Below are 72,089 nucleotides of genomic sequence, written 5' to 3'. Positions count from 1 at the left end.
AGCCAGGATTTCCAGGAGCACACCAACAGCCGAGACAGATGCAAGATACAGTGCTACAATTGCGGGGGCCATGGGCATTTTTCATATGATTGTCCTACAATGACATCCGACCAGCGAGGGGGACAAAATCCAGGGGAATCATGGCCACACGCACCACCAAGAGGTCTCTCTGTGCAGTCTCTGGGGCTACAGGTAGCGCAACCATAGGAAACAGTGGAGGCAGGTCAGAGAATACAACACATAGACACATATACACATGTAGACACTGTTGAGGATAGTGACAAACCAGTTGTCACATATCAACAATATATACACTTAACACAAGCCTCTAAAACACCCCCTACATTGCTACTAAACATAAAGGTATTAATGTGACATTCCTTGTAGATTCGGGAGCACAAGTCTCTGTAATCCAATCCAAATTACTCCCTGAGGCACCCAAAACAAGTAAATTCTTAAAGACAATAGGAGCTTCAGGGGTTCCAGGCTTTGAGCCATTGTCTCAGCCACTGACTGTATGGTTTGGAGATTACAGAGGTGAGCATCAATTCCTTCTCCTGTTAATTTGTTAGCACGTGACCTTATGTGTGCTCTAGGCATTGATGTACATTGTGATTCCACAGGAATCAAGGTGATATGTGCCACAGCTGGGGCCTGTTTCACAAAGCAGGTTCAAAAAACTCTGAGTTTAACCCTGAACTCTGAGTTGATCTACTCTGAGATAGGAAACTCTGAGTTTTCGGTTCCAGAACAGCAGATTTGCGTTAGGTTGATCAACTCAGAGTAGTTTGACCTGGAGTTAAGCGTGTGCACCACAAGTAAAAAAAGACAGCTCTTCACGCAGCGCAACACAGAATATCTGCTGTGATATGAAACGGTACCGCTCAAACAGATAATTGCCTGGTAATGCAAGAACATCTATAATCAATAGTTTGATTATCATCTCCCGACGTAACAATATTTAATTCTCTGTGCAGTAATGCTGCAGCTTCATCCACGGGATTGTTATCAGAAGGACACGCCATGGTAGTGAAATAGTCACCACCTAATATAACTTCTAATGACTGATGTTTGCAGTGATTTTCTGAAAAAACAGACGGAACTATACTACGCCAAAACTCGCGTGCTGACTGAATGAATGAGGAAATCAAACACCGTGTGTGGCTGAAAGAGGGCGGAGACAGAGAGAAACTCGAGGTTTTCTGAGAAAAACCTGGTCCCGACCAGGTTAGTTTCAGAGAGCATGTTACCATGGTAACTGACCGAGAGGTTAAGTTACCCCTCTTTTTGAAACAGGCTAGAGTTACCCCTCTCTCTGGTTTGAGTTACCTCCCTTTGTGAAACGGAAAACTCTGAGTTTCCCTCATTTCAGGGTAAACAGACTCAGAGTTTTCACTAAACCTGCTTTGTGAAACAGGCCCCAGGTCTATATCCTGTCTCTGTTTCTGGGAGTTATTATCAATATTCTTGGGACCTAATTCTTGGGCTAAATTTAAAGGATATAGACAAACTGTTGTCCATGATACCACAGATTACAGAGACACCTAAGTATCTGCAGTGTGTGTCACATTTCTCACAAAAATCTAAAGATTACACCTATGAAAATACCTGGAATGTGGGAGGGGATAAGGAGGAAATAGGTATAGATACAGTTGTTGTGGGTTTAGAGTTCGCAGCTGCGTCAGTAAGTCTGTCTGAAACTCAGTTGACCTTGTTTTCTATGCCTGGGTCTGTGCCTCACATTCCACTGAAAAAAAAAATCTGATGTTGCATGGACCAAATTGGGACCCTGGGTTAAGGCAGCTTTACTGACGACAGACTGGCAAAATAGACCAAATGGTAGTTGTTACTCCCCATCAATGAAAATCCTGTAAACATGAAAGCAGCAGTCAATCGAAAAATTCACACATACACAAATGAGGTGACACTAATGACATTAACTACTGAAGTGGAAGCATTGGTTTCAACAAGCACCTGGGAAATTGTGGGCTCAAAATGAATTTGATTTTGGAAATGTAGCAAAAGGAGCAATTCCTGTTACTGTTCAGCTTAAATCTGTTTTCAGACCATGCAAAAGACAATATCCACGTAGCCCAGAATCTGTTGAAGGCATAGATCCTGTCATTCTGTCTCTCATAAAACAAGGTGCCATTGTGGAATATCTAAAATATACCTCCCATTTTACCTGAAGAGGCATCATAGATGTCACAAGTTTGAGTTTCTGGTGATTGATTATAGAAAATGCAATATTGATGCATCACTGTAAATCCTGACTCATTATTCTGGGTTTTCTTTTTTGCTTTCACTCTCAATGGTATTTGAATTTTTGGAATTTAATGGTACAGGGAAAACCTGGTTTAAAAAACTGCCATAGTGATGGTGAAGTTTTCAGAAACATACGTCTTGTTTTTGCAAATTGAAGCATTAGATATAACAATAATAATAAGGATAATATTATTAATAATGATTATAAAGTGGGTCCTGACTGCATCCATAGGAACTGGATGGGTTTTTAAAAATAAATAAATAAATAGATTCAATTCTATTGCCACTTATGGAATATTTTATGTTTTTGTGGAGATCTCCCAAACCCTGTATAAAGAAACTTGGCCAATGACTGACTTTTTAGACTGTGACTGCTGAGGCAAACAGCCTCTACCGACTTAAAATGACCTACCTGATCGAGGTCTGATTGTTTCTTTTTAATTTTTGCATGATAGTTGTATGTTAGTAGTTTTATGTAAATTAACAAACACTAGCAAATTAAGAGCTGACACTATTGTATTTTCAAAGTGTGCATGTTCTGCATGATACTCATTGTCACACTAATGTTTAATGACAGCCTGAAGAGCTGTACTGTCTTAATTTTTGGGCCTTTGATCCTACAGCTGAAGATGGAGAACCATTCTTGGATGGAAATGTTTAACAGTGGATCAAAACCATGGGAAGCATTGTTTAATACATAGTGTCTAACGATGATTCTGTTTTTCTTTATAGATGGTTCTGCGAGGAATCCGTCTAACTCTTTCTGTGTTTGCCTTTGAACTAAACTGCCAAATAACTCGTCTGCTAAGGCGACAGAGTTATTTGTATTAATCTGTGGTTTTCTTTCTAGGTGCAACAGATGATACAGTGTCAGAGTCACAATATGCTCTAATATTGTCCATAACTTTCACACTCTGGGAACAACTGTGGCATTCTCACTCCTACAGGAAAACCTTTTGTTCTTAACCTTTTGTCTCCAACACTTTTACCTGTTTACAGTTAAAAGAGTTTACGCTGACTGTAAAAACTCAGTTTTCACAGGGCAATGCCATAGCAGATGATGATACGGTGTGAATAGAATTGTTTTTGTTTTAATGTTTTTCGTTGTTTTTATTTTTCTTTGTTATATTCGGAGAGTTAAAAGTTAACCTCTACTAATGTTTGCAGTGTGTAGTCAAAGAAAGAGTTAGTTGATGATATTGTGTTATTTCCAAAAAATTATTTGACACTTTGTGTCAAAAGGGGGGAATGTGAGAAATAACCAAAGATTGACCTACCTTATTTATCTATGATGTAAATCCCTGTATGTTGATTAACATAACATTCAAGCTGGGAATGACTGCTGGGGGGATTGTGGATAGGAGTCACATGGGTTGCAAATGGTGACATTTGGGGGGTCGTAAAACACTGATAACATCAACTGGGGTCATAAACATTGGGTAGTGTGTTTTTGTTACTTTGATGTCCTTGTGATTGTAAGATGCTTTGATGTGAGTGTATATCTGCTGAAGTGATTTCAAGACAGGCAGAGATGGTTGGAGACCCGACGGTTGTGGTAGCATCTCTCCTGTATGCATGCAGTATTTAGTAAAGACATGATTTCAGAAACACTGAGGACTCCAGAGAATTTCTTTCACACATCACGGAATAATGGTGTATTCCAGTTGTACTCGGAACTCTGGATTTCTGAGCTCCGAGTCGGGACTTTCAACTGGAACGACCCCCGACTCGGAATTTCGGACGATCCACACAACCCCGAGTTGACATTTAAAGATGGTTGCCCCGGTTGTAAACAGTAAAGAAGCTGCTGTAATAATCTTTTTATTAACACTTTTTACTATCTGTTGTCACAATAAGTCAATCATATACATAGTATTGTTAGACCTATATGGAAATGCTGTCATAGTGTTATTTACATTTTTTATGTATATTCAATTCAATTCAATTTTATTTATAGTGTCAAATCATAACCAAAGTTATCTCAGGACACTTTACAGAGTAGGCATAGACCCAGCAATACCCCCATAGAGTACGGTGGCAACGAAAACCTTCCCTATAACAGGCAGGAACGTCGGACAGACCCAGCTCTGTGGAGGACGGCCATCTGTCTTGACCGGTTGGGGAGGAAGAAAAGGAGAGAGAAAGAGAGAAACACAAAGATAGACAAAAGACAGAGAGACTGACACACTTCCAGAGATGCAAGCAGCCAGCGAGTAACAGTAATTATAACAATATCTATAGTAATGTGAACATGACCCACATGTTATGGCAGTCTGCATAGCAGAACAGCAGGAACACGCACATCCAAGGTGACAGAACATGAAAATGAAAATAATTATGACAAAATGATGAGTAGGGGCAATAGCAGCTACGATACAGCAAGACATACCGCTGATGGTGTTTTTATGGCTACAGATTATATAATTTATAATTTATAAAACTAGTGACAGAATAAATGACTAATAGTTATTGAAGTAGCAGGAAGCATCAGCAGGCACCACCACCATCAGCAGGGACCAGCACACAGGACCACGGCAGCAAGCACCACCACGATCAGCAGAGACCAACACTCAGGTCCACAGCAGCAGGCACTTACACCATCGGCAGAGACCTGCATAAAGGACCACAGGACCACAGCAACAGGCATCACCACCATCAGCCGAGACGTGCGCGCAGGACCAGGGCAGCAGGCACCACCACCATCAGCAGGAACCTGATACACAGGACCAAGGCAGCAGGTACTACCACCGTCAGCAGAGACCTACACACAGGACCAGGGCAGCAGGCACCACCAGCACCAGCAGAGACTAGCACACAGGACCACGGCAGCAGGCACCACCCCCATCAGCAGGGACTTGATATACAGGACCAAGGCAGCAGGCACTACCACCATCAGCAGTGATCCACAGGACTACGGCAGTAGGCACCACCACGATCAGCAGAGAACTCCGAGATGACAAAGCACAAACAACTCCGGGGAAGAAGTTGAATTAATAACATGCATTGATGAGACATGAATGACATAGAGAGGAGAGAGACTCAGAGTATTAGGAAAGGTAATATTTCCCCTTGCAGACTAGGCTTATAGCAGCATCATTAAACTGAACAGACGCAGCTTTAGGAATAACAACAGCAACATAGCTGAGAGCTCGTAAGCCCTAGCTGTAAGCTTTATCAAAAAGGAAAGTTTTAAGTTTACTCTTAAATATGGGGACAGTGTCTGCCTCCTGAATAATACTTGGGAGTTGGTTCCACAAGAGAGGAGCTTGGTAGCTGAAGGCTCTGCCTCCCCTTCTATTTTTGGAGACTCTAGGAACGACAAGTAGCCCTGCATTTTCTGAGCGCAGTGATCTAGTTGGGTGATACGGTACAATGAGCTCTTTAAGATACGACGGGGCCAGACCAATAAGAGCTTTATAGGTAAGGAGAAGGATTTTAAAGTCTATTCTAGATTTTACAGGTAGCCAGTGCAGAGAAGCTAATACAGGAGAAATATGTTCTCTTCGATTTGTTTTAGTTAGTACACGAGCTGCAGCATTTTGGACCAACTGTAGACTCTTAACAGACTTATTGGAGCAGCCTGATAATAAGGAGTTGCAGTAGTCCAGCCTAGAAATAACTAATGCATGGACTAGTTTTTCTGCATCTTTCTGAGACATAATGTTCCTAATTTTTGCAATATTACGCAGGTGAAAATATGCAGTCCTTGTTGTTAGTTTTATGTGAGAATCGACGGACATATCCTGATCAAAAATAACACCCAGATTCCTTACTGTGGTGCTGGAGGACAACACAACATCATCCAGAGTAACAACATCTTTAGTTATTGAGTTTCGGAGGCCTTTGGGGCCAAGTACAATAACTTCAGTTTTATCTGAGTTTAACATCAGAAAGTTGCAGGTCATCCAGCTTTTTATTTCCTTAATGCACATTTGAAGTTTATCTACCTGATGGGTTTCATCTGGTTTGATCGATAAATATAATTGTGTATCATCAGCATAACAATGAAAATTTATGGAGTGCTTTCTTATAATATTTCCTAAGGGAAGCATATATAAGGAGAATAGAATCGGTCCAAGGACAGAGCCCTGTGGGACTCCGTGACTAACTTTAGTGTGCATGGAGGATTTGTCGTTAACATGTACAAACTGAGATCTATCTGATAAATATGACTTAAACCAGCTCAGTGCGGTTCCTTTAATGCCGATCAGATGCTCTAGTCTGTGTAGCAGGATGTGATGGTCAATAGTGTCGAAGGCAGCACTAAGATCTAGTAAGACAAGCACAGAGACAAGTCCTTTGTCTGAAGCTATTAGAAGGTTGTTGGTAATTTTCACCAGTGCTGTCTCAGTGCTATGATTCGCTCTTAATCCTGACTGGAAATTCTCAAGTAACTCATTATTATGTAAAAAGTCGCACAACTGATTGGCAACTAATTTCTCAAGGATCTTAGAGAGAAAGGGAAGGTTAGATATAGGTCTATAGTTGGCTAGTACCTCTGGATCAAGACTGGGCTTTTTAAGGATTACACTTCTTTGAGTAACCTAGTTGGAATAGAGTCTAGGAGACAAGTAGAAGGCTTTGATGCTGAAATAGTAGAGTTTAATTTGTTAAGGTCGACCGGAGAAAAGCAGTCCAAGAAAATATCAGGTCGTACAGTTTCTAAGGTTCCTGGGTTTGATGAAAGATTGGTGCCAAGCGAGTTGATTTTGTCTCTAATAGTTATAATTTTGTCATTAACGAAGGTCATGAAGTCGTTACTACTGAGGGTTATAGGAAGACATGGCTCAATAGAGCTGTGGCTCTCTGTCAGCCGGGCTAGAGTGCGGAAAAGAAATCTAGGATTGCTCTTATTCTCCTCTATTAAAGATGAGTAATAGGCAGCTCTGGCATTACGGAGGGCCTTCCTATGTCTTTAGACTTTCATGCCAAGCTAAGCGAGATTCCTCCAATTTAGTAGAGCGCCATTTACTTTCTAATTTTCGCAATATTTGTTTTAGTTCACGGGTTTGTGAGTTATACCACGGAGCTAACTTCCTCTGTTTTATTTTCTTCTTTTTTAACGGAGCAACAGAGTCGAGTGCTTTTCTTAGTTAGCAAGCAACACTGTCAAAAAAATGGTCAATTTCAGAGAGACAAACGTTAGTGCAGGACTCTTGAATATTAGGATAAGGCATTAAAGTAAATGCAGATGGAATCGCTTCCTGAGATTTAGTTACAGCACTATCAGATAAACATCTAGTGTAGAAACTTTTGCCCAGAGTTGAGTAGTCCTGTTATATGAAATCAAAAGTTATTAAATAATGGTCTGATAAAATAGGATTCTGTGAAAAGATTATTAAGTCATTGATTTCCACACCATAAGCCAGAACAAGGTCGAGGGTGTGATTGAAACAGTGAGTAGGTTTATGTATACACTGACTAAAACCAATCGAATCTAATAGAGAGATAACCGCGGTACTAAGGCTATTATTAACAACATCCACATGAATATTAAAATCTCCTACAATGATTACTTTATCAGTTTTAAGGACTAAATTTGACAGAAACTCTGAGAATTCAGATAGAAATTCAGAGTAGGGACCAGGAGCCCGGTACACTATAACAAGTATAATCGGCTGCACAGTTTTCCAGGGTGAATGTGAAAGACTAAGAACAAGACTTTCAAATGAAGTATAACTTAGTTTAGGTTTAGGGTTTATTAATAGGCCTGAGTCATAAATAGCTGCAACGCCTCCTCCTCGACCACTGCCTCGAGGAATATGAGTATTAATATGACTGGGAGGAGTGGATTCATTTAGGCTGACATATTCTTCGGGACGCAGCCAGGTTTCAGTCAGACAGAGAACCTCAATATGGCTTTCTGATATCAGATCATTTATTAATACAGCTTTAGATGACAGAGATCTGATGTTTAAAAGTCCACATTTTATTTTCTGATTTTGTTGAATTATCGCAGATTTGGTGTTGATTTGTATCAAGTTTTTCTGTATAGCTCCTCTTCTGTTCATTTTTTATTTAATTAATGTAGATGATCGTGGGGCACACAGCGTTTGTATAGGATACTGAGCTGTAAAGTGATCCACGGGGCTTGCGGAGAGTTGTGTAAGACTGCAGCTATGCTTGCTGTGTGCTTGAGAGGTGAATTAAACTCTGACTCTGCATCCTGATCCCAACACTGGGTTTTTTTCAGGAGGTGGTGGAGGTGCAGGACTCGATAGTCAGGTCAATGTTTGCAGATGTAGGAATTTTACACAAAAAACTTTAGTCAAATCAAAAGGACCTAACAGAGTATATATTGCGTAATTCAAATTCTACAGGAGGCTTCCTGGAATCAGCTGAGTCGTTGGTAGTTTAGTGCGCCAGCAGGCATTTATTAGCAGGATGACATCGGATTCTACAGACGTCTGGAGAAATGTTCAATTCTCTATCTAGAGTAACTGTGAGCACACAGTACCCGTGATCAGAGGCAAGAAGTTCTGATATCTATTCTATCTGCTCCAGCATATAAACTTGTTACAAAGGCGTGGTTATGTGTCCGCTTGTGCGTGCATATGTGCATTTCAGAAGTAGCAGTTGCTCCAGCCTCCATCTTCCTCCCTGTGCGTAGGAGTAGCCTCTGTATAGCAGGAGTCTTCTTCTTTATCTGTGAAGAAAGCACAACACGTACAGCAATTTCCCTAATCTCAACTAACTTTGCCAGGTGCATATTTGCAACATGGCTAGTTCATTGTCTTTGTGACCTTGACCGACTTACTGTTCCTGTGCTTTTGGAGAAAGCAGAAAAAGATTGAGTCAAAAGTTTGTGTGCTTTTGGAAACAGAAAAGTTTGAGCTTGGACTAATAATCACTATCACACTTTAAATGATCATACCTAATAATCACACTTTCTATCACATTCTTATTAATCATTACTAATACACACGCTAACATATGATTATTAATTCTTCAATCATTGATTATCACACTCTTATTAATCACTACTAATACACACGCTAACACATGATTATTAATTGAATCATTACTAATACACACACACTAACACATGATTTTTAATTCTTCACAGACAAAAGTCTTGACCCTTCCTGGTTAGGGTGCAGGCCGTCGCGTCTAAAAAGCTTGGGTCTTCTAAAAAAAGTCGTGAAGTTGTCCACGAATGGAATGCCCTTCCCCAGGCAGTGTCCTTTAAGCCACAGGTGAAGCTGGCGGAGGCGGCTGTACATGACGTCACCAAAACGGGGCGGGGGAAGCGGGCCGGAGATGATCACACGCTTCCCTGTGTTTAGCAGGCGGTCCACCATGGACCTGAAGGTCTGCTTGAGGACCTCGGACTGGCGTTTCTTTAAGTCGTTGGTGCCGGCTTGCAGCACCAGCGTGGAGGCCGACCTGTGTTGTGAACACAGCTGGAGGGCGGAGCACTCAACGTCCCTGACGCGGGCTCCAGGGTAGCAGAAAGTCTGGCCGCAGCGCACCCTCACGTGCCTGACCATCGAGGTTCCGACAACCAGCAGGGGAGGGGGAATGCGCTGCCTCGCGGCTGCTCCTAACCGGGGCGGAGCAGGGGGGTTGGTTTGGGTGAGCGGACCCCGGCTCCTTCGTCGGCAAGAGCCACGACTGACTCTGTGGGCGGATGCCGGAGACGAGCTGGAGCGCGCACCGAGCGGGGGAAACTCCTGCAGGCTTAGGACGTCAAACCTGTTATCCAGTGGTAGATCCGGAGGCGGAGGGGGGAGAGATCGGCGAGCCCCAGTGCCCCTGTTCACCCTCGACCAGGGTTCCCTCGGCTTGAGTGGAGTTGAGCTCACCAGGCCCGGGGCCGCCGCTCCGTTCTCCCTGGTGGAGCACTGCCACTCCGCGGGGAGAAGGCAGGAGGAGGAGGGTGCCGATGACTTGGGCCTGGCACCCTGTTGCTGCCAGCGGGACTCGGTGAGTGTTGGTGCCGAAGTTCCGGTGGTGATGGAGCCAGTCCATGGCAGGGTGGTGTTGTCGGCAGCCGTCATGGTACGGTCACCAGCGCCGGAAGCCTTAAGATGGGCGAGGAACTTCGCCTGAGTTGAGGCGACGTTGGAAAATTCCAGGAGGATTTTGTTCTTCTCCATGAGGTCAGCCTTCAGGCCAGAGACGTTCTCCCTCAGCTTTGAGAGCGTGGGGAGACAGGACTCGCACACAGCCATCATGTCGCAGCCTGTGCTGTCTGTGCTGTGGATCCGTCACCCCGGGGCACAGTACCGTCACAGGTAGGAGAGTTAAATGAAATTACGTTACGGCCTTGGAGCCGAAAGTTCAGGGAGATCCCTTTTTACTCCTGGGCAGGCAGGCAGCCCACTTCACCAGTTGTTTTTAGATCCCGCTGAGTTGATGAAATCCTTTTTAAATTGGCGCCTCGATAGTGCGATTCGGCGTCACAACTTCCGTGTTTTACTTCTGCGGTGTGATCAGAGGCAACCACAGGCCCGATCGTTAAATGCTTCGGTCGATCAGTTGAAGAAATTAATACAATAGGGGCTGGGCACGAGTGATTGCAAATATGAAATCGATAAACTAAGTTAAAAAAAACAATATTTTCCAGAGCCGAGGTGGCGGGAAACCCGGTGAATTCAAACGACGCTGCGCATGCGTATGCGTAGGTGGCGTAGACAGTACAATGCAATGCAATACAGACCAATACCAGTACAGACCAATACAGACCTCTAGGTGGCGGCCCCTCCAAATATATGCGAACTACAAAGCAGGCCGTGCTAATAAAGGCTAACCGTAGCCTGGTAGTTTTAGAAGGTGTTTATTACGACTTTGGAACTGAAATGCTGATAACTCAGGTGTGACGTCATTCCCAGCTCTGACTTCCAGCATCCAAGGTAAATGGAACGCACTATTACAGCACTTAAAATAAGGTGACCAGATTTCTGAGACAAAATCTGGGGACATTTTTTGTCTTTGAAAACTAAAACTCGGACACTGCCCTTACCATTTATAAATCAGTTTCTCTCACCCTATTCCTCCTAAATTACAAAGGAATTGATTAACAATGACTTTTTTTTCTTCTGATCAGCTGAAATAAACAGGTATCAGACACTTCACCCAAACTAAGGCCTCCTCCTTACACCAAATGATTTTCATAAGATTTGGGGAAGAGTTTGAAATGGAAAATGCCACAGTTCATGTTGAATGACAACCTGGGGTAAATGTTTTTTAGAAAAGATATGGTTTTAAGGTCGTAGAATGTGTTTTCCATTAATGTATGTGGAAAATAGCAAACAGCTACAACCTGGCATGATGTATTTCCTCTTGTTGTACAATATTAATGTCTTGTGAATTGTGAATGGTCCCGGTAGGACCCCGAGAGGAAGTGCTGGTAAATGAGTTCTTTGGGTCTGGTTTTTCTGCTCAGCGTCACAGGAAGAGAGCGAGAGATAAGACGTTTTTATTCTTGTTTCAATATGAGATAAGGTGTGTTTTACAACCTCAAATCCTCCTAGAGTAATTAAAACCCAGAACTCCAGGATAAAGGACCCTTTTATCCTAAATCAACGTCAAATCTGACTGCAATTCGAACCGGAGGAGCGGTCTCTGTTTGAAGACAGAGGGACTTTCATTGATAAGATCTAAACAATAGAACTTTGCGTAAAAGTTTGAAAAACAGTTAAAGGTCGATGTTTCATCGCAACGGGCTGTTCAAAGACATTCTTGCATTATTTGTATCTTGTTGTGATTATGTTTATGTGGTTTCAAAGTCTAATAATAGGTCGTCACTCAGTTTCTGTATCTGTTAAAACTGTCTGCCAAAAGATTTTGGTTAAATTGGATATCAGAAAGATTAATAACTAAAAATCAACCAGAGTTAGTTTAATCTTCCCTGTTAGAATTCCGGCATAATAAAGCAGTTAATTCGCTATACAGCCACAGGGTTGGGTCAGACAAGCCCCTTCTCACCCCCCCCCCCCCCCCGCTGTCTCTCTCACTCTTCTCCCCCTCTTCTGCGCTTCCTGCGGTTCGTTTCTTTTATTTCATTAATCTATTTTTATTGCTTGACTTTCTAAGTTTTCTACGACACGTTTTTATCTTTTATAAGTAAAACCCCTCGTGCTGTCTTTGCCTTTTTATCCGGCCGGCAAATTGCATCGAACTCGCGACTCCAGCCCCACAGAACCGATCAGAACATTTTTTGTCAACCCACAAACAACCTCCGGAGGCAAGCCACCTGAAGAGCTGAATCCAAGCCGGGACGGGGGCAGACGAGCCCCGCCTATCCAACCGCGCAGCTGACCCAGTCTACAGACCAGAACCAGGTCCGCTAAACACCGGGACGCGGACGCGAACCTGCATCGGTACTGTAAGACGCCAGGGCGACTGTAATAACAACGGCAAAGTATGGTTGGCCTTTTAATGCAACTCTAGGTTTAAACGTTGGTGACAGTTAAATTCTGATCTGAGTTCTGTCGACAGGCTAATTAGAGCCAGGTTAAGTCCGCAAGTAATATTATAAACCAGCCCGTTGGTCTGAATCACTCTAGTCTTAAGCTTTTTATATCCATATTTAACCCTTTTTCACTTGTCTATTCAGTGTTGCACTATCCTGTATGCTCCTTGCTAGGTAGTCAAATAAATGTTTATAACCTTACGTCGTTCTGAGAATCTTCCGTTCTGTACAGAAAGTTTGGTCACTGATAAGGCTGTGGTACGAATTAACGTGTTCAAGACGAGACTGATAAAATTTAAACAATCAATTACTTTAAATTACTAACAGGTATTAAACCTTCACCAAAGTTTAATAAACATCCTGTCTTATTTTGGTGTGGTGCCCTACTTCGAGGTAAAATATATCCTAAATTTTAACGAGTCGAGTTAATTCATAATTAATTCAGCGACTAATATATTCTAGCCAAAATACAGGTAGGCTTACTCTTCTACATCCCTATGTTTAGATAAATAAGTTTAAATTAAATATGACAAATGAAAGCCAAAATACCTTACACCTGATTTACCTAAGGCAATGTAAAAATATATTCAATGTATTAATATCTGTTTCTAGTCATGGTTTTAATTTTCTGATAGGCCTGAAATAAAGGCCTATGTGGCTTCACTGGCTTGCCACAGCCTGTGAAGAATAAAATGTTAAAAAGGCCATAATGGAATTATGTCGTTCATCGACAACCAAACAGATGCTCATCTGCTTTCAAGATGACCTGTCTTCACCAGAGCCAAACTAAACTGAATATAAAATGTAGCTGACCCATTTTGAATTAAATATTTTTTTAAACTTTTGGTACATCCTGCTGCTATTGGAATATGATTTTAAAGATTGTTTAGCTTTAAGCATTTGAACCATGCTAACACGAGATGTCTTGCCAGAGCAGATACAACTCAGCTCAAGAATATACACAATGAAGAGGTGGGTATGTCACCACAGTAACAAACAGTGACTTAGATAAGTAAGCTTAATCTGACTACTGGTTTGGAAATAGTAACGTGTTAGACTAGATTACTGGTTACTAAGTAGGCTAGCGTGTCAGTGGCATCACTGGTCATCACTGACACTGACAGACTGCCACAAGTTCCTGATGAACAGTTTAAATAAGTTTTATTTAATGACAAGTTACCAACTCCCTTTAAGGAGCTATATTGACACTGAAATGTCATAATGATAAAACTGAGTGCCATAGAGTAGTGCTAAACAGTTGTTACTTGCATCGCTGTAAATAATGTTAGCAATAGCTGTGACTGACAATCAAACGCATTGTAGATAATAAAGATTTTAGATAATAAATAAACAAATCAAAGGTTAAATAACATATAACATAGATGATAAACAGTAACACAACACATTTGGTTCACATATCCAATCAGTGATATTTCTGCTGTGTGTACTACAGCTGGATGAATGGATGCATGAATTCCGTGAAAGAAACTCGTACCTGTAGCTGCCTCTCATAAGGGAAACAATATTCTACGGCACAGCTATTCCACCAATCAAAATGCCAGAAATATGAGCGTTCTGCTCTGAAGCTCTGGACTGCAGGTGCTTGTTGTGAATGGCTTTAGCCTGTGCAAGTCGTAGGGTGCGCAACTATACGTGTTTTTGGTTATTTATGTTTTTTTTCATTTTCCCTATATTCTATTTTCAGATCTTTCAGTCACAGTGAAAACCATTTCGTGTTTTCAGTGACCAGTCCCCGGCCACTGCTGTCCCCGGAAACCAGGGACGTCTGGTCAATCTAACTTAAAAACAAATAATAAATACACATTGAAACACATACAGTGTGATTCAGTGTTGAGCATTCAGTGTATTGTAGCACATTGGTGTTGAGATGGACTACATTGTATGTGTTCAAATATTCCTCTCCCCCCATGTTTGTAAATGAGGTAGGCAAATCATTAGAAACGCCTCTGAATATAATGTAGTCCAGCGCAACACCAATGCAAACTACAACCCCAATAATAAACATATTTGTTAAATGAATAACAGTGTCATTCAAAACTGAACATAATTATCTTTGTAAAGGTAGACATTTCCTGGAAAATCTGTCCCATGTCCTTTTACATAGAAGTCAGTCCATAGGCTGTTTATAGGCAACCAAAGAAGTCGGAGAAGGGCAATTCTTTTTTTAGCTTAATACAAATAAACACAGAACCTTTAAACAAGCCGTCAGAACTTCTGTATGGCTGTGATGTCACAACTAAACTATTTACAGGTACAATGTGCTGCTACAGTCATGACCAATCAGACCAATTAGAGCACATAGGGCTTTTTCAGAAAAATAATGTGTTGTTGTTTTTATATTAAAGAATGTTTACATGTCCCAGTAGAATCTCAAAATGCAAGTATGAACCTGAATATGAACATAATATGGTACCTTAAGTAAAGGATATGAATACCCCCCCCCCCCACACACACACACACACTAGTTAAAACTGTTAAATATAGAGCATCTATTTTAAATTACCATGTGGGATGTGTTATATGAAGCTTAACACTTTCTTAAGATTCATGCAAGAAATAAAGAAGGTAACCATGGTAACCATAATCTAAGGCGTTATATTTGTGCCACATTAGTGAAGGAGCAAAGTGAGATTTTGAGCACAGAAAAATAAATTTTGCGAGCACATATGCTCAGTTGAGCAAGCAAAAAAATATTCTGTGCTCTATATATGTATTTGCACGTTTGCTCTTAATAATTTCAACGTGCAATAATAAGCCCTCTCACTTAGTGCACCACCATCACTGGTCCATCAACCTCTCAGCTGCCATCATGGTTTAAAAGCAGGACTGGCAAGAGAAGCCTGGAGAAAAGGCAAATTATGCAGTTCACAATGTGATCATTTGTGAAGAAATACAGAAGTAAAGAAAATATAGTATACAAATGAAATCTAGTATGTAGAACAAAACACATTTTTTTGTATTTTGTAGATTAGGGGATCACTGCCACTCTGATAAAACTGTTGCATTAAACACTGACAATAAATAAATAATGTAGTGTTGTGGAAATGGATTCTTCAATAAAGATCAACAAACAGGATCAGCTTTTTCTCCGTGGTTTATTTTGCCAAAGCATTTTCTTCTGCAGACAAAAATACGTTCATCCCCACATCCTCACAAGTTAGAGTCTAGCAGGGAATGACGATTTGCCAAAACTCGCACAGTCTTTTAGGGAGAGGGACAGGACGCCAATAGCCTTGGTTGGGTGACGTCTTTAGACCAAACAAAAACATGCCTTAGACATTACAATTCTGAACATTCTGAACCTCTCTCATCACAAGGTCTCTAACACAGATGCAAAAATATGCCAATATATCATTATGAGTTAGTTATTTGCATAATCCATTAAGAATGTGAGACAGAGGAGACACTGAACTGTGTCTGACCTGACAAAACTATGATTATGAATTACAAATATCCAAAATTCAGTGGACAGTCCCCCCTTTGAACATTTTATGTTCACTACAAAAGGAAATTTGTAATTTATCTATATTTCAATTTTTAGCAATTTTTTTAAATAGCATGCATCAAAACTGGAGAAAAGCTTTTTATTTTATAGATGAAAAAGGTAATTTGGTTAAAAACAGTGATTGGAATAGTTACAAAGGTAATTATCATGTAATAAATGAGTGAGGGGGAAAGGAACAAACGATGAATAGCATAATACAGATAAATTCCTTTCTTTCTTTCACTACCACAGGACAGAAATTGACCTGATGGTTTGAAACATTCACCCTGAAGGGGAAAAATTATAAAATATGATTAAAAAGAAGGTGCGGATACAGCATACATGTATTTGGCCAAACTTCTAACCACAGGGCCCCCACTCACCGTCACCGCTCAGCAACTTTCTAATTTCTACAGCCCCCTTGACAAAGTCTGTTGTCACTCTTCACCGGGTTGAGACGAAGGATATCTAAACAATCCCCCCCCTTTGTAGCTGTCTGGTCAAGCTGTAGAGGGTAAAGGAGCTAAGGTCGGACAGGCAAGCAGGCAGACCTGAGTGAGACAGTTTGCACACAATTACATGTCATGGTTTGCAAAAAAGGGTGAGAATTTTATTGTTGTCATCACAAATGTGGTTATAGTGTAATCACACTCTAACATTCACATTTTATGTTTACATCAGTTTGACTCAATGTCTGAATCCAAAAAACGGTGGTACCCACAGATCTTCATCTTGATTCGTGGGTACTACCCCGTGGCGGAGCTCACTAAGGAAAACACGAGAGCTCTGCAGCAAGGCAGCACGCAACAAATAACCACAATCAACACAGGGAGTAATAGTCGACAGCGGTCGTGAGCCAGGACCAAGGTCCCAGCCGTCATGGGCTTCTGAGTTTTGCTCTTCTCTCAACAGTTCATTCAAGTGGGCGACAACATGAGTCAAGTTGTCACCTAATGCAAGCACATGGGTGCAGCATGTTGTCCCGATACTGTGGCACACACCCCCTTGAGAGGCAAGGCTGTGGGTGTGTGTGAGGTTCAGTCTGTCCAGGTAAGGGCCCACGTTCTTGCACTCAGGGTTGGTGTAGGCAGCGTTCAATGCGCTCACTGTCTAGTTGCAAAAGGACGTGCCTAGATTTTGGTCAAGTGATGTGACGGCACAAACCGTGTGTGGTTTGTCGTCATCACTGAATGATGCACCTGACTCAGTGTAGTTGTAGATGTTTCTGAATCTGACTGTCGATCCCTCGTAGTTGACGGCACTGAACCCCCAACCAGGGAGCGAGGCCGCAGGCAGTGCCATGCCCACACCGTGAGGATGTTCATCAGCCTGGCGGTTAGAGCCACAGCTCGTTACCAGGCATTCTGCTCCAGTCGGGTGACCGGGGCGATGTCCACGATGTGTAGTTCCTGTCCGTTCCGATCTGCAAGGCTGGAGTAGGACTCGTTCAGCGGCAGGAGTAGTAGGTGTTGATCCGGCAACAGGTCCAGGTGGCGTCTCAACCCCTCCTGGAGTGGCTGGCCTTGGAAGATCGATGCCATCTGGTTCCCTCGGATCTGCCTGTACAAGGGCGTCGTCTGATGGCTCCGTGACTCCTTTGCATGGAAGGTGTGGATCCAGGTGGCGCTCTCTGTGACCCTTACTGCTGTTTCTGTGACGCGCAGCACCTGGTAGGGCCCGTTCCACCTTCTTGATCACCAAGATTTCCTTCTCAGATTTTGGACCGCTACCCATTCACCTGGATCCAGCTATTCACCTTTAAACCTTCATGATGCTCAGTTGCGGGGTCGGCCGTTTGATTCCATCCGGTCTCCTTGATGCATTTTGTCAACCAAGGTTCCAGATTGTTGCGGCTCCTGTGTTTGATCAGGGAAACATACGGGAACTGCGGCACTTGGAAGGAAACGTTAGGCAGGCACACAGAAATTGCACAGCGTGTGTTATCCCAATACAGGCATTGCAGTTCTAAACTGTCACACAGAGTACTTTGTTTAAACCATGTTTGTTCAAATAGAATATCTTTCCTTAAGCAGATGTGTTCAGCACAATGTGCTGCAGTGAGGCTCGAGTGGGGGAGGAGCCATAGTTAGTGGTAAGTAGCCGCATTATCAGGAGAAGTCAGAAAGGTTTTAGTGTATAGATAATTTTTAATTATGGTTAGGCCATTGAGCCTGACTTAATGTTTATGCCTAACACACACATAAGATCTCTAACACAACTCCTGCTCATTTTGGGTGTTGTTTTGAAATCGGTGTGTCGTATTACAGATCCTGTCGCTCCAGGATCTACTAGGGATGTGAGGGGTACGTCTGCAACAGTGAGTGTTAGTGTGGGTAGATTCTTATAGGCAGCAAAGTTTAGTGAAGCATACATTTCCTGCAAGTTTTGTGATGTGTGTGTGTTTTCCAAGCATTCAATAGCCTGAAGTATGGAAATTTAACTGTGTCGTGGAGAGAATGTGGATGTGTTGGTGTATTTACGTGTTCCGTTCGGATGGCCTGTGTCCGGTCCAGATGCGCCCCTCACTCTCCCCAGCCCTCCGGCCAGTCAAATTGCCCCTCTGTCGGAATCCCTGGCGGTTGGTCTGCCATTGTTCATGCTCTGGGCAGTGGTTTCGCCAGTGTCCATGCTTTCCGCAGATGAAATAGCTTCTCGCCCCCTTGGCCCTCGGCCACGCCCTCTGCCTTTTTCACGACCTCTGTGGTGATTGTCTCTTCGGAAATGCTGACAAAAAGTCAGGAGCTCTGCTGCATATTTCTGTCCTCCATCCTTGACCTTGGGGAACAGGGGAACAGGGGAACAGTTTTTTCATGTTCGTCACGCGGTTCAGGTTTTTGCTCCTGGTGTAGTGGGAGCCAGCTTGTGCACGTAGGTGGGGGGGTTGTGTAGAGGATCGTGATCGCCGGGGGCCGAGTCCTTTGCCTCTTCCCCTGGATCTGCCTGTCGTGGTGGCCGGCTGGCCACCTCTCCCCCTCCCCAGTGCAGCCAGGTCGTCGAGGGGGTAGAGTGGTTGGTGCGGTTGTGGTGCAGGCTTGGATCTGGGGCTGAGCCTGCTGAGCCTGCTGAGCCTGCTGCTGATTGGCTGGTTGGGGAGCCAGCCTGGTCAGAGGAGCCGAGTCGAGGTCGAGTGTCGCATCTAGTTTAAGACACAGAGAAGAAGGAGGGGGAGGAGAGGTTACCCTTTCCCTGCCTGTCTGCTGCCTTCTGTCTGAGGTTACTTTTCAGAATCCAATTGTCTGAGACTAAAATTGCCTGTATTGGGAAAACCGCACTCAATGGCTCAAAATTTGAATTGGTCAACGCAAGATTCACTGTAGTTTTGTTCATGTACTGGAGATTTGGGCTTAGGGCTACGCCTTCGACGCGTTTGCTTTGAGTTGGCCCCATCTCGCTTGTTTAAGTCTGTCTAGAGTCGCACTGGCGTGTCAATTATGTGCTTCATTGTTTCTCTGAGGATGCAATTTCTATGTTTCACTGGTAGTTAGTTTGGGCCTAGCTTACCTTGGTTATGCTAAGCTCGTCTTTAGTGATATTGAAATCAATTGAACCATCATCTCTTTAGCTTTAATGCTAGCTAGTTTAGCTTTAGCTATATTGGTAATGCTAACTTAATTTGGCAATACCCACAGTCTAATTTTGATATGCTATTTTTCTCAATGCTAATTAGCCTAGCATTAGCTATGCTAGTTATGCTAAGCTAGTCTATAGTAAAACCCACAGTCTAAATTGATATGCTAGGTTCTTTGCTCAATGCTAATTAGCTTAGCATAAGCTATGCTAGTTATGCTAAACTAGTCTATGGTAATAGGTGCAATCAATCGTAAATGCTAACAACTTAGCTTAGCCTTTCTGGTAGCTATGCTACTAGGGCCTATAGCTAACTGCTAGTCCCTCTCAGCTGGTGCTGTCTGTTGCACCCCCCTCCTGTCTGGCGGTCTGCCAAACCACTCCTGGCAAAAGTGACGTGTACCAAGAATTTAAACTACACAACGTTTGATTCAAAATGGCGACCAGGTTTTAAAATGGCGGGCCTCCAAGCCACGCCCAATACCTAAATTTCAACTGCGCCCCAACTACAAAATGGCGATTGATAGCACAACCACACCTATTTCCGATTTTCTTCTGCGCCACTGTTCAAAAATGGCGATTGGCCTTTATAGCCACACCCAACTTTTGAATTTCAATTGTCAAAATGATACCGTCCGCAAAACTTCATTTGTTTGATTTACAGCATGTATTGTATATAAAAATTCTATTTTGATTTTTTTTTCTAAATTTGGATCACAGCTGAGTCATATTAACCTTTTCTACTCGGAACCATGAAAGCCAGCTGCTCAACATGCTGATAGCATTTTGCCAAGGCACATACATTATCTCAATTGGTCATCTGGTCAGTCAAAACATGTCTTAAATGAACGCACACACATACGCACACACACAGGCCTGCAACATTCATTCCAATGCAAACATCCTTGATAAAAGTGGGTCAGTCAGTGATTTACCCGTTTTTACCCGTTCAAAGATTTTCTAGAATCCAGTTTATGGATCTACATATATATCTATGGGTTACAGATTTTTTTACAGATCTATATATTTATTTATTTTCGACAGTAACATTACCTTATTAATTGTTGCTTTACATATCGTACATGCAGTGGTTATATGAGTATACATATATATATATTCCTGTAGGAGTTTTCACAAGCGGAGTTTTCACCCTACTGACTGAATTACTATTATTATATTATCTTATGCTCCCTCTTCCCTCAGCGCGTAGGAAAGGTGGGATAGTACTGTTGATGTGACCTTGAGCTAAAACAAAGCCTTTACACACTCTCCTCTTTCCACAGCTGTCGAACATGCACGCACACACACAAAGATGGCGTAGAGAGGGAAAGAGAAAAAAGGGACGCACATGGGAACAACGCACATATAGACTTACAACAAACTATCTACCATACTGTCCGGAATCACCTCTTACTTTGCTCATGAGCTAACCGGAAACGTTGCTGTAATTCACCTCAAACAGACTCGAACTGTGAGACAACGTTTTCACAAACCAGTACTACTAATCAGACTCGAACTGAAAAGAGAGCAGCTGATCAGACTGCTGGCCGGCCCTCGCACAGACACTGTACGTCAAAAAACAGAAAGACTCGAACTTCCTGCAGAGGAGGGTCCCGCACTCTCGTCTTCTAGGGCCCTAGTGGACGTCAACACACAAACAAATGGACTTGAACCATTTGCGGAAGAGGGACTCTCACCCTCGTCCTCCGGACGTCCTCTAGACGTCAACCACCAAACAAATGGACTCGAACCATTTGCGGAAGAGGGACGGCACACTCATCCTCTAGACGTCCTCTAGACGTCAACAAACACACAAATAGACTCAAACCATTTGCAAAGTGGGAGTGGCACCCTCGTCCTCTAGACGTCTACAAAAAAAAACAAATGGACTCGAACCATTTGCGGCTCAGGGACTCTTACCCTGTCCTAGACGTCACCAACAAAAAGAAACTCACCGGAGATTATTGAAGAGATCCTCCACCAAGTTCAGTAGGCACCAGCAGTGAGAGGACACTCCTGCTGTTGGACGTTAGGCCCCCACTTCTCAGCTGAATTTGTGGCGAGGTTGAGGAAGGAGCTTCACTCCACTGTGCACAGGTTTCACCGTCAGTCCTGTCCAGCCTGTGCCTCTCACTCCGGGTGCCCACCCAGGGACGCCAAATTGTTGTGGAAATGGATTCTTCAATAAAGATCAACAAACAGGATCAGCTTTTTCTCCGTGGTTTATTTTGCCAAAGCATTTTCTTCTGCAGACAAAAATACGTTCATCCCCACATCCTCACAAGTTAGAGTCTAGCAGGGAATGACGATTTGCCAAAACTCGCACAGTCTTTTAGGGAGAGGGACAGGACGCCAATAGCCTTGGTTGGGTGACGTCTTTAGACCAAACAAAAACATGCCTTAGACATTACAATTCTGAACATTCTGAACCTCTCTCATCACAAGGTCTCTAACACAGATGCAAAAATATGCCAATATATCATCATGAGTTAGTTATTTGCACAATCCATTAAGAATGTGAGACAGAGGAGACACTGAACTGTGTCTGACCTGACAAAACTATGATTATGAATTACAAATATCCAAAATTCCCACAACAGTAGTCAAACACAAGGGCCCTGCAATGAATTCAATATGCATGACGTTTATAATGTGTTTGTTCAAACTGTTTTAGAGATGCTTTAACTTTATTGTTTTTTATGAGTCTGCAGTTAAAGGTATTTGAGGTGTTTATAAGTCCAGCTTTACTGAGATGAGTTCATCACATTATGTCATTAAGATTATCATATAATATTATCATTGAGGTCAGAGGGACTAGTAGAGTTGTGTCTGACTGCATTATACTCTGTGGTGTTATTTTACACAGCATCATGTAAGTGGAGTGGATACATCTGTTCACTTTAGAACATGTATAGTCAACAGTTCATGCTAGATAGCAGAGTAAATGCACATGTTTTTGTTCTGAATCTACAATACTGTAGCTCTGTAACTGTAGGTGCATCTGTCCCTAACACACCACCATCGCTGTTAACGTTACCTGCCTGATATCTGCGTTTTAACTGTCTGTGGGCTGTCTGGGCCCAGACAATAACAATCCGATACAACCATAAATTATAAATACATTATCTGTGCAAACATAATCTCAAACTGACGCTCTGTAACTACACTTCAGGGTTTTAACATTAGCGAACTGATGTTACAGATTTTGCTAGATTAACTTGTAACGTTAGGTTTGATAAAATCCGATGCTAACCGCTAATGCAGGCTAACAATAGCGTTAGCTTGTTAGCTGGTGTGTTTCGGCTGCTTTACAGCAAGAGTACTAACCACACTTCGGTTCTTATGACTGAAACACTTATGCTGGTTTATGTGGACGCTGACAAACATAAAACATGGCCATGACCATCCCTCCCACCGGAGGCGTCAGCAGCAGCAGAGGCTGACGAAGCTGCTGCACCGAAGGAGGTGCACCAGCTGTCTGCCTCACATGTGTGTCGGTGTCGGCTTCAATATCTCACTCTGAAACCCATATATCACCGGGAAAATCAGAGAGCGCCCTAACGTTACACGGTCATGTACAGCTGCAGCGGGTTTCCATCTCTCCTTCCTGTTAAAAGACAGACAGTGCGTCTGTCCAATCAGGAGGGTCCTCTGATTAGAGAGACCTACCCTTTCTGGTAGAAGATAATGTTGTTGTGTTTTCAGATTTGGCGCTGTGCTTTCCTATTTGGCGTTGTGTTTTCTATTTGCTGCAGTGATTTGCACTTCAGGGCCACCGTACAAAAACTCTTGCTCGCTGCGCTGCAGACCGCTGCATGCGCGCTCTCAATCTCTCCCTTCTGTGCACGCTCAACTTTGCCTTTACGCTCTCTCAACCTGGCACAGCGTTACAAATGGGCCAAAATTCTAACCAATCAGAGACCTAGAAAAGCTCAATTCAGATTGGCTGTTTCGTCTCCAATCAGCTCGCTAGTAGAAGTATTAAGGCGTATATCCCGGAAGCATTCAGAAACATCCACAGACCACAGTGGAGTTGTTCGACTAAGGCTGGATAATTATTTTATTTTTTTTATTATTTACTATGGTGACCGTGGGTTATTGTCGCCTACACTTGGGTAGAATAAGAAATAAAAGATACGGAAACTCTATTGACTGAACGGGACGGTGTACCAGATAAGATGCACATTGGCCCAAATACCCCCCCTTACTTCTCAGCAAGCCGGGCTGTGATTGGTGGCCGACCTCATATCTCATGTGTTTTAGCCTATAGGGCCGGGAGAGGAGCTGCTGGTGGGGTACACCATAGACATATAAAGAGTAGACGCCTCATCGAACGTTGGGCCTATTGGCGCTGACGAGCGGTGGGGCCGCCATCTTGGACCGGTCGCCCGCTCCACTCAGTGTAAGAACAGGACACGGTTCAGCATATTTTAATATTCACAGTGGGATTAACAGTAATAGAATATTCTGATATATGATATATGTGATGTATGATAGGTGTTTTACAAACACTATAAATATAAACACAACAATATAAATCATTTATAGAGTATTAATAGGCTATATTTCATACATGAATACATAAATCTCTCTCTCTCTCACTCACTCACTCTCTCTCTTTCTCTCACACACACACACACACACACACACACACACACACACACACACACACACACACACACACACACACACACACACACACACACACACACACACACACACACACACACACACACACACACACACACACACACACACACACACACACACACACACACACACACACAGAGAGAGAGAAAATTAAAATACATATAAATCAAGAGTTTCAATACAATTAGGTCAGAGAGAGAGATGACATTTTGGACACATCTAAATACAAGTCAAATAGACACACTTCCATTTAAAGCACTACAAAAAACAAGAGCCGAACCCTATATGTTAATAAATATTCAGAAATGATCCATGCTCTGCCAGTCGCATAGTCGTGGTAGTAGAGAGGAGAGGGAGGGTCCACATTTGAGCGAGTGTGTGTGGTATAAAAATATATATAACATTTTGTTAAATCGATCATTTTCACACTGTTTTGTTCTTGCACAGTTACCAATTAGAGTGTAGCTCTAATTGGTAAAGACAGTGATGTTGTAGGAGTACTTTGTATAGTATCTAAAATGACTTTGTCCTTGTTTTTAGGCAAGGTCTAATTATGTGAATGTCTTCTTTATTACATATTTTAATTATGTAGTAATTGTATTTAATGTGCAAACAAAAACACGGGGCATAGTTCAGTAATATCCATTTTAAATTATACAAACGATTTAAGATTTTTCCTTAGTTAAATAAATTTATGATTTTTTCTTTTCAGACTGTTTCAACTTCTGTGGTACAACTGAACTAAAAAAGCCTGGACTCATCAGCTCTGGTTTACAAACATGTGACGTTCGTCCTGCTTTCAAGTGGAGATGTGGAGAACCAAGTCAAAATGTATGGAACATTTTGTTCAGCTGTGAGAATATCGGGCACAGAGTGGAAATACATGTTCACGCTTGCCTCGTAAATCTCTAATTCATTCTTTATAATAAACCCCACATCATGTTGCTCCTGTTTGATGAAACAGTTTAACAGCAAAGGATATTGATCAGATTCTGCCACTTCTCCTTTGATAGTCTAAACTTAAAAAAAAAAAGTGACATGACATGAAAAATTATCTCATAATTCATGTCAATGTCATGTTCAATTTAAAAAATAAAAAAAAACTGAGAATATCTGAGGTGACCTGAGATTAACTGTCTCTGAAGTGTCTTCCTCTCGTGAAACCACAGCACATCCTCCGCTGACCTACTGCTGGAAATGTGCAATCCATTTACACTAGACCACATGTACGACAACCCCTCTCCTCCCTGCTTCTCCTTTCATATCTACACAGGCATGCACACACACAACTAACATTCCCACAGAGGCTAATCTCCACGCCTCTACTGTGACAAGATAATAATAATAAAATAAGGGACAGCAGCTCCTCTGGCAGCTAAATATGTATCTACCTGCCACAGCCTGAGGGACTCACTATAACATTCAAAAATGCATGGATTTATGTATAATTGTTTAAAATTGTACTGTACCGTACTGATTATGAATTGTAATATTGTAATATTAGATTAGAGCAGGAATACGCTGCACAGTGCTCTGGCATCTTGTTCCTTCTGCTGCTCAACTCAGAGGCTCAACTAGTCACTCATAGAACTTATCTGGTAGAATGACCGGTCCAAGATGGCGGCCGCATTTCTCGCAGCCCAACGTTCGATGCGGCGTCTACTCTTTATATGTCTATGGGGTACACTGTGGAAGACAACCCCGAGATAACAGCTACACTGGAGGAAGAGAGAGCCAGCAGCAGCCTGAGCAGGAAAAACTCACCCAGGGCGAAGCGAGGTGAGGCCTATACTTACTCAACTCGGGTTTGATGTCCGATACGTGTACTCAATAACATGCCACACTTAATTTTAGCCACTGATTGATTTGTGAGCAGCTCAGTTGAAGTTATATCAGGCGAGCTTCAAATGAAGGAGGGCGGGGGGGCTAGTTTGCACAGCTAACGTTAACGATGTGTGGGGGTTTTCTCTTACCTTCACACTCGACCTGAAACGAGCAGATGCACCTCTAAACAACGACCATTCAACTCGTTCCCGAAAAATACCCTCGTTTAGCTAACTTTTTTAGCAGCTTTTTTCTCCTCCTCTGGGTCCTGACGGTGTCGAGGATGTGACTTTCATTGAGTCCCATCCTTCAGCGAGCTTCTCTTTACTTGATGATGGCCTTTAGTGGGTTTAGGTAACTGACTAGCCAGCTGCCGTCCAACGTCAACGGCTCATTAGGACGTACGTAATGGATAACATTCTAGAATATAATCGTTATATCGTCGCGGCGAGTGTTTAAACTGACCTTTTACGTCACTTTGGGTCCAGAATAACCAGTTAATTCAGTATCAGTTGGTGTTGCATGCTAAGCTAAACAGGTAGGTCCGCGCGCACGGGTATGTACAGGAACATATGAAAACTGTGTGTGCGTGTGTGGAGTGAATTATTGATATTAAAAACATAATTTATATTTTGGTAAGACAGTTTACACGGTGACACTGCGTAGTTATTATGTTATAGCCTTGTTTGATAGCATTATCTCTCTGAGGGTATTTTCTCGATTTTGCAACCTTTTGTAAATTCCCCTTTTAAGGGTACTTGCATATAACATAATACGTAATATGTGTTTTATATGGAAGTGTTCAGAACAAACTCAGCTTTTTGTTCTAGAGCAATGTGTAAAGAGATTATTTGGCCATAATGATGAAAATTGAATTCCACTTCATATATCTTTGAAAACATGCCTTTACTCGTGGACAAACCAGTGGTGGATCTAGAAAATTCTACATGGGGTGGCAAGAGTAGGGTGACCAGACGTAACTAGTTTTTGGGGACAGTCCCCGTTTTTCACTATGACTGAAACATCCGAAAAGGGAATAAAGGAAAAAATTAAAAAACATAAAAGTTAACCAAACGACATGTGTAGTTGCGCACCCTACTACTCACAGGCTAATGCCAAAGTGGTTTGACATCTCCAGGTCAATAGATAAGGAAGCATAATAGATTTAAGTTTTAAAAAAAATTCCCCAAAAAACACAAGTGGTGTGACATAATTCAATGAAACTGTTTAAATGCATAATCATTTTTTATTCTCAATATCAAATGAATGTTGAATATCAAACTGGCTTAATACTGGTCATGTTTTGGATTTTTTTTTACACCTCTGAACCAAAAATGTCCCCAGATTTTGTCTCCGAAATCATGTCACCTTAGGCAAGAGGTCTTGACAGGGTGGCATGGGAGGACGGTACGCAAGAATCCCCAAATGTAAATGGAATTAACAAAAAACCCCAAAAAGTACTATTTCTTGTTTTAACATATACAACACGAAAAAGCCCAGTGTTTAAATTAAACCCAACTGTGCATCTCTTAAAAAGTAAAAGTATGAATAGCAAAATTGAAATATAAAATAAAAAGTAAAATAATAATAAATAATGAAAAACTTAGAATTCAGTCCATGAATGATTCATCACCCATGTTTTTTTAAGTGAGCTTAAGGTTGTTTTATATATCCTGGTCACTCCCTGCCTCTGTCCCACTCTGAATCTGCCTGATGGCAGCAGCGTGAAGAGTCTGTGCTGTGGGTGGGTAGTGTCTTTGATGATGTTGTGGGCTCTTCTGGTGGTGTAGATGTCCTGAAGTGAGTGGAAGGCTGTTCCAGAGATGGACTGTGCAGTTTTGACCACCCGCTGGAGGGCCTTCCTGTCTTGGGCAGTGCAGTTTCCATACCAGACTGTGATGGAGCTGGTGAGGATGCTCTCGACCGTACAACTGTAGAAGTTGCTGAGGATTTTGGATGACATGCCAAATTTTCTCAGGAAGTACAGTCTCTGCTGGGCTTTTTTAATCCTCTGCTGTGCGTTGTGAGACCAAGTGAGGTCCTTGCTGATGTAAGTGCCGAGGAATTTGAAGGTTTTCACCCTGTCCACTTCTGTCTCACCTATGCACAGTGGTATGTGCTGCACTGTCTTCCTTCTCGAGTCAATGATCATCTCCTTGGTCTTTTCTGCATTCAAGGAGAGATTATTGTCTTGACACCAGGCCACACGTTCTTCCACCTCTCTCCTATACGCCGTCTCCGACCCACCAGTAATCAGTCCGATGACTGTAGTATCGTCCGCAAACTTTACGATACTGTTGTTGTTCTGGGTGGCCACACAATCGTAGGTGAAGAGGGTGTACAGCAAGGGATTCAGCACGCAGCCCTGCGGGGTCCCTATGATTACAGTTCTTGTTTGAGATGTGCAGTTGCCAACTCTGACTGACTGGGGTCTGTCGTTGAGGAAGCTCAGCACCCAGTTACAGAGGCCAGGTGTCAAACCAAGAGTGAGGAGCTTAGTAGAGAGTTTATAAGTAATGACCATGTTAAACGCTGAGTTGTAGTCTATGAAAAGCATTCTGACGTATGTATCCTTGGCCTCTAGGTGAGTGATGGTGGTGTGAATTACTGTGTTTTATGGCATTGTCTGTGGACCGGTTCTGACTGTACGCAAACTGTAAGGGGTCCAAGGTGTCGGGGATGTTCTTTTTGATGTGGGTCATGACTATCCTCTTCAAACCCTTTACCACTTTAGGGGTGAGTGCAATGGGATGATAGTCATTCAGGCAGGTCACAATGTTTTTCTTTGGGAGGGGAACGATGGTGGTGGATTTGAAGCAGACAGGAACAACAGCTTGTGCTAGTGACAGGTTGTAGATATCAGCAAGCACATCAGCCAATTCCCATGAACAGACCCTGAGGGCACGCCCGGAGATGGTGTCTGGGCCGGCTGCTTTCCGTGGATTCGTTCTCCTCAGAGCTGTGCGCACCTCAGCTGTTTTCACAGTGAGTGGTGAGTCTTGTGCACGCACACAGTTATGTTTAGACTGATTAATGTTATTATATTTGTTGTTTTCCCAGTTTGACAGTCAAGGATGTCACCTGGTTTCCTTTGTGCAGCGTCATTCCCGTGATATGTGTCATTAAGTGGTTTTATAGTACTGATATGCTCATCAAATCAAAATGATTGATCTCCTAGCTAGAACTGTGTAGTGCGTTTTTGTAACGTGACACCCACGAAACGGCGACTCTCTGTAAACGTTATTGATTCAAACTAGGGCTGCAACTAACGACTATTTTAATAGTCGACTAGTCACCGACTATTGAAACGATTAGTCGACTAATCGGATAATTATTCATTTTTTCTTAAATTTAGCATGAGGTTGCTTTAATTATGTGGGAAATGATAATAAACACAAGAAAGGTGGGTACTTCAATGAAAAATGCATCTTTTATTCAACTTTGCTGCTGATAGGCCATAAATCCATCAATAAATAAACCTCTGTCCAAGGACAGGCAAATGTGTTTTATAAAAAATAAATAATAAATTAAAATCAAGTAAACATTTCTTTCCTGTAAACCAAGGGCACATTAGCAGCAGTAAAACAATAAATAAAAAAAATATAAAGTGCATTTTGTGAAGTGCATTCAGTTGTAAAATAACTTGTGTGATACAATCTGGACACAAACCTTTCATGGTGGACAGACCAGGTTTAAAATCAACATGAGGCTCAGGCTATGTTGTTCAGTTTATTCATACTAAGAAAAGTCAGCATATCCACATGGTCACATGTGAGGCTTGCTCTCTTCTGGGAGCAGATATTTCCTGCTGCTGAGAAGATTCGCTCTGCCGGGGTGGATGTTGCAGGAATGCACAGAAGAGATCTTGCTAGGTTTGAAAGTGTGGGAAAACGCCCCTCATTTTCTTTCCACCAGCTGAGAGGGTCATTGTTTTTGGCTATTGGTGCCTCTGTGAAAAACATCTGAACTTCCCTCCTCGCCATTTGGATTGTTTTGTCCTCCAGGGTTTCCTCCTCTTCCTCACTCAGACTGTCAGTGTCAGACTGAAGCAGGTTATCCAGAGCTGACTTTCCCCCTGGGACATGACCCCTCCTCTTCTGCTGTAGCTCAGGGTCATCATGTATCCCAGTCTTGGCCTTTGCTTCTTTTATGGCGAGAACTTCAACTGTACTTTGCACCCTTGTGCCATGTTCAGGTGAGATAAACTTCATCTTTATGAATCTTGGGTCGATGGCAGCTGCAAGAACAACTGGGTTGTCTCTCTCTGCAGAGGCAGTGTTAAGATTCTTCCATCTCTCACTTATTCCTTAGACCAATTGTGTTTTTCTTCCAGGAGTCGAGCTGCCGCCACCATGTTAGACCCGTTGTCATGTACTATTGCTTTAATTTTGCTAGGCAAGATGTCAAATTTCTCCATCACCTCTTCCATCCACATCATGATATTCGCAGCAGTATGCCTCTCCTCCAGAGGTAGAGTGGCGAGGTTCAAAGTTTTCATCTGCCAGTCTTTGGTGATGAAGTGACACGAAACTCCAAGATATGCCTCTGTGGCACGGCTGGTCCAAACATCACACGTCAGTGCGAGGGAGCTGTTGACCTCTTTTAGTATCTCCTTTACCTTTAAACACAAAAGTTGATTTTTGTAAATATTTAACGTGCAAAAACCTACATGTCAACAGAAACAATTCAACATACAAGTTTTACAGTTTTAATAATTGCAGCAACTCTATGATTTTACCAAAATTAAGTTATGTATTTAATCTATTTTAATATATATGTATATATATATAATTGCTTTTATGAATGAAATGTATAATTGCTTTTAAATGAAATTTGTGATTGCTTGTATGAAATATATGTGTTGGTTTATATGAATTATGGTGTGTGTGTGTGTGTGTGTGTGTGTGTGTGTGTGTGTGTGTGTGTGTGTGTGTGTGTGTGTGTGTGTGTGTGTGTGTGTGTGTGTGTGTGTGTGTGTGTGTGTGTGTGTGTGTGTGTGTGTGTGTGTGTGTGTGTGTGTGTGTGTGTGTGTGTGTGTGTGTGTGTGTGTGTGTGTGTGTGTGTGTGTGTGTGTGTGTGTGTGTGTGTGTGTGTGTGCGTGCTAAACAATTACCTTCAGAAACGTTTTACTGTATTTCTGCTCCATCAAGTGGGTGAAATGGGTTCTGGATGGCAGGACGTATTCTGGGTTGAACTGGGCAATCATCTGTTGAAACCCGGCACCCTCAACTATGGAGAGCGGCCTCATATCATAGATGAGCATCTGCAACACTGACTCAGTGAGGGAAGTCGCCTGTTGCGGGGTGCACATCTGCTTCTTTTGCAGAAAGGGGTCCAAGGTGGCTCTCCTCTTCGGACTGCATGCATTTAATTTAAAATACGTTCGTCAGGCACAGTCAGGCATAACGTTAAAGCTCTCTTTTAAAGCGAAAATACGCTTATAAAATGTACAATGTACATCAAAACTTGAATCTTACCGAGAAGACTCGGACTCCGTTTCATTCAACTGCCGGACGTGCTTTCTCTTTAAATGTTCGTGCAACACCGAGGTGCTGCCATGATACGACTTGCAAGGTCTGCTTTGCAAACCTTGCAAGTAATCTTTTTATCCGCCGTATCCAGGCTGAAATGCTCCCAAACTTTGGAAGTTTTCGTGCGCGCAGCTGCTGTGTTGGACGCCGCCATTTCTGTGTGCGTTACCGTTCGTCAGAGACGCTATTGCGCATGTGCGACTCGGCAGAGATTGTAATGAAGTGAGATGCCTCACTCTGTTGGAAAAACACGTCTAGCAACGAATGTCGACAATGGAATTTCAATTTCTATTATCGATTTTTGTCGACAACGTCAACGAATCGTTGCAGCCCTAATTCAAACAGACGGTTTTAATATTTTCTATGAAGCTGTGCCTGTCTTTACTCAAACCAAAACTGATCAAAGGGAGACATGCTCTTACAAATCACGAGCAAGCGTTTTCACAATTGGCTAAATGATGCACACACTGTTAGTGCTGATGCCAAATCACCTTTAGCAAATATGAAATTCATTACAAATGCAACTTTTAGTCAAAGTGGTGTGTTTAAACCTCAGCAGAGGTTCCAATCCTGGTCGAGGGAGAAGGGCCTTTCTGTTTGGTTTGGACTGGTGCTTCTCCTTATTCCTCCTTCCGAGACAAAGATGGTAGGGTCCTCTGCTGATGGTGGTTGTTTGCTACTCTGTTGTCACTCCTCTAGCACTTCAGCTAGCTTTCTGAGGACCTGGTCGTGGCGCCATCTGTAGCGCCCCTATGAGAGAGCGATCTTGCAGCCTGACAAGATGTGCTGGAGGCTTGCATTGGGGGTATTGCAGAGTGCACAGGATTCTTCTCTACCAAACCACTGGTGAAGGTTCCGAGGGCAGGCAAGCGTGTCGTACGTTGAGCGAATGAGGAAGCTGAGTCTTGCCTGTGGGATCTTCCACACTTCTGACCAACTGATGTTCCGGTAAGCGATTCCCTCGCAGGTTGTCCAACTTCCTTGTCGACCCTGTGACACAGCCTTGATCTTGTAGCGGTCTTCCTCTGTCCTTGTCACCTCTGCTACCACCATCTCCTTCCTCTTTTTGCGGTTGGCCTTGGACCAAAAGCGTGGTGCCTCTCCCCATCCTAGCCCTGCTCTTCCTTCCTGCACTCTGCCCATGATCTCCCGGTGTTGAAGCCGACCAACAGCTTGGTCGACCTTGGTTTGGGCGTTCCACTTGCGGCCAGTTGGAAACTTGGCATTTGCATTCCTAACGGACTCGTCTGTGGACTCCCTCAGCTTGAGTACCAACCTGGTCTTCTCTTGCATGTAGCCCAATCGTATAGACAGTGGCAGGTGCAGCATGTTCTTTCCAAGGAGACCGGTTTCAGATAGGCACCGTTGCAGTCCCAACCACCTTCGGGTGAACGAGTTGGCTTTTCCGTCCATCTTGCTTGCGGTTGATAAGGATATCTTGCTCATTTTCAGGGGCCACATTACCTTCCTGTAGAGTGTAAACTGGTAGCACCAAACCTTGTACTTCCCAGGGAGTTGGCTTTGATCAATCCTTACCAGGCCTACAGAGAGCTGCTTCATGACTGATTTTCCCATCTGTTTGTCAGCTAGATCTGCAGTGTACAGCCTCCCCAGGCTTTTGATGGGTTGCTCTGATAGAAGTGGGATTTTTTCCCCTCCAACAACAAAGATGGTGTTGTCGTTCCTGACTCCTCTTCTGAGTGATAAGAGACTTGGAAGGCTTGACCTTTATTCTAGCCCATGACATCAATTCGTCCATCCTCTTCAGCAGTCTTTATGTGCATGCTGCTGTCTGAAGGAGGCTGGTGACATCATCCATGTAGTTCCTCAATTGAGGAAGCCTCTGACCAGTTGGCAGTTTGATTCCTCCAACCATTTGCGTTGCCCCAATGAGGATTATCTCAAAGTCTGCTACAAACAGTATTGGAGAAATGGCACACCCCATCGCGATTCTTACTTCAAGACGCTGCCAGCCAGTGGTGAAGTAATGTGGGGAAAAGCACATCTGCAGGTTATTGAAGCACTGTGCTACCAAGTTCTTGACGCAGGCGGGCATGTGAAAGAATTCCATGTGGGACTGATCCATAGGCATTGGCAAGGTCAAGCCAGATGACATGCAGGTCGGTCTTCTCCTGCTTAGCCTTCTGGATTTGGTCCTAGATCATGGTGGAGTGCTCTACACACCCTGGGAAGCCTAGGACTCCTGCTTTCTGGCAGTTGGTGTCGAGATAGCCGTTTCTCAAGCAGGTAGGTGGTCATCCTTCTGGCTAGCACTGAGAAGAAGATATTTCCTTCTGCGTTCAGCAGGGCGATGTTTCAGAATTGGCTGATGTCTCTGGAGTCTGTTTACATGGGTATGAAAACTGCAACCGCTCTTTGCCACTCGGATGGAATGAGTTGCTTTTTCCAGGCAGTTCTCATCAGAAACCATAGCAGCTCTAGTACCTTGGGGCAGTTCTCATATAGCTTGTAGGGGACACCGTTGGGGCCTGGTGCAGATGAAGACCTTGTTTTCTCCATGACTTGCCTGACTTCGCTGAGCTTGGGGGGCATGATGTTGAATTGAGCTGTCGGCTTTGCTGGCTGAGGCAAGTATCCTGGAATTCCTAAGGAGACGCTCCTTTGAGGATCACTGTACTGCTCCTTGACATGAAGTTCCATCTGCTCCCTGGTGGTCTCAAGGTCTCACGCCGTCTGGCGTGCTTGAAGGGATCCTTTAAGAAACTGGCTCGCTCTTTATGCTTTAGCTGGTTGCGCTTGCGGATGCGTTCGGCTCTGCGAAGCCCAGCCAGCCTTTTCCTGATCTCCTCCCACAGGACTTTCAGACCCTCCTTCTCTGTTTTGGTTGCCTTCTTGCGGAGATGTCGACGCCTTTGCACTAGTTGGAGGATTTCCCTTTCTCTCCTTCCATTCTCTCTCCCGGCAGTCCTCTGTTTTGGGACAAACTCATCAAACCGGTCCTTGCAGGTCTGGTATATGAGGTCTCCAATCAGATTCAGCTTTGTCTCAACACCTCCACACAGTGATCCTTCTAGGGTCTTGATCAGGTCCGAGTCCAGCGTGCGCCATGCTTCTGCCTCGTTTGCCTTCGGCCACTTGAGCTTGCTCCTTCTGGCTGGTTCCTTGGTCTCTGCGTTTGGCTCCATTCTGTCTAAGGTGGTGGGCACTGTCCTATTGGGCCCATCTTTCATCCTGCCTCTTGGAGGGCCCATGGGTTGTTTTATGTGTTTCTTCGTAGTTAGGTTTGGGTGTCTCTCACGAGAGACTAGTGGGTTGGGTAACTAGCCGCCCACTCCCAGTGCAGTCTTTCCCTGCTGCCATCCAGTCTTTCCTGGTTGTCCTCCATTCTTCCCTGGACTCCAACTGCCCTATTCACAGTAGTCACTGGGTTTTCCAGAACTTCAGTAATTGCACGGGAAGATGTTACCACCTGCTGGGCATTGCTGCCTGTCGCACCTCCTCCAGTGCCCATGTGTCTAGCCACAGGGTCATCAGCCAGAAACCACCATTCTTCGACGTTTTGTCCCTTTGATCCTGGAACGTCTCCCGGTGGCAGAGCAGTGACAAGGACGTCTCCCTGTTTCCCCTTGCAGCTGATGGCTGTTCTCTCCAGTGGCTATTATCTGTTCACTAAGCTACATTTCAATCAGGAAGACTTAATGATTCCGTTTTAGATGTGCAAGTAAGATTTTATTAAACAATGCATGACAAATGATATGATTGAATGAGAGTCTTTGGCGATTAGACTCCATCGGGACTTCATGTTAAAGGGGTAGTGAAGCCAAGGGTAGAGCAATTCATACCCCCCAATGAATACTATACGTTACCTGAGTGACACCAACGTGCACCAAATGCATGGGAGGCTGCATGACTAAGTGAAAGGGAGATTGTAATCTCAGCGAGAATACACCGAGGTTAGCAGCAGAATGAAAGCGGAAAATGATAAAATGATAAACAGTTTGCATATAATAAGTGCTGAAAAGCAGAAAAAGTTATGCATGAAAGTAAAAGGTGCTGATGAGAAGCCAGCTGTTAGCAAGTAAATAAAAGGTGCTGAAAAAAATGCTGATGTAAGGCGTTGATGAAATGCCAGCTATTAAGCATGGAAATGAAAGGTGCTGCTGATATGCAAAGCCGATTATTGCATTAACTTAAAAGTGCTCAAAGATGCAAAGCCGTATTGCATATAATGTAAAGTAGGGATGCACGATAATTATCGGGCCGATAAAGTATCGACCGATTTGGGGGATTATTACGTAATTTTTTATCCATCCGATATGTACATTTTAACCGATTAAAAACATCCGATAAATTAATGAAGTTGGGGAAATTGTTTGCAGGCCGAATAGCCCCAAAACAGGTTTTAAAGGGCTCGGCGTTTGCTCTTTTCTGCCCGCAAGTCTGTACAGAGGAGGTCTGATTGATGCTGCTGAGTTGTGATCTGGACACGGCCTTCGAGAATTGGAGAATTGCCTGGCCTCCGGTAAAGCAAGATGACTCAGCTTCGACATAAGGAGTCTCCGAACTAAGCCCGCTGGGAGCTACTGCGCCTCCGCCTGAAAACAAAAAAGCATGGCTGCTCTAGCATGATTCCGGTCTGTGGGTCAAGATCCTCAGAAGAGGCTCCAGGTAGGAAACAAACATTGCATTGTAGAGCAGGAAAAGCACCGCTGATATAAATGAAAGTGGGTGTTTGCCATCGCCTAGCGCTTGGAATGAGAGCTGACAGCACAGAGAGAGAGCACTTTTAAACTTTTGATAGCTATAGCCTGATTGGCTTAGGACAACAGAGATCCCTGATAGGTTAGAGAGAATTGATGACCCCGCCCCCAATTAGCTGACTGGTAATGTCTCTGAAAGATGCGTAGCAGCAAGAAAGATGTGAGCTAGAATAAGGGGGAACAGGCTTCCTGTCTGAACTTTCACATCAGTAATTGCACAGGAAGATGTTGCGACCTGCTGGGCATTGCTGCCTGTCGCACCTCCTCCAGTGCCCTGTCTGGACTTTCGCTAAGCTACATTTGTATGGAAGCACAAACTTCAGCCTGTCAAGACGTGAAGTCCGTGGTTTACCAGAAAATGACCGGAGCTAGCTTTGTGCCCAGAGTGTGTTTGCGGGTAACTTTAGGGCGCTCTCTTTTCCCCGGTGATATGATGCATTTCGGGATGGCGCGTGGGCTGGAGCCAATCCCAGCTGACATTGGGCGTGAGGCGGAGTACACCTTGGACAGGACGCCAGTCTATCAAAGATGGAGGATGATGATGATGATGATGGAGCCAGCACCAACATTCATGTGAGGCAGACAGCTGGTACACCTTTGCCGGTATAGCAGCTTCATCAGCCTCCGGTGCAGCTGACGCTCCTGCGTGGAGGGATTGTCATTATCATGGAGACTCAGCTGACCGAAAACATGAATTGTGCACCGTAAGTTTAATTCTCCAATGTTTGTCAGCTTCCAAATGAACCAGCATAAGTGTTTCAGTAATGAGAACTGAGGTGTGGTTGGTAATCTTGCTGTAAAGCAGCCGAAACACACCAGCTAATGTTATTGTTAGCTGACGTTAGCATAGGATTTTGTCAAATTTACAAGTTAATCCGGGGAAATCTGTAACGTCAGTTTGCTAATGTTAATTTCCTGGAGAGACTGCCGTTAATTTTAATGTAGGGACAGCTGCACTTAAAGTTATAGACCTAGTTTTGTAGATTCAGAGCAAAAACAAAACATGTACATTTACGCTGATATCTAGCATGAACTGTTTACTGTACATGTTCTACAGCAGGGGTCTCAAGCTAGCGGCCCGCGGGCTGATATTTTGCTTTCCCCACCTTGATATGAAAGTGTAATATTAGTGTGGCCCGTGAGCGGAGTGGATCTCTGGCGGGGCCACTCAGGCAGCTCCCGCCCGCCGTCCCTCGTCAGGGCTGTAACAACAGCACGGTGTGTAAACAGCCAGATAGCAGTCGCCCTTTTTGCGTTCGCCATCCCGGTACTTTCTAACATCTACAAATGCTATGATTGAGCGTAAAGAGAAAGACAACTGCTACCATGTGTGTGTGTGACGACCCTTCAGTCTCTCATAATCATCGCGTATCAACATGCATGTAAGTGGTGCGTTCACTGACCCGGTGGCTGTAGGAATTTCCGAAGACAGTCTTTTGTACACACGGCCAGTGGGTGCCAGTTCATCTCCTGGGCACTGCTGAGGTGCTGTTGAGCAAGGCACCGAACCCCCAACTGTGCGGGGCGCTGGTCACTGGCAGCCCCCTCGCTCTAACATCTCTCCATTTATTGAATGTATATAGGTCCTGTCTGTGCATGTGTGTGTATTTCGGGCCTGTGCGTGTGTGTGTAACATGAATAACAATAAAAGTGTGAAAAAATCGAATATCCCCGTTGCGGGACGAATTCTTCTTCTCGTGCGTCGCTAGCTAACACTTCATTGAAACTTGACAAGAGCAACACTTGGTGGAATTAACTATATTTTGTCACACACCCATCATGTCTTTTTCAAAGCCTGCAGTAAAGCGAAAGGTTGGAGATGAGCACAGACAATTTCATGAAAAGTGGGAGACGCAGTATTTCTTTGTTGAGCACGGGCATCCCGACATGTCTTATTTGGACTGATAAAGTTTTGGTGCATAAAGAGTACAACCTGAAACGTCATTATTCAACTAAACATGATGAGGAATATGCAAAATACCAGGGAGATGAGAGAGCCAACCGGGTTGCCAGTCTTAAAACATGTCTATTGAGGCAACAAGATTTCTTTAAGAAAGCAACCAAAGAGAATTTTGCAGCAGTCGAAGCTATGTGATTAGTGAGAGGATTGCTAAGGCGGGAAAACCATTCACAGAAGGCGACTTTGTCAAAAAATGCATTTTGCTAGCTGCAAGTATCGTCTGTCCAGAAAAGAAAGGTCAGTTTAGCAACATCGGCCTTTCTGCCAACACCGTGGCACAACGCATTTCTGACCTGTCAAGTAACATTTATGATCAACTGTGTGAGAAAGCCAAATGTTTTGATGCATACTCAGTCGCTCTTGACGAGAGCACAGACATAACTGACAATGCTTAACTCACAATTTATGTCCGTGGTGTTGATAGCAATTTTGAAGTGACGGAAGAATTCCTTACAGTAATTCCAATGCATGGCCAGACCACCGCTCCAGAGATCTTTCACCAGCTGTGTGCTGCCATTGAGAATGCCGGTTTGCCATGGAAGAGGCTTGTTGGAATAACAACTGACGGAGCGCCATCGATAACAGGGAGTAAAAATGGACTGGTGGCACTTGTGCAAAGAAAACTGGAAGAGGAGGGTGTAGAGGAGGCCATTGCGCTCCACTGCATTATCCATCAGCAGGCCCTTTGCAGTAAATGCCTGAAGTCTGACAATGTGATGTCAGTTGTTGTGAAATGCATCAACCAAATCAGATCCAGGGGCTTAAAGCACAGGAAGATCTGTGCTTTTTTTTACAGGAAATGGAATCAGAATATGAAGATGTGCTCTATTTCACCGATATACGTTGGCTCAGCAGTGGAAATGTCTTAAAGATTTTTTGAGTTGAGAGAAGAATTGAAAGCCTTCATGGAGAAGGATTGTGTGGCTGTTGCTATGTTAAGCGATCCCAAATGGCTCATGGATTTATCTTGACATCATGCATGAGCTGAATGTACTAAACAAGAAGTCATGTTTCAAATTTTTGCAGACCCCTTCACCTTTGTTGTGCAAGATGCCCCTTTTGTGCTTCAGATGGAGCTCATTGACCTGGGATGCAACTGTGACCTCAAAGCCAAGTTAAGGGAGGTGAGTGGAAAAGCAGACATGCATGTGCAATTTTTTAGAGAATTACCCCCCAACTTCCCTGAGCTTTCCAGACTGTTCAAGCGGACCATGTGTCTTTTGGAAGCACATATTTGTGTGAAAAGTTCTCCACCTTGAACTTTCCAAGTACAGGTCTAGACTTACTGATGATCATCTTCAAGCCAAATGTGGCTCAGATATGTGAGAAGAAGCGTTGTCAAGTCTCTGGCAGCAAGGAATAGGCAAGAGAAGCCATTCATGCCGTTCATGATCTTCATTCAATGTACCATTCATGTTCAAGACACTTCATGTTCAGAAGAAATCATTTAAACAGTTAATGACGTTTGAGGATTTTTTTTTGTGGAATCCCCTGTGTGGCCCAGCGGCCCCCAGGTAACTTGAGTTTGAGACCCCTGTTCTACAGTAAACAGATATATCCACTGATGCTGTGTAAAATAAAACCACTGAGTAAAATGCAGTCAGGTACAACTCTACTTGTCACTCTGACCTCAATGATTAACACAATGTAAGTGGCAGTGACCCTCTACGCCACACAATACGAGAAAAATGTTTTGAAACACATTTTCTATACACTAGATTTTTTTTTTTTTTTAAATACCAATTGTCTTCCGGGTTTCTTCTGCATAATCTGCTTTTCTCCAGGCTTCTCTTGGCAGTCTTGCATTTCCACCACAATGGCAGCTGAGAGAGTACAACATCACATAATCTCATCAAAGACTACCAGAGAGGTGTGCTGCCTTGTCCTGCACCTGCCTCCCTTTCCACACCGGCCAAAAGATCACAGGGGACAGCCGGCCTGTTTCTCTCACAACACACAGTTTAACACAGGACATCAGTGTGGAAGTTTATGGTTAAGATTCTACAACTACAACATGATGGCGGCACGTCCAGACGCAGTTTGTTTATTTACAATTTATTCATATGAATAAAAAAAGGTTACAAACTGTCATATTTGTTTATTGTGATATATGGTTGGATGAAACCTGGTTAAAAAAAACCAAGTGACTACTTTTGAGTTAGTGCCTTAAATGTTTTCTAAACGTTGCTAAATGTTTGTTTTTACCTTTTTTCATTATTAACTTTTGCATTTTGTACTAAGTTGAGAAAAAATGTGCCCATACCTCATGATTGTCTATGTATGCATTTTGATCTAAAACTGGATGTCAATTAAAACATGTTTCTAATAATACATTTGCAGGATGTGGATTAGGATTGCACAGTTTTATTGATTGCTTTTTAGTTTTAAATGGATCCATCTTTTTTTCTTTTGACTATTTGGTAGATTCATATTCACATTTAAAAAACATCCAATCTTATGTTTTGAGTTTTGATGCAGCAGTTAACTTTTAGTTTACATTTGTATGATGGATGTTTCTTATTGTTTTAACTGCAGTTCCTGAATATAAGAATACATTAATAGTTTTTATATTTTGGAATGTTGGTAAATAGTTTTGTAACTTCTGTATGCAGGCCTAACCATTAATGGAGTATCTGATCTTAACTGCAAAAAATGTTTTTATACAGCAAGTAAAGAGACCACTCATAATTTTAAATTCCTCCTTCAGGATCTGTCTCCTTATTATGTACATGTGAGGGTAAGGGCTTTGTAATGTGCCTGCTGCAGGCTGAGCAGATGACCTGCATCTTAGCTGTGTATTGATAGTGCCTGAATATAGGGACACACTTTCAGTCAGCCTCTCTCTCTCAGTCCGTGTTCATTCTCCTCCGGTTCGTTACAGCACATAAACATAGTGTAGAGTTATATAATGTAATGCCAGATGTGATATCAGTCATATCTTGCATTACATTACGTTACTGGTAAGTATTAAAACTCATGCCTGTGCAATTATTACCAATACTATTTTAGTTCATGCCTGATGCAACAACAAGAATGTTGTGATGTGGCTGTTAGCGATCGTCAGCTAACGGCGTTCAAGGAAAGCATACCCAGTATGCCTTGCAAAACTCTTAAGTGATTGGTTGATGAAACGCTACCAGGAACGCCTAATGGGCTTTCTTTTGTCATGATGAAACCGCCCATGCCTGCTGCTGGACCCTTCGCATCTGGGGGGCAGGCCAGTTGAGGACAGGAATACTCTCCTTTTTTTCTGTTGATAATACTCTCCTGTTCAAGGAAGTCCCTGCATATCCTGGCAATGTGCGGACGGGCATTATCTTGTTGGAAGGTCAGATGATGGAGTTAAAAGAAATGGGCACGACAATTGGTCTCAGAATTTCATCACGGTAACGTTGCCCATTCAGGTTGCCATCAATGAAATGCAGACGTGTGTGCTGTCCATAGCAAATGCCTGCCCACACCATCACATTAGCACCACCATGAGCCACCCGTTGCAGAACATTGGCGTAAGCATAACTCACCAACACAGCGCCAAACATGGAGTCTGTCATCAGCATGGTACAGCTGGAACCATGACTCATCACTGAACAGCATGGTCCTCCAGCGTGCAAGTGTCCAGCGCACATGAACATTGGCCAAGTCCAGCTGCGTCCGACGCCGGGCTGCTGTGAGGTCGAGTCCCTGGTGTGGTCGACGTGCTCTGAGATTCACCTCCCACAGGCGATTCCTGACTGTCAGCACTGAAATCCGCCTTTTGTGCAGACCAACAGTCTCACTGGCAGTTCTGGTCGCTGGGCGAAACCGCTCACAGAGGTGCTGGAGCCGCATGTGCCGGTCTTGAGCAGGCGTGGTAACATGTGGCCGGCGAGCATGTTTACGGTTCGCTATCGTTCCAGTCTCTCTGAAACGAGTCCACAGGCGGCTGACAGTGGAATGATGCACATTCAGTTGTGTTGCAACAGCTGTAACACTCAACCCAGCACTCAGCACGCCAATGGCACGCTCCCTCATGATTTGTGACATCTGTGGCATATTGACAAGTGGCAAAAATCCACATTTTGGTGTGCCCTTTTATTGACCAGACCAAAAGGAGAGTCTGGATACTGGTCACGCATATTTACCACCACTCTGCCATGCTCCATGACTCTTGTGAGTTAAAATACTCAGTCTGACATTGTAGTCAATAGGAGTGGCCAAGTGACACTGGACTCCTGGGTTTGAGCAAAACAAATCATTCCACAAACAAATGCATCAAGAATCTGAGCAAATGTCATGACATTCTATTTTTGTTCACCATTTAAAGTTTGTGCGTTTTTATATTGTTGTCTAGCTTCATGGGATCTGTGCAAATGAAGAAAAATAGCATTACAACTGTTTCTTTTCCAAACCAAATATTTATTATATACCAAGCCCCCACCACAGCGACTTCATGGTTGATCCAATTTGGAAGTGCCAAAAACTGCAGTTCTCCAAGAAATTTGTACAATATAGCCGTTTCTTATTGACCCCACATGTTAAACATGCGTTTTTTCACAGCATAATTAAACCTATTTAGGGCTTGTTTAGCATACTAACCTCGTCATCGTCTGAGGGCATTCGTGTGGTGGTGTTTCAAGTGACAAGATGGTTTGTAAAAATTATAATTCATTTGAAAGTCTTGTTCTTAGTCTTTCACATTCAACCTGGAAAACTGTGCAGCCGATTATATTTGTTATAGTGTACCGTGCTCCTGGTCCGTACTCTGAATTTCTGTCAGAATTCTCAGAGTTTCTGTCAAATTTAGTCCTTAAATCCGACAAAGTAATAATTGTAGGTGATTTTAATATTCATGTGGACAGCGATAATAATAGTCTCAGTATCGCGTTTATCTCTCTATTAGATTCGATTGGTTTTAGTCAGAGTGTACATAGACCTACTCACTGTTTTAATCACACCCTCGACCTTGTTTTGGTTTATGGTGTGGAAATTGATGACTTAATAGTCTTTCCACAGAATCCTATTTTATCAGACCATTATTTAATAACTTCTGAATTCATTACAGGACTACTCACCACTGGGTAAAAGTGTCTACACCAGATGTTTATCTGATAGTGCTATAAATAAATTTAAGGAAGCGATTCCATCTGCATTTACTTTAATGCCTCATCCTAATATTCAAGACTCCTGCACTAACGTTAGTTTCTCTGAAATTGATCACCTTGTTGAAAGTGTTGCAGGCTCTCTAAGAACAACACTTGACTCTGTTGCTCCTTTAAAAAAGAAGATAATAAAACAGAGGAAGTTAGCTCCGTGGTATAACTCACAAACCCGTGAATTAAAACAAATATCGCGAAAGTTGGAAAGTAAATGGCGCTCCACTAAACTGGAGGAATCTCACTTAGTTTGGCAAGAAAGTCTTAAAACCTATAGGAAGGACCTCCGTAATGCCAGAGCAGCCTATTACTCATCTTTAATAGAGGAGAATAAGAACAATCCTAGATTTCTTTTTAGCACTGTAGCCAGGCTGACAGAGAGCCACAGCTCTATTGAGCCATGTATTCCTATAACCCTCAGTAGTAACGACTTCATGACCTTCTTTAATGACAAAATTATAACTATTAGAGACAAAATGAACTCGCTTGGCACTATTTGTTCATCAAACCCAGGAACCTTACAAACTGTACGACCTGATATATTCTTGGACTGCTTTTCTACAGTCGACCTTAACAAATTAAACTCTACTATTTCAGCATCAAAACCTTCTACTTGTCTTCTAGACTCTATTCCAACTAGGTTACTTAAAGAAGTGTTACCTTTAATTAGCACTCCTGTATTAGATATGATTAACATGTCTTTATCAGCAGGTTATGTACCAATGTCTTTTAAAGTAGCTGTAATTAAACCTCTTCTTAAAAAGCCCAGTCTTGATCCTGAGGTACTAGCCAACTATAGACCTATATCTAACCTTCCTTTTCTCTCTAAGATCCTCGAGAAATTAGTTGCCAATCAGTTGTGTGACTTTCTACATAATAATGACTTATTTGAGGATTTCCAGTCAGGATTTAGAGCAAATCATAGCACTGGTGAAAATTACTAACGACCTTCTAATAGCTTCAGACAAAGGACTTGTCTCTGTACTTGTCTTACTAGATCTTAGTGCTGCCTTCGACACTATTGACCATCACATCCTGCTACACAGACTAAAGCATCTGATCGGCATTAAAGGAACCGCACTGAGCTGGTTTAAGTCATATTTATCAGATAGATCTCAGTTTGTACATGTTAATGACAAATCCTCCATGCACACTAAAGTTAGTCACGGAGTCCCACAGGGTTCTGTCCTTGGACTGATTCTTTTCACCTTATATATGCTTCCCTTAGGAAATATTATAAGGAAGCACTCCATAAATTTTCATTGCTATGCTGATGATACACAATTATATTTGTCGATCAAACCAGAAGAAACCCATCAGTTAGATAAACTTCAAATGTGCATTAAGGAAATAAAAAGCTGGATGACCTGCAATCTCCTGATGTTAAACTCAGACAAAACTGAAATTATTGTACTTGGCCCCAAAGGCCTCCGAAATTCAATAGCTAAAGACATTGTTACTCTGGATGATGTTGTGTTGTCCTCCAGCACCACAGTAAGGAATCTGGGTGTTATTTTTGATCAGGATATGTCCTTCGATTCTCACATAAAACTAACAACAAGGACTGCATATATTCACCTGCGTAATATTGCAAAAATTAGGAACATTGTGTCTCAGAAAGATGCAGAGAAACTTGTTCATGCATTTGTTACTTCTAGGCTGGACTATTGCAATTCCTTATTATCAGGCTGCTCCAATAAGTCTGTTAAGAGTCTCCAGTTGGTCCAAAATGCTGCAGCTCGTGTACTAACTAAAACAAATAGAAGAGAACATATTTCTCCTGTATTAGCTTCTCTGCACTGGCTACCTGTAAAATCTAGAATAGAATTTAAAATCCTTCTCTTTACGTACAAAGCTCTTATTGGTCAGGCTCCGTCGTATCTTAAAGAGCTCATAGTACCGTATCACCCAACTAGATCGCTGCGCTCTGAGAATGCAGGGCTACCCGTCGTTCCTAGAGTCTCCAAAAGTAGAATGGGAGGCAGAGCCTTCAGCTACCAAGCTCCTCTCCTGTGGAACAAACTCCCAAATGTTATTCGGGAGGCAGACACTGTCCCCTTATTTAAAAGTAAACTTAAAACTTTCCTTTTTGATAAAGCTTACAGCTAGGGCTTACGATAAGACTTTATTCTGCTTAATGATGCTGCTATAGGCCTAGTCTGACGGGGGATAATACTTTTCCTGATACTCTGAGCTTCTCTCCTCTCTGTCTGAATCATTCATGTCCCATCAATGCATGTTACTGATTCAGCTTCTTCCCCGGAGCTGTTTGTGCTTTGTCGTCTCGCAGGTCTCTGCTGATCGTGGTGGTGCTTGCTGCCGTGGTCCTACATGACGCTTCCTGCTGCTATTGTCACTGTTACTCATATATACTATCACTAGTTTAATAAACTATAAAATTTGTAGCTGTATCGTAGCTGCTATTGCCACTACTCATCATTGATCATGTTTGCCACCATAATTATTATCATTTTCATATTCTGTCACCTTAGCTGTGCTTGTTTCTACTATTCTGTTGTATTAACTGCCTTAACATATACGTCATATTCACATTACTATAAATATTATAGTTACTGTTAGGCTTTGCTTGCATCTCTGGAAGTGTGTTTGTCTGTCTCTCTCTGTCCATCTGTGTGTCCTTTCTCTCTTTCTCTCTCCTTTTCTTCCTCCCCAACCGGTCAAGACAGATGGCCGTCCTCCACAGAGCTGGGTCTGTCTGACGTTCCTGCCTGTTATAGGGAAGGTTTTCGTTGCCACTGTACTCTACAGAGGAATTGTTGGGTCTATGTAAATCATAAATAAGTCATTGAGTGTGGTCTTTACCTACTCTGTAAAGTGTCCTGAGATAACTTTTGTTATGATTTGACACTATAAATAAAATTGAATTGAATTGAACCCCAAACTTTTTTTGATATCATAGCCGGTGTAATCTCCTCTAAAGAAACAGGACTCCCGCTCCTGTTTCTCTAGAACCATGTTCTGGTAGCCTACCTCCTGGGTGGTGGAGCTAATGTGGCTAATTCTGTAAAGGTCACCCAGACAGACGGATCTCCCTCCCCCCAACGTCACATCAATGTCCTTTTTGGTAAGAGGAAATTAGGAGGAGTCAAAGTCTGACAAGGTGGCAGTATTTATTTAGTTTAAATCAAAATATAAAAAGAGGCAACACAGGAAGGCAAATCCGTCCCTGAAACTCCTGAATGTTTTTGAAATAAGGTAGAAAACAAAATACAAGGCCTGTGAGCTTCTATGATGAGTTTCTATCTTTCAAACATCGTCATCCGTAATTTTACGGTCTTGTTCAATGTGTTAATGTGTAACCTTACAGGAAATGCCCTTCAGCACATCATCTCTTTTATACTGCAGCGTAGAGGCTTTTGGCAGCCCTTTACTATACTGCAAAGTCAACCTTGATGAAGTTGGCCTACCTATTCTGCTAGCTTCATCTGAGTATCAAACACATGATGTATTGCAAAGTTGGTGTGCTTGTGCATTAACTACTAGATGTAAAGAAAAAACGAGGACCCTTAAATGCTAGCTCAGTTATATTATAACAATGTTTGTCGCGTCAGTCGTGTTGCTGCTGTAGATGTAGCAGAATGCCTGTGACAATGCAGGCCAGATGACTGATCTGCAGCATGTGTGTCTCTGGTGTGAATTGGGCTTTGTAGGCCAGGTCAGGTCTCTCTTGAGTTAGAGAGGGGTCAGACATTTAAATTACTGGTGCATGCAAGCCCATAATTATGAATGCTGCTATGAGTTTGAGCACATGAGGTCTGTTGATGATGTCTTGTTGACATAGGTTTCATGGGTCTAATAATCATATCTTATACATTGTTTGTATAGCATTCCTCTACTACTACTATTACTAAAATTGCAATACATAACCAAAGCTTGCTATTTAGCCAGAAATATATTGATTAGGCTATTCAGAAATAATAATGTTCGAATAAACACATTTTTAACACGTGAAATTCTTTGTAATTTTTTTTGGTGCAATACCAAGAAAGATTCTGCTCACTCCTAATATTACTTTTCTACACTTGAAAATTTTAAACGTGTTTGCCATTGATCAAGTCTGAAGTAAGGCAATGTGTGTGTTTGTAGTTGCAGCCAGAAGAGAAGCTGTTGGAGAGAGCCAGACAGGCGGGTGTGACGAAACCTACTGTCAAGGAGATGTGGGATGGGGAAGAAGGTAGGTTAACATATTGTTCTGGATAATTTGAATATTTACATTCTTTTGCCCACTCTTACATTGAACATTGCATGATGAAGAAACATAACTTGACACTCCTGATGAATTGTTTACAGGTCTGAAGAAGGATGGGAGGCCATCAACCTTAGGGCCCTCACAGGAACTCCAGGAATCCCATCCCATGGGAAGCACTGTCAATAGAGATGTGGACGACATGTCAGCCGTAATGACGGACTGGGGAAATGGGGAGGAGGAAGAGGAGGCAGATGCTGATAATTTGGAGGGACCGAGCGAAGTACGGCAGCAAACTGCTCAGCCTTCACCTGCGGCTGATTCCATGGAACCAGAGGTTGATCCTGATCCTGATCTTGACCTTGACCCTGATGGTGATCCCCATAGAGAGTTATATCCCTGTCAGCACTGTGAGCACCACTTCTCTACCAGACAGGGTCTAGAACATCACATACACATTCATGCCATCACTAACCAGCACACGCAACTGTTTAAGTGCCGGTACTGCAGTAAATCCTTTGGCACACAGGTGGGGCGGCGGCGGCATGAGAGAAGGCACGAGAGCAGGCTTAAGAAAAGGCCTGGCTCTCTGGCAGGGACTGCCAATCTACTCTGTCCTGTTATGCAGTCTGATGGTTCAAGTCCCGACTGCACCATCCCAACCAGTTACTATGTAGCCATAGGATCCAAGTTTATGGATGGACCACTTCACAACTCAGAGGTGCAGAGAAAGGAGTTGGGGCCTTATGCTGACCGCCCCTTTATATTGGATGAAAATGGGGAGTCAAAGGAACTCCATCCCTGCAAGTACTGTAATAAAGCATTTGGCACACACACAAACATGCGCCGACACCAACGCAGAATACACGAACGGCACTTATTACCAAAGGGAGTTTGCAGGAAAGGCATGCTGCTGCAAGAGGCGTCAGTGCAGCAAAAGCAGCAGCCTGATGAGTCCCCCAGCACCAGCCCGCCGCCTGTGTACGTGCCCAGTGCGGACACAGAAGATGATGGGGGTGATTACGCAGTAGACATTTCCAAAAACATTTCCGAAAATTTGAGCTTCTACATTGATGGTAAGATTGTGTCCTCCAGTTCAGTGAGCAGCTGTGAGGTGATAGAGGTGGACTCCAGATCTGCAGCTCTGTTTGGTCTGGACACCATCATCATTAGCCCAAATCCGATCAGTCAGGCACTGAAGGTGGAGGGCAGAACGAATGCTGCAAAGCAAGTTTCCAACATTTGCCAGCCAGCAGCAAAAAGAAGAACATCTACTCCCCCATTTATTCCCAGCCTTAAGGTAGAGAAAGAATCAGCCTCTTCATCGTCCTCATCTAAATTGTTTGTGGGTCGACTGTTCCAACAAACTGCCGATTCATCAGCGTTTCAACAAGAGAAAACGGTCTATCTCTCACCTAAGCTCAAACAGCTCCTTCAGACACAAGACATTCACAAATCAACCATTGCCCTGATAACAGAAAGCCACAGACTGGCCTCCCCACTGTCAGTCACGCCACTGCCAGGGGCTTCAGGCAGGTTTAAAAGAAGAACATCCTCTCCCCTCTCATCTCCAAACCTCAGTCTTGCGTGTAAAACAGAGAGCTGTAAAGAAGTGGTAGGCTCATACACCCTTAAGGTGCCAAAGCTGGAAAGCCACCCAGCGCCACTCCCTGGGAGCCTACTGGACAAGGAAGATGAAGACAGCCTGAGCCTTTCTAAAAATAATATGCACGGCGGTGGAAATTTCTGTAATCAGCAGCCCTTGGATCTGTCATGTGACAGCTTGAACAAGGTGCTCAGGGATTCAGCTCTTGATTTAAGCTTCCATCAGAAGAGCAATACTGAGCCTGAATTAAAGGGAAGTCCAGCATCACAGCCACTGATAAAAAAGAGAAAGCCTAACACCAGCATGCTTGAAAAGGTGCTGATGAATGAGTATTTAGGTCTACCTTTGCCAGCAGAAGAGAGTCCCTCAGCAAACTTAAGCTGTTCCCATTCTCGCTCTCCGAACGTTGCCCCAGAGTCTGCCCACCGCTCGCCGCCCTCTTTGACCCCTGTCACCATGAATGCCTCTTCCCCCGGTAACTCCAGTGTGACATCCCAAACACCGCCTCCCCCTCTACTACCCACCATACCTTCTCCACCGGCGATTCCCAGCTCTCCTCTTTCTCAGCCTTCAGACTCCTCTGCAGTGAGACCTCTTCCTGTCCTCTCGCCAAAAATGTCTCCAAGAACAGTTGAACACAAGCCCCCGTCAGACTTGGAGGCGGATTTGTTTGCTCAAGAAAATGAAGACGAGGTAGAGAACAATATCTCTGAACCACTGGACTCCCCGAGCACTCCATGTAAAGATTTGTTTAATTGTTCAGCAACATCAAGCTCTCCGGAGCCAACATCAGTAGATCTGTCCTCTACGGAAGATGTTTCTCTGGCTGCAACTTGCAACAGTCGGCTAAATGGCAAAATTAACCAAAACCTTGACTTGGTATCAGAGAAATCTCTTGCTGCTCTCTCACTCCAGCCAGAATCATCATCTTCCTCATCTTCCTCATCTTCTCCTCCTCCTGCATCACATGACCCGTCCCCAACACTGGTTTCACAGTCCTTCCCTCAGATTAAGATAAAAGAAGAGCTTCAGCACAGCGTAGATGAGCTGTCAGTTATGAATCATGCACGTCAGGATGGTGCTGACTATTCTCCGCAGCCTGCTGCTCTCGATAAACCATCTGACAAAACCTCCGAGGCAGAGGATGTCAACTTGATGTATTGCAAAATTTTTGTGTGTAATGTCTGTGAGGGGCCATTTAACTCCATCAAAGAGCTCAGTGGACATATCGCAGAGCATTCTGCGGATTGGCCCTTCAAGTGTGAATTCTGCGTGCAGCTGTTTGGTGACACTGCAGCCCTGCTGGCTCACCGGACAACACTTCACGGAGTTGGCAAGATCTTTGTGTGCTCTGTTTGTTCCAAGGAGTTCGCATTTCTCTGTAACCTCCAGCAGCACCAAAAGAATCTGCATCCAAATGAGACATGTTCACATAGCGCTGTGGAGAGTGGCAAGCTTAGGCCACAAAACTACACAGATCCGCTCAGAGCCACCGAGGACAGCAGTTCCTCAACACCAGCACCAGAGATGGCTGATGAAGCTGCTCCACACAGTGACATTAGTTTGGCAAAAGAAGAGCCTTGTGTTAATGGTAATGATGCAGAGGACCCCATTGAGGAGCTGTACAATACAATAAAGATCATGGCCTCAGAGGGAGGAAAGCCTAAAGGCCCAGATGTTCGCCTTGGCATAAACCAACACTACCCAAGTTACAAACCACCCCCTTTTCCTTATCATAGCCGTTCCCATGCTAGCACGGTGGCCTCGGCTACCAACTTCACCACCCACAACATACCACAAACTTTCAGCACTGCCATACGCTGCACCAAGTGTGGCAACGGCCACGACAACATGCCTGAACTGCACAAGCACATTTTGGCCTGTGCCAATGCTACTGATAAGAACCGTTACACTCCCAAGAAAAAACCCATCCCCCTCAAGCAAATAATGAAGAGTCTGAACGGAGTGGTGTCACCCTCAACAGCCACTGCAGGCCAGAGTCCTTTTCGTAGAATGGGTCAGCCACAGAGACTAAACTTTGATCAAGATACTGGTAAAATAAAAATGAGTGCCCTTAGTAAGAAGAAAAAACAGCTCGTCCAGAATGCAATTTCACAGAAAAATAAAGCTGCCACTACTGCAAAGAAGGCTATTGTTAAAGCTAAAGAAGAGCCGGCCTCTAATGTTTGCCCCCACTGCAGTCGGGAGTTTACTTATCCCGCGAGTCTCAGTAAACATATGGCAGTCAGCTGTCCCATGAAGCCTGTTGTCAAAAGGGGCAAAAAATGTCTTGCAGAGATGAAAAAAGAGGCAGTGTCTGTGGCAGATAAAAACACGAGTCTTCGAAAGAAAGCTTCAGACTGTGAAATACCGCAGACAGGGCCAGAGCTTAAACCCCTGGGCAAGACCAGAGCTCGTAGCACTGGTGTAGCAGACCCTGAATCCTCCCAGACAGGCAAAGGAAAAAACACTGCCACACTAAAGAGGCCTACCTTGTTCCCAGTACCAGTTTCCACTAGCAAAAAAATCAAGAATGGCCAAATTCTGTCTCTGCCTCCCCCCCCATTAGCCTCGGACACTCCTAGTGACATTGCACGACAACGACCAGCCATGAGGTTGCAGCGTATGGGCAAAGAGGCAGCACCCAAGAGATTTGCAGAAGCCAAATCGCCACCACCGCAACCGCTCAAGAAAGAGGCGCGGTTCTCCATTCGAACGAGGGAGAGAATAGGGGGTCCAGTCACCAGGAGCTTACGGATGGTCAGCACACTTCCTTCTGCTGAGGTGAAAACGGAGGAATCACCAATTCAAGAGCCAAAAGAGACTCAAGTAAGATTATTTTTTTTAAATGGCAACAACCCGAAAAGCTCATGAAAACATTTTCGATAAAAGTGTAGCCACATAGACATTTTTATAAAGATGTTAAATAATAAAGGTTTATTTTATTTTATCGTAAATATCAGTATCAACCTCCACTTAAGGTTTTGGTCGGTTTGTAATCTTAACATCCTGTTTCACAAAGGTGGTGTTGGACATCCTGGATTTTGAATTCATACAAACTATTCAAGCACTCATGCCGTCTGTTATAAGTTTGTGATTGTGTCCACTCAGCTCTGTGTTGATAAACTTTGTTCGTCTCTTGTGTTGCAGGAGGTGCTGATGAAGTGAGCTGTGTGACCACTGTTGAGCTCTTCCTGAGTATACAGGGCTCACCTCTCAGGCAACGCTCTGGACTAATCAAGGCACTGACAGCACTGAGATCGATTTCTGCCGTGGGCTTATTCACTCAAAACAAGTGAAGTCTGCTTATCTCAACTGCCTTTGCTAGATTTAAGGAGGGAACTCTTTATCTGCCATTTATCTAACAACCCTACCTGAGCCTCAGTTTTAGCCAGCCTTGTAAACAAAGGAAAATTAAACCGTAAATGACAATGAGTTAGGGCTGCAGCTATCCAATTTTTTTGTAATCGAGTATTCTACCGATTATTCCATCGATTAATCGAGTAATCGGATAAAAGAAATATATTTTTGCGTAAAAAAAATCTATTATAATTTGCGTTATTTTGCAAAAAAATGAGAGAGAGAGAGAGAGATTAATGCAACAATTGGTCCTCAGGAACACTGTATATGTGTGGCAAGTATGTGTATGGTGATAGTTGGATGTGTGACCCGACAGCTATTCAATTTGGATAAATCTTAAGTCTTAAGTCTTGTGTTTTAACGCTGGCAGTTAATTCCAGTTGAAAATGATGGGAATTATGTTGTCATTAAAATAATGTTCGTCTTGAAAATATATTTAAAATCAGTCATTCAACCCAGTGTTTCTTACAGCACTTTAAAACAAACTGCCAAAACTGGATCAGTAAGCTCGGCTTAATTAAACGTGAAATGGAATGTATTCAGGTCTGTTGCACTTTTTACAGACACTGCAGACACCAAATTAGTGCAAATCATTAATCTAATTTCAAATACTACTTTTACAGCCAACAATAAATACATGTTGTAAGTGGATGAGTTAAAAGTTGTTTTGTGTCACAGTGCTATAACCATATTTTTCCTAAGGACATCTTTGTTTCTGTTAGTTGATCATGGTAAGTCTTTACCAATGAAAAGCGTACAATTTTTTCCTTTATTTTGTCCAGTGCTAGCCCCACTTTGTCACTCTTGACCATATCCAGTTGTACTGCAGAGATAATAGACGCATAGGCAGTGCTTAAACGCTTGTAGCATGTCATGGGAAAGAAAATGGAACAATATGATTTTAAACTAATTTATATTTCCAAGAGACTAAAGCTTCATGTTTGCCTTTCAGCATCCATATAATGTAAGGATGAACAAAGACAAGAATCCAGAATGACCTCAAGTAAAAATTGCTGTAATTGACATAATAAAAAAAAAAGTTTTTCAATTGTCCTATGCTTTTATTGTTTTGTGTGGTTTCCAGTTATACCCAGTGCTGCGGGATTCTGGCGGCACTTGGGCTGGATCCGGCCCGCAAGGGAATAGTTCCTGGCCCTTTGAGTAGAAGCCTGTGTCAAAAAGTAATTCATGACCGTTGTCCTTTCTTGTAGCCATCTCAGCGCTACCGTCTCAGTGTGTCAAATCACGGCGCGCGGGGAGACTTGCTCCATGCTGTACGCGCGCGGCCACAACGCTACGCACACTCCCGCTACGCTCTTCTATTTTGGTTTCTGAATCCTCCTTGGCAACTGCTCGCTAAGCTCCGCTGTTGTTGTTTTCAATTGTTTCTGTCTGGTTAAATCCCTACAGCAATATTCACCAGATAATGGAGTGCAAGTATAAAGTAGCATGTTAATAAAATACTCAAGTAAAGGACAAGAGCCTCAAACTTTCCTTTAGTCCAATAACTGAGTGAAAACCTCTGGTTAACAGGTTTGTTAATTTAACAAGGATTGTTTTTTTGACAAGGTTGTTGCACTTTGAGGCCAATTACTAAATAAAGACATATCCATTAATGTGATGCTTTTATTTTTCCGGCCCCTCATTTTGGATCATTTTCGTCAACCGGCCCCAATTCATAATAAATTGAATAGCCCTGCTGTAAGAAGATAGAAAATGAATGGGTGGAAATGGTCTTCTAACATTGATCTGGGTCCATTTTCACCAACTAATTTTCTATCATTTATAGAAAAGGAGTTTAGGATATAACGTGTACTGCATTTCTTCATTATTGTAATTTACTGGTTGTGTAAAAATCAAGAATGACTTAAAGGTTGTAGAGAGAGAACATGGTTGACTGCACTAATAAGTGACTCTGACTCCTTTAATGCTTTTTTAGTCACCGAGACCTTTTTTCATCATTTAATTTTAATTTAAAATTTAACAGATGTCCATGCCATTTTTCCAGATTACATTTGCTGATTGCCTTCTCCACTAATGGCCTGTCAGGGACTTGCTAGATTATGAAAAATTAATTTAAGTCAGTTTTATTTAAATTCGATAGAAGGTAGCAGACTACTTCACAACAGTGTCAGTCGCTGCGTTTACTCCGCAGGTCAGCAAGCTGTTACCGGGGGGCCATGGCCATCGTCTGCTTGCTAGTTGCTGTTAGATTTGTATCTATTTTGGGAGCACTTTTCAGGAGAGTGATATTTGAGTCATGCAGTACCTTAAATTCTTACCTCTGCTGTGTAGCTTCACTTTGTGTAAATAGAAAAGGAAACAAATTATGCAAAAGTACTTTGTTCCTGTTCCGAAAGAACGAAGTCGCAGTTACAAGTGGCCGAAATGTGTTTTCTAAGGAGGGTGGCTTGAGTCTCCCTTAGAGATAGGGGGAGAAGTTCAGCTAACCGTGAGGAACTCGGAGTAGAGCCGCTGCTCCTTTGCGTTGAAAGGAGCCAGTTGAGATTGTTCCAGGCCCGTCCAGCTGGGAGTAGGCCTCAGGGAAGACCCAGGACTAGGTTGGGGGTTCGGTGCCTTGCTCAACAGCACCTCGGCAGTGCCCAGGAGATGAACTGGCACCTCTCCAGCCACCAGTCCACACAGGGACTCGAACCGGCGACCCTCCGGTTCCCAGCCAAGTCACCTTTGGACTGAGCTCCCACACTGGCCTGGGAACGCCTCAGGATCCCCCAGTTAGAGCTGGTTAATGTGGCCCAGGAAAGGGAAGTTTGGGGTCCCCTGCTAGAGCTGCTGCCCCCGCGACCTGACCCTGGATAAGCGGTTGAAGATGAGTGATAAGGTGAGTTTGTTCCTGGCAGAAAATTGCCTTAAGAGATTTATAAGCATATCAAAGGGGCAGTTTTTGTTGAATTGTCAGTTATGCTGGTTATACACAATTTTTTCTGTAAATATGAGCCTTGTTATCACCCACCTCACCATTTTGTAGCTTGAGTGTCTAATTAGGACTTAATGTGCTCATGCAAACAATCACTAATTATTCCCAATATATCAGTGTGCCCTTTTGATACAATGACAGCAGCACATTTAATGTGTTTTTCATAGAGAAGAAGCACAACAAAACTGCACCAACCACGTGAAAAAAACAATATAATGAAATCAGATTTAAAAAGCATACTGCATTAAAGTCTGACAACATTAGAAATAAACTGGACATAAAGAATACTAAAACCTAATTATCAACAAATTATTCCAGAAATGTACAGTCTCTCTAGGAAAGTAATAAAAGCTAATTACCAATGAAGATCACACTTTTTCCAACTTTAAAGATCTTTTTTAGTATAATTTATCTTTTAAATAATCCAAATAAAGTAACGTATGAGAAACCTTCTGAATCGATTCATATTCACAAGATGCACCCGAGCAGCTTTTAATATGAACCTTTTCCACTACAAAATAATGAAGTTAAAAATATAACTCTTTGTTACTAGAACATCACCCAGAATTAAAAAATCAAACCTGCCCGACAGACGGTGTGTAACAGAAATGTGCTTCTGGCACAGGGAGCAAACTCCACTCCACTCACTTGTGGACGGGATCTTCATGTGACGTTATCATGCTGATGGATGTGGTTATCAATGAAATTCAATTCAATTCAATTCAATTCAATTCAATTCAATTCAATTTTATTTATAGTGTCAAATCATAACAAAAGTTATCTCAGGACACTTTACAGAGTAGGTAAAGACCACACTCAATGACTTATTTATGATTTACATAGACCCAACAATTCCTCTGCAGAGTACAGTGGCAACGAAAACCTTCCCTATAACAGGCAGGAACGTCAGACAGACCCAGCTCTGTGGAGGACGGCCATCTGTCTTGACCGGTTGGGGAGGAAGAAAAGGAGAGAGAAAGAGAGAAAAGACACACAGATGGACAGAGAGAGACAGACAGACACACTTCCAGAGATGCAAGCAAAGCCTAACAGTAACTATAATATTTATAGTAATGTGAATATAACGTATATGTTAAGGCAGTTAATACAACAGAATAGTAGAAACAAGCACAGCTAAGGTGACAGAATATGAAAATGATAATAATTATGGTGGCAAACATGATCAATGATGAGTAGTGGCAATAGCAGCTACGATACAGCTACAAATTTTATAGTTTATTAAACTAGTGATAGTATATATGAGTAACAGTGACAATAGCAGCAGGAAGCGTCATGTAGGACCATGGCAGCAAGCACCACCACGATCAGCAGAGACCTGCGAGACGACAAAGCACAAACAGCTCCGGGGAAGAAGCTGAATCAGTAACATGCATTGATGGGACATGAATGATTCAGACAGAGAGGAGAGAAGCTCAGAGTATCAGGAAAAGTATTATCCCCCGGCAGACTAGGCCTATAGCAGCATAATTAAGCAGAATAAAGTCTCATCGTAAGCCCTAGCTGTAAGCTTTATCAAAAAGGAAAGTTTTAAGTTTACTCTTAAATATGGGGACAGTGTCTGCCTCCCGAATAACATTTGGGAGTTTGTTCCACAGGAGAGGAGCTTGGTAGCTGAAGGCTCTGCCTCCCATTCTACTTTTGGAGACTCTAGGAACGACGAGTAGCCCTGCATTCTCAGAGCGCAGAGATCTAGTTGGGTGATACGGTACTATGAGCTCTTTAAGATACGACGGAGCCTGACCAATAAGAGCTTTGTACGTAAGGAGAAGGATTTTAAATTCTATTCTAGATTTTACAGGTAGCCAGTGCAGAGAAGCTAATACAGGAGAAATATGTTCTCTTCTATTTGTTTTAGTTAGTACACGAGCTGCAGCATTTTGGACCAACTGGAGACTCTTAACAGACTTATTGGAGCAGCCTGATAATAAGGAATTGCAATAGTCCAGCCTAGAAGTAACAAATGCATGAACAAGTTTCTCTGCATCTTTCTGAGACACAATGTTCCTAATTTTTGCAATATTACGCAGGTGAAAATATGCAGTCCTTGTTGTTAGTTTTATGTGAGAATCGAAGGACATATCCTGATCAAAAATAACACCCAGATTCCTTACTGTGGTGCTGGAGGACAACACAACATCATCCAGAGTAACAATGTCTTTAGCTATTGAATTTCGGAGGCCTTTGGGGCCAAGTACAATAATTTCAGTTTTGTCTGAGTTTAACATCAGGAAATTGCAGGTCATCCAGCTTTTTATTTCCTCAATGCACATTTGAAGTTTATCTAACTGATGGGTTTCTTCTGGTTTGATCGACAAATATAATTGTGTATCATCAGCATAACAATGAAAGTTAATGGAGTGCTTCCTTATAATATTTCCTAAGGGAAGCATATATAAGGTGAAAAGAATCGGTCCAAGGACAGAACCCTGTGGGACTCCGTGACTAACTTTAGTGTGCATGGAGGATTTGTCATTAACATGTACAAACTGAGATCTATCTGATAAATATGACTTAAACCAGCTCAGTGCGGTTCCTTTAATGCCGATCAGATGCTCTAGTCTGTGTAGCAGGATGTGATGGTCAATAGTGTCGAAGGCAGCACTAAGATCTAGTAAGACAAGTACAGAGACAAGTCCTTTGTCTGAAGCTATTAGAAGGTCGTTAGTAATTTTCACCAGTGCTGTCTCAGTGCTATGATTTGCTCTAAATCCTGACTGGAAATCCTCAAATAACTCATTATTATGTAAAAAGTCACACAACTGATTGGCAACTAATTTTTCGAGGATCTTAGAGAGAAAAGGAAGGTTAGATATGGGTCTATAGTTGGCTAGTACCTCAGGATCAAGACTGGGCTTTTTAAGAAGAGGTTTAATTACAGCTACTTTAAAAGACATTGGTACATAACCTGCTGATAAAGACATGTTAATCATATCTAATACAGGAGTGCTAATTAAAGGTAACACTTCTTTAAGTAACCTAGTTGGAATAGAGTCTAGAAGACAAGTAGAAGGTTTTGATGCTGAAATAGTAGAGTTTAATTTGTTAAGGTCGACTGTAGAAAAGCAGTCCAAGAATATATCAGGTCGTACAGTTTGTAAGGTTCCTGGGTTCGATGATAGATTGGTGCCAAGCGAGTTGATTTTGTCTCTAATAGTTATAATTTTGTCATTAAAGAAGGTCATGAAGTCGTTACTGCTGAGGGTTATAGGAATACATGGCTCAATAGAGCTGTGGCTCTCTGTCAGCCTGGCTACAGTGCTGAAAAGAAATCTAGGATTGTTCTTATTCTCCTCTATTAAAGATGAGTAATATGCTGCTCTGGCATTACGGAGGTCCTTCCTATAGGTTTTAAGACTTTCTTGCCAAACTAAGTGAGATTCCTCCAGTTTAGTGGAGCGCCATTTACTTTCCAACTTTCGCGATATTTGTTTTAATTAACGGGTTTGTGAGTTATACCACGGAGCTAACTTCCTCTGTTTTATTATCTTCTTTTTTAAAGGAGCAACAGAGTCAAGTGTTGTTCTTAGAGAGCCTGCAACACTTTCAACAAGGTGATCAATTTCAGAGAAACTAACGTTAGTGCAGGAGTCTTGAATATTAGGATGAGGCATTAAAGTAAATGCAGATGGAATCGCTTCCTTAAATTTAGTTATAGCACTATCAGATAAACATCTGGTGTAGACACTTTTACCCAGTGGTGAGTAGTCCTGTAATATGAATTCAAAAGTTATTAAATAATGGTCTGATAAAATAGGATTCTGTGGAAAGACTATTAAGTCATCAATTTCCACACCATAAACCAAAACAAGGTCGAGGGTGTGATTAAAACAGTGAGTAGGTTTATGTATACTCTGACTAAAACCAATCGAATCTAATAGAGAGATAAACGCGATACTGAGACTATTATTATCGCTGTCCACATGAATATTAAAATCACCTACAATTATTACTTTGTCGGATTTAAGGACTAAATTTGACAGAAACTCTGAGAATTCGGACAGAAATTCAGAGTACGGACCAGGAGCACGGTACACTATAACAAATATAATTGGCTGCACAGTTTTCCAGGTTGAATGTGAAAGACTAAGAACAAGACTTTCAAATGAATTATAATTTAGTTTAGGTTTAGGGTTTATTAATAGGCCTGAATTATAAATAGCTGCAACGCCTCCTCCTCGACCACTGCCTCGAGAAATATGAGTATTAATATGACTGGGAGGAGTGGATTCATTTAGGCTAACATATTCTTCGGGACGCAGCCAGGTTTCGGTCAGACAGAGTAAATCAATATGGTTGTCTGATATCAGATCGTTTACTAATACAGCTTTAGATGAGAGAGATCTAATGTTTAAAAGTCCACATTTTATTTTCTGATATTGTTGCATTGTCGCAGATTTTGCGTTGATTTGTATCAAGTTTTTCTTTGTAGCTCCTCTTCTGTTCATTTTTGATCTGTTTAATTTAAATGATCGTGAAGGGTAAAACTAACCTGTCTCACGACGGTCTAATCCCAGCTCACGTTCCCTATTAGTGGGTGAACAATCCAACGCTTGGTGAATTCTGCTTCACAATGATAGGAAGAGCCGACATGCATTCTGTATGTTGGATTTGATACACAGGCCAGATTTTCTTTTATTCAGAGGGATGAGGAGAGTTGTTAATTTGCCCCAGTGCCATGATGGTATAGTTTATGGGTGTTCAGCTGTGTGTGTGTGTGTGTGAGGGCATTTGGAAGAGTGCACCACCATACTCATGCTGTCAGGCTGCACTCTCTTGATTGCTGTGTACGGTGCTTTAGCCCTATTCATAGAAATGCAATAGCATGCAGCTCTGTGCCGGGCTTGACAAAATAAACTAAGGCACACCAGAGAGGCAGATTTAACACGTAGAAGAGGCTGCTTGGTGCTCAATTAACACATGTAGAAAGTTCAGGTCAAGCATCTGTTGGTGAAAAAAGACTTAAATTAACTGTAGTAAAGTAACTGTATTTTAGGGGTGACATTTTTAGTTTAACAAAATGTGGCTGTTCAGCGAAAATGTTTAGTCTCTCCAAATTCTATATATTTTTTTTTTTTTAAATCTTACATAACATGTTTAAACATTAGTGTTTTGTTTCACCTCTCACCACAACCAGGACCACGGATAGATGTGGTGTGTTGTGGTCAAATGGTCGTGTCTAGATGGTAACACTAGATTTGCGAAGATTCTCAAAAACTCTCACTAGACTCACTTCCTGACCCTCTATACTAACCTTAACCATTCAAGGTCAATGCCTAACCATAACCATCTAACCTTAATTCAATTCAATTCAATTTTATTTATAGTGCCAAATCATAACAAAAAGTTATCTCAGGACACTTTACAGAGTAGGTAAAGACCACACTCCATGACTTATTTATGATTTACATAGACCCAACAATTCCCCAATTGAGTACAGTGGCAACGAAAACCTTCCTTATAACAGGCAGGAACATTGGACAGACCCAGCTCTGTGGAGGATGGACATCTGTCTTGACCGGTTAGGGAGGAAGAAAGAGGGAGAGAGAAAGGAGTTGCAATAGTCCAGCCTAGAAGTAACAAATACATGGACTAGTTTTTCTGCATCTTTCTGAGACACAATGTTCCTAATTTTCGCAATAATACGGTGAAAATATGCAGTCAATGTCGTTAATGTTATGTGAGAACACCCAGATTCCTTACTGTGGTGCTGGAGGACAACACAACATCATCCAGAGTAACAATATCTTTAAGCTATTGAGTTTCGGAGGCCTTTGGGGCCAAGTACAATAACTTCAGTTTAACATTAGAAAATTGCAGGTCATCCAGCTTTTTATTTCCTTAATGCACTTTTGAAGTTTAAGTTTTAATATAATTGTGTATCATCAGAATAACAATGAAAATGTGGAGTGATTCCTTATAATAGTTCCTAAGGGAAGCATATATAAGGTGAAAAGAATCGGTCCAAGGACAGAGCCCTGTGGGACTCCGTGACTAACTTTAGTGTGCATGGAGGATTTGTCATTAACATGTACAAACTGAGATAAATAAGACTTAAACCAGCTCAGTGCGGTTCCTTTAATGCCAATTAGATGCTCCAATCTCTGTAGCAGGATGTGATGGTCAATAGTGTCGAAGGCCGCACTAAGATCTAGTAAGACAAGTACAGAGACAAGTCCTTTGTCTGAAGCTATTAGAAGGTCGTTGGTAATTTTCACCAGTGCTGTCTCAGTGCAATGATTCGCTCTAAATCCTGACTGGAAATCCTCAAATATCTCATTATTATGTAAAAAGTCACACAGCTGATTGGCAACTAATTTCTCGAGGATCTTAGAGAGAAGGGAAGGTTAGATATGGGTCTATAGTTGGCTAGTACCTCAGGATCAAGACTGGGCTTTTTAAGAAGAGGTTTAATTACAGCTACTTTAAAAGACTGTGGTACATAACCTGCTGATAAAGACATGTTAATCATATCTAATACAGGAGTGCTAATTAAAGGTAACACATCTTTAAGTAACCTAGTTGGAATGGAATCCAGGAGACAAGTAGAAGGCTTTGATGCCGAAATAGTAGATGTTAATTTGTCAAGGTAAACTGGAGAAAAATTGGTGCCAAGCGAGTTGATATTGTCTCTAATAGTTATAATTTTGTCATTAAAGAAGGTCATAAAGTCGTTACTACTGACGGTTATAGGAATACATGGCTCAATAGAGCTGTGGCTCTCTGTCAGCCGGGCTACAGTGCTGAAAAAAATCTAGGATTGTTCTTATTCTCCTCTATTAAAGATGAGCAATGGATACCTCGACCAATGAGATGAGTGGGATTCTGGATCATCATACTTGTGTGTAAGTGTGCTGTCAGCTCATTGATCACAGAGCAGGAGAGGCTGTAGGAATTTTACACACAATACTTTAGTCAAATCAGAAGGACCTCACAGAGTATTTATTGCGTAATTCAAATTCTACAGGAGGCTTTCTGGAGTCAGCAGAGTTGTTGGTAGTTTAGTGCGCCAGCAGGCATTTATTAGCAGGAGGGACATCGGATGATACAGACGTCTGGAGAAATGTTCTATTCTCTATCTAGAGCAGGCATGTCCAAAGTCCGGCCCGGGAGCCAATCACGGCCAGCGGTAAGATTTCATGCGCCCCACAACTTCGGTCTTATAACATATTATTTAAGGCACGCTAGCACAATCTAACAGAATAATAAATCACAAAACTTTAAAATGTAATTTCTCCTTTCACCACATGGTGGCAGCAGCACTAATTAATGCTTCCTGGCTATGCATCCTTGTGGCAAACCCTTCTCCGGTCATTACTGCCATGGCTGGTGAGCAAAGTGGATTGTTCACACTGATCTGCAATAAAGTCAGCGAAGAAGGAGGTAACGCTATTAAACTTCACTGTATAATTCACCGGCAGGCTCTCTGCGCCAAACATCTCAAATTTGATCATGTTATGAAACCAGTGGTAAAGGCAATCAATTCTATTCGCTGTAAAGCTCTACACCACCTACAGTTTCCGCAGTTCTTGCTTGACATTCAGGCTGAAAATGGAGACGTAATATATCACAACGATGTGAGGTGGCTAAGTCGGGGGTCCGCAATGCAGCAATTTTTCTCTCTCAGAGAGGAAATTGGACGTTTTTTTTTAATGTGAAAAGAGGCAACCGATGGGAGAACTGTCCGATCCTGTATGGCTGGCAGATTTAGCTTTTTTGGTTGACATAACGAAGCATCTGAATGCGCTGAATGTTAATCTGCAAGGACAAGATGCAGTGGTGAGCCAGCTGTATGCTCACATCAAGGCCTTTAGAACTAAGCTGCAACTTTTCCAAAGACAATTGTCCCAAACAGAGCCCTGCACTGTGCACTTCCCAGCTTTGAAAGAGGTCCTCGACAGTTTCCCACAGGACAACATCGGTGCGCAAATGATGAGTTATGCAACAGCTATCGCATCTCTTTCTATGGAATTTAGCAAACGCTTTCGGGATTTTGCTACTATTGAAAAGGACATGTTGCTTTTCTCTTCTCCCTTCTCCGTGGACCCTGACGATGCTCCTCCACAGCTACAGCTGGAGCTCATTGAGCTGCAGTGTGATGATGAGCAGCGCGGTAAACACCAGCAGCTTACTCCTGTTGACTTTTACAGGCAACTGGATAAAGGCAGGTTTCCAGAAATGCGAACATTTGCTACTTATTCGGCTCCACATATCTGTGTGAGCAAACATGTCTGTCATGAACTTAAACAAGAACCGAATGAGGTCAAGACTAAGTGACCCCCACTTGTGTGACATTTTACGCATTTCAAGGACTTCCCTCAAACCAGACCTGGCCTCTTTACTGAAATCCAGATCTCAGTATCACCCTTCTCATTAGTGACTGCAAGTTATTGGTTTCTTGATCAATCTGAAATTGAATGTTTTGAATCCGTCACTATTAACAGTGAAAAGCCAAAAGCGTACTTATGCACTTGGACTTATGGCACTTTTTTTATTTTATTAAACATCTTGAATAAGATTTGGTTATAACTGTTGATGTTGTGTACCTGTAGATGTGTACTCTCTGAAAGATCTTGTAAAAGACAAGAGCAAAAATAACTTGTTTTAAACTTTAATGATAACAGACAACTTTGCATTACATATAACTCCTGTTTAAAATGTTCATGAAGCAAAGATATTTATCAAACTCAAGGAAAATTAAGGTATTCCATACAGTTCAATGTTCAATGTTATCTGACTCTCCAGATATGAATTAAAGGCAGAATTGGGTTTTTAGAATTGTTCAGGTCTGCCTGAGTGGCTTATATTTGGTTACACTGCCATTTCAAAAATAAAGAGAATTGTGACAATGAAAATTGTTTTACAATAGTGCACATCTGCATGTGACTTTTGTTGTTAAAAAAACATCAGAAGGAACTACTGGCCCCCGGGCATCTTCACTTTATCAAATCTGGCCCTCTTTGCAAAAAGTTTGGACACCCCTGATCTAGAGTAACTGTGAACACACAGTACCCGTGATCAGAGTCAAGAAGTTCTGATCTCTATTCTATCTGCTCCAGCATATAATACTTGTTACAAAGGCGTGGTTATGTGTCCGCTTGTGCGTGCATATGTTTATTTCAGAAGTAGCAGCTGCTACAGCCTCCATCTTCCTCCCTGCGCGTCGGAGTATCATCTGTATAGCAGGAGTCTTCTTCTTTATCTGTGAAGGAAGCACAGCACGGACAGCAAATCTCTAATCTCAACCTAGTTGCCACTTGCGTTTGTGCAAGCTGGCTATTTCATTATCTTTGTGACCTTGACTGACTGCCAAGAATTCCTGTGCTTTTGGAGAAAGCAGAAAAGCTTGAGTAAAAAGTTTGTGTGCTTTGCTGTAAGAAGAAAAGTTTGAGCTTGGACTAATAATCACTATCACACTTTAAATGATCATACCTAATAATCACACTTATCACATTCTTATTAATCATTACTAATACACACGCTAACACATGATTATGATACTTCTTTCATTGATTTTTAATTCTTCAAGGCTGAGAATAAGTTTACCGTAAATTTTCTTATAAGGCGCCATTTATTCATTCATTCTATTGACATTTTACATACTATTTTTGATTCTCACGGTAATACAGGACAAAGTGTGTCCCTTTTCAGCTCAATACGGGACGCGTACTTTTGTTTCTGAATACGGGACGATTTCGTTTTTCAAGGGACGGTTGGCAACCCTACTCATGACCCATGAGGTGCAACTTTTTTTTTTCTGGAAAATGGGGAGCACATCTGGTGAGTATAACATTTTATTGTTTGTTGTTTTATTTTGTCCTGGGTATGAAGTTAACATCTAAGCTAACATAACCTTGTGTGTGTGTGTGTGTGTGTGTGAAAAACGTTTAAAGCTGTCATTAAATTATTCCTTTATCTCATTAGAAGAGGCCCAGCCGGCTGTAGAGGTACCGCAAAACTCTGGAAATAAGACATGTTTTAATCAGAAAACTGCAAAAAAGGGTACGTTGTTATCCATTTTAAATTTACATTTAAAAGAGCTGTTTATGACCTGCATTTGGGCAAGTGCCTCTTCTCGTGTATATTTTAATTCTATATTTTAAACAGGAGTATTCCCGATCTTCAACATATAACATCCATCTTTGCAAGGAACTGAGACAACAGATGCACCTATTCTGATAAAGGCCACACAGGAAGAGACCGGTGAAGGACCCTCTACTGCAGATACCAACGCTGACACAGTGATATATTCAGAAATTCCAAACTGAACTGAGGCACATATACAAGATTGGGACGAAAATGGTTTCACCGAAGACAACCAGCACTCATTTCATAGTAAGAAAAGCAATACACATCACGGTGCACAACAGCTGTCTACAAATAAGTCTTTTACCTATTCAGAAAGAGAGCTACATGGATTGATAAGAAGTAGCAGAGCCCAGCTTAAGGAATGCCGTTATACAAACAGTAGTTAATAACAACAGCATCACACTCGCTAACATAGCACTCAGACAGATTAGGTCACATCAGTTTGAAAAAGAGGTTGGATTGCTTAGAAGTGAGGTACCGTACCGTGCCCAAACAGGTTCCACGGGTGAAGTCTAGTTCGTTTGACCAGTGTGAGTGCAACCGTGCCGCGGCTAGCTGCGGCCCGCTTGCCGGCCACGGACCATTTGGGAGAGGTGGGCTTTTGTAAAGCACGTTTGCATGAGCACGAGGCCTACGGCGGCTCTGATGTCATTTTATGTGCGCCTGTTCGGACATAGAAAAAAAAAAAAGACGGACCATGTGCGGACATTTAAAACAATGACGGCGAAAGGTTCACGTTGGTGTGATGCAGAGGTGGAGTGTTTACTGCAGATTCGGTCGGATGAAAATATTCAAAAACAGTCAGACAAGACGCACAAAAACACGAGGTCTATGGAAAGATTTGTAAACAAAGTGAAGCATCGCGATGACGTCAATCAATGTGTGTGACATGTAACTGCGTGATGATGTATAGGCAGGCATGAAGCATTTGCGCGAGGCCCAGGTAGTGTTTGTACAAAAACGGGCCTGGGGCGTGGGGGGAGAGGGAGGGGGGGACAAGTACCCTAAAGCACGGGGCACGGTACGGATGGACAGTGTGAGTACGCCCTAAGTTTGTGTCAGATTTAGCTTACGGTGTCTTGTGTTGTCTTAAAACATGGGTCGCAAATGAAAACATGGCAGGCGTTGGGTTGTGGTATCTATTGATGATGAAAATGACCCTCTCAATAGCCTATCTGAAATAGAAAAAAAAAGTCAAAAGTTTGTGTGCTTTGCTGGAAGCAGAAAAGTTTGAGCTTGGACTAATAATCACTATCACACTTTAAATGATCATACCTAATAATCACACTTATCACATTCTTATTATTCATTACTAATACACACGCTAACACATGATTATGATACTTCTTTCATTGATTTTTAATTCTTCAAGGCTCAAGTTTACCGTAAATTCTCTTATAAGGCGCCATTTATTCATTCATTCTATTGACATTTTACATACTATTTTTGATTCTCACGGTAATTCAGGACAAAGTGTGTCCCTTTTCAGCTCAATACGGGACGCGTACTTTTGTTTCTGAATACGGGACGATTACGTTTTTCAAGGGACGGTTGGCAACCCTACTCATGAGGTGCAACTCTTTTTTTTTTCTGGAAAATGGGGAGCACATCTGGTGAGTATAACATTTTATTGTTTAACTTTGAATTGGTACAAGAGTATTTACCTGATGTGGTATTTGATAAGTAGTGTTCTAAATCAGGGGAGGGGCGCGCTAAACTATTCGCTACAGTGACCTTTGGGGACTCCATTGTAGAAGCCACCTGAACAAGAAAGAGGTATTTTGTCCTGGGTATGAAGCTAACATCTAAGCTAACATAACCTTGTGTGTGTGTGAGTGTGTGAAAAAAATGTTTAAAGCTGTCATTAAATTATTTATTTTATCCCATTAGAAGAGGCCCAGCCGGCTGTAGAGGTACCGCAAAACTCTGGAAATAAGACATGTTTTAATCAGAAAACTGCAAAAAATGAAATGCTTGATTCAAATTCAGGTGGCGAGGAGGAGGAGTAAAACTGGCATGATTTGAATCCCTCGACTCTCATTGACCTGTTTGATATTAAAATTGAAATGGATGCATTAGAGGAGGAAGACGATGTGGAGATGACATCGGAGCGGGCTCTAAATGTTCTGCATAGCTTGGGTATAATGAAGTAGGATGTCTGAGAATTTGTTGAGTCAGATGAGGAGTCACAAAAGGCACAAATGAGTGGTGGTTCTGTACACCCTCCCAAAAATGATTTCATCCCTTCATCACATTAACATAAAACTGCTAAAAATAAGCAGCCCTGAACTGTGCGCACGTGTGAACTGTATGGGTGGAGCATGTGAGTTTAATATCACAGAGAGGCACAATTTTAACGGGGCAGAGATAAGACAGTGTGTTAACCTTAATGATATAGTATTGAATAATCTCAGCACTTTTGTCTCATTCTTGGGACTATTTTTGCTGACCGCGTCTCCGTCTGGACACAGCAATGCGGCGGCTCCATAGGTTTTAATCCCTACAGAACTTAGGAGAAAGTACAGGGGATGTAAGGCTGGACGTAAACACCGGGAAAAGAAGAGGAGATATGAGCCATCTCTCCCTTCCATCACCATGGGGAACGTGAGGTCGCTGACTAATAAGATGGACTAGCTGGCGGGCCTGGTGAGGACTCAGTGGATGTATCGTGTGAGCAGTGTGCTGTGTCTTACGGAGACGGGGCTCCACGAGGACATCCCGGACTCTAACGTAACTGTGGACGGCTTTCAGACTGTTCGGGTGGCAAGAGGCAAGGTTGGGGACTTGCTATTCTTATTAACAACAAGTGGTGTCATCCTGGACACATTACTGTAAAGGAGCGTGTATGCAGCCCGGACATTGAGCTGCTGGCAGTGAGCCATACTATCTGCCGAGGGAGTTTTCACACGTGATCGTCCTGGTTGTTTACATTCCTCCGACTGCAAACGCGGCGCGCGCGAGTGACGTCATCCACACCGTCGTCGGGGGCCTTCAGACACGGCACCCTGACGCATTCATTGCAATATCTGAGGACTTCAACCATATCACTCTGGCTGCAACACTGCCCACTTTCAAGCAGTTTGTGGACTGTCCCACCAGGGAAAACAAGACACTGGACCTGCTGTATGCTAATGTTAAGGAGGCTTACAGCTCCACTGCCCTTCCTCCTCTTGGAAGATCGGACCACAACCTCATCCACCTGCAGCCCCTGTATAAGCCCCAAGTCTAGTGGCTTCCTGTGACCACCAGGACTGTGAGGAAATGGTCACAGGAGACCGATGAAGCTCTACAGGGCTGCTTTGAGCTTACAGACTGGGATTTACTCTGTGATTCACATGGAGAGGACCATGATGATCTCACGGACTGCATAACAGTGTACATCAATTTCTGTGTGGACAGCGTTGTTCCTACAGTGACTGTACGCTGTTTCCCCAATAACAAGCCGTGGGTCACCAGAGACATCAAGGTCCTACTGAATTAGAAGAAGAGGGCCTTCAAAGAGGGGGACAGAGAGCAGATGAGGCAGGTCCAGAGGGAGCTTAAGGAGAGGATTCAACAGGGCAAAGACAGCTACAGAAGGAAGCTGGAGCACAAACTCCAGGAGAACAATTTAAAGGACGTGTGGAGCGGCATAAGGAGCATCACTGGCTACAAAACATCTGGTAGCCAGACAGTAGGAGGTGGTACTGAACGTGCCGATGAGCTGAATCTGTTCTTCAACAGATTTGATGAAAGGGCTCTGGACCACAAGCCTCCCCCTCAAGTCCTTCCTGACTTTGCCCTACCTGTGTGCCCCCCGCCATTACCTCTCTCCACCCCCACCAACGCACACAGCAGACAGACCTTCACTGCAGAGCAGGTTAGGAAGGAGCTGTGCAGACTCTGCCCAGGCAAGGCAGCAGGTTCCGACGGTGTCAGCCCGGGGGTCCTCAAAGCATGTGCGAGTGGAGTCCTGCAGTAGATCTTCAACCTCAGCCTGAGTCTTGAGAAGGTCCCTGTGCTGTGGAAGACATCCTGCCTGGTACCAGTACCGAAGAAGGTGCTTCCCAGCACCTCCGAAGACTACAGACCGGTGGCACTGACGTCGCACCTTATGAAGTCCCTGGAGAGGCTGGTCCTGTCACTTCTTCGGCCCCTGGTCAGCTCATCACTGGACCCGCTACAGTTTGCCTACCAGCCGAGACTAGGTGTGGAGGACGCTATCATCTTCCTGCTCCACCGTGCCTGTGCCCACCTGGACAGACCGGGAACCACAGTGAGAGTCTTGTTCATGGACTTCTCCAGTGCGTTCAATAACATCCGGCCTGCTCTGCTGGGACGTAAGCTGACGGCGATGCAGGTGGACACACCCCTGGTTTCCTGGATTACGGATTACTTAACGGGTCGACTACAGTATGTCAGACTGCAGGACGGAGTGTCTGACACTGTGGTCAGCAGCACTGGAGCGCCACAGGGAACTGTTCTTTCCCCCTTTCTGTTCACCCTGTAAACCTCAGACTTTCAGCTCCTCTCTGAGTCCTGCCACCTGCAGAAATTTGCTGACGATTCTGCAATTGTTGGCTGTGTCAGTGAGGGGAAGGAGGAGGAGTACAGGGGCGACTGGTGTGCAGCTAATCACCTGATTCTAAATGCCACCAAGAATAAGGAGCTAGTGGTGGATTTCCGCAGGAGTAAATCTGCCCCAACACCCATCTCCATCAACGGCGTGACTGTGGATGTTGTCCAGGATTACAAATACCTTGGAGTATACCTGGATAACAAACTGGACTGGTCCAAGAACACTGAGACTGTTCACAAGAAGGGCCAGAGTGGTCTCTATTTCCTGAGGAGGCTCCGTCATTCAATGTATGTAACACCATGCTGAGGATGTTCTATCAGTCGGTGGTAGCCAGTGCCATCTTCTTTGCTGTTGTGTACTGGGGCAGCAGACTGAGGGTAGCAGACGCCAAGAGAATCAGTAAGATCATCAGGAAGGCTGGCTCCGTCCTGGGGGTCCAGTTGGACTCTTTGGTGGTGGTGTCTGAGAGGAGGATGCTGTCTAAACTGCACAGCATCCTGGACAACAACTCTCACCCTCTCCACCAGCTGCTGACCTCCAGCAGAAGCACCTTCAGTCATAGACTTATTCTCCCCCGGTGTAACACTGAACACCGGATGAAGTCTTTTCTTCCAGTGGCCATCAAACTGTATAATTCATCTCCCCCCAGTCAGGTAAAGAACAGTGGAGACACTGTATCCTGAGAAAATGTCACTTTGTCACTTTATAACACCACTGCATCACTTTATTTAGTTGTATTGTAAACTTACTTCAGTAGGCTGCTACACTTCACTGTACTTTACTGTAACTTACTTCAGTAAGAAATGCTGCTACACTTCACTGTACTTTACTGTAACTTAGTTCTGTAGGAAATGCTGCTACATTTTTAACACTGTTTCAACTATCGCTCCTTATCTCTTATTTAGCTTGTACTTATTTTATTTCAATATGCTGCTAAACTGCACAGTGCGTATTGTTGTATATTGTATATACCTTAACCACAATGTCTGTTGCTCTCTGTCACACTTAGTTATTGTTTGATTTATTTTATGTTAGCTCTATTTTGATTTGATTATGTTGGCTTATTGTCATTCTGATCCTTTCCCACCTTTGTATTGAAACTGTTGCACAATAATTTCCATCGGGATGAATAAAGCTTCTTGAATCTTGAATGATGATATAATAAATAAGAAAAAATCAAGTCTCTACACACCCCCAAACACGAATAATAACTTGTGCTTCCCCATGTGTCTAGTGCCCTATATGCACCCAGACATGCGCGAAAATGAGGTTCAAGAGCAGGCCCTACAGGTTAATTCGCTTGTAGGCTTTGATGTAGATCAAAAGGTATCTTTATCAGATGTGTCCAAATGCGAGCCGCATTTGGGTGTTAAGATTATTGTATTCCATCACAATCACGGTACGAAACTATTCCAAACACATGAAAACCCCCACCCCAAAACAGTATGGCTCTACCTGAACGATGAACATTATCACATGGTAGAAAAGAAAACAGCATTTTTGGGGTCTACCTATGTGTGTGATTACTGTTACAATTGCTACCAAACACCAGCATTTCACAAATGCAAATACTTTTCTAATGTATGTTTGTCTGTCAGCAAGGTTTATCAACCATACGCTGTGCAGATTGCAACCGCTTCTTTAGATCAAAATAATCTTTCGATAGGCACAAGTGTGTAGTTGATGCTGCAGGCAAAAATTTCAGACCTTGTGAGCGCACCAGATATTGCGCCGATTGTGG

At 42.8% G+C, this 72,089-nt stretch overlaps 1 protein-coding gene across 3 annotated transcripts; it reads left to right on the top strand.

The window, feature by feature from the left end:
* The first annotated feature begins 26,114 nt into the window (after positions 1 to 26,114).
* On the top strand, positions 26,115 to 53,790 carry LOC310966239 (PR domain zinc finger protein 2-like). 3 transcript variants are annotated; one of them, XM_083940091.1, is made up of 5 exons: positions 26,134 to 26,183; positions 39,467 to 39,564; positions 47,680 to 47,767; positions 47,884 to 52,214; positions 52,536 to 53,790. In XM_083940091.1, the coding sequence occupies exons 2-5, from the start codon at positions 39,511 to 39,513 to the stop codon at positions 52,551 to 52,553; spliced, it is 4,491 nt and encodes a 1,496-aa protein (XP_083796217.1). In that variant the 5' UTR covers positions 26,134 to 26,183; positions 39,467 to 39,510; the 3' UTR covers positions 52,554 to 53,790. The 3 variants fall into 3 exon arrangements, with proteins under 3 accessions (XP_083796218.1, XP_083796217.1, XP_083796219.1); XM_083940092.1 differs by lacking the exon at positions 39,467 to 39,564 and having other exon boundaries at positions 26,115 to 26,183; XM_083940093.1 differs by lacking the exons at positions 26,134 to 26,183; positions 39,467 to 39,564 and adding an exon at positions 26,475 to 26,582.
* The last annotated feature ends 18,299 nt before the right edge of the window (positions 53,791 to 72,089 follow it).

This window comes from Echiichthys vipera (assembly GCF_963691815.1).
Source record: "Echiichthys vipera genome assembly, chromosome: Y".
Lineage (NCBI taxonomy): Eukaryota > Metazoa > Chordata > Actinopteri > Perciformes > Trachinidae > Echiichthys > Echiichthys vipera.
The sequence above is the reverse complement of the archived record's forward strand: the minus strand, read 5'-3'. Positions and strand labels throughout refer to the sequence as shown.

Bases quoted from the DNA above. Each gene is read 5' to 3' on its own strand.
- LOC310966239 (XM_083940091.1), top strand. From the start codon at position 39,511: ATGGAGCTCATTGACCTGGGATGCAACTGTGACCTCAAAGCCAAGTTA. The intron at 39,565-47,679 runs GTGAGTGGAAAA...GTGTGTTTGTAG, and splicing joins TCAAAGCCAAGTTAAGGGAG to TTGCAGCCAGAAGAGAAGCT. The intron at 47,768-47,883 runs GTAGGTTAACAT...AATTGTTTACAG, and splicing joins GATGTGGGATGGGGAAGAAG to GTCTGAAGAAGGATGGGAGG.